At 40.6% G+C, this 72,089-nt stretch overlaps 1 protein-coding gene across 1 annotated transcript; it reads left to right on the top strand.

Moving 5' to 3' along the window:
- Positions 1-12,676: 12,676 nt before the first annotated feature.
- Positions 12,677-62,499, top strand: LOC126456062 (esterase FE4-like). Its single transcript, XM_050091817.1, has 8 exons — positions 12,677-12,859; positions 32,432-32,569; positions 38,631-38,762; positions 38,920-39,070; positions 41,647-41,832; positions 49,021-49,220; positions 59,572-59,704; positions 62,474-62,499. The coding sequence occupies exons 1-8, from the start codon at positions 12,677-12,679 to the stop codon at positions 62,497-62,499; spliced, it is 1,149 nt and encodes a 382-aa protein (XP_049947774.1).
- The last annotated feature ends 9,590 nt before the right edge of the window (positions 62,500-72,089 follow it).

Below are 72,089 nucleotides of genomic sequence, written 5' to 3'. Positions count from 1 at the left end.
TCATACACGTCGGTTTTGTAGTTATTGTGTATTGTTTTGTTTCTGTGTGTGAATTTCCTGTGCAACAAATGCCGAGAGTAAAAAAATGTAACCCTAAACGAAAGTTTCGCGGCAACCAGTTCTAAACACAACCGAATAATGCGCATCCATTGCTTTGAAAGTTGCCCGCGGAAACTGTGTCTACAGACAGTGATTCTAGACGTTACCTTTCGCTTCCTGAATGTAATAATAACAAGCCTAGTAGTATTGTGAGCAGCGCTAACGACGGAAATGTTATTGGTGTTAGTGTGAACCTAAATATGCTGTCAAGACTTTTGAAGAGTGCTATGAAATGTAAGAACTGCAACTGTGAAGGTAGTATTGACGTTTCTGAGGACATTCCAGCAAGAAACGGTCTTTCAAGTCAGTTAGTGATTGCCAGTAGCTCGTGTAAGATGCACAGTGATACTGTGACATCGCCAGTAACTGATAATCGACGTTATACAGTGTAAATATTGAGCTTGCTGATGCAATGATGCAATGCGATGTACTGGAAGGATAAGGGGAGCTGCCCAGACTTTTTGTGCAGTGATGGATTTGCCTCCACCTCCACTGAGGTTTGACTGATACAATAAATTAATACATAATGCTTTGTGTGGTATAAGTGAACGTTCAATGAAAAGAGCAGCAGCAGAAGCAGTAGCATTGTCTTCGAATACAGACATTGTAGCAGCATTTGATGGATCTTGGCAGAAGAGAGGTCATACTTCTCTGAATGGTGTTGTAACTGCCACATTTATTGAAACAGGTAAGATACTGGATTATGAATGTCTAACAAAGCACTGCCAGGGTTGTTCAAGTAAATTTATTGGCACCTATGTTTGTGTAAAGAACTTTGATGGCCAAAGTGGAAACATGGAAATGAAAGCAGTTGTAAACATTTTTAGAAGATCAGAGGTTAGCCGTGGTGTGAGGTATGTAGGCTACCTTGGGAAATGAGACAGTAAAGCACTATGAAGTATCATGCAGGGTAACTTGCTGTGACAGTGCGAGAGAGAGAGAGAGAGAGACAAAGATATTGTTTATTACTCTGTGGCGGTCAGCTCTCACATTATTATTCTTAGGATATAGAGCTTTTGTTCTTGTTAAGAGTAATTTTACAAGAAGAGAGCCATTCTCGTGATGTATAAATCGACGCCATTGCGAGTTTTTGATTCACATTGTAAAATATATGTGTATATGGAAGGAAATCAGTTAATAGAACATAAAATATTGTTAATTTCTAGAAGGTACGTTTTATTCTACAAACAGCGTATACTTCTATTGTGATTTAATAATAAGTACCAGTTTGAGAGCCGACCGCGGTGGTCTAGCGGTTCTAGGCGCTCAGTCCGGAACCGCGCGACTGCTACGGTCGCAGGTTCGAATCCTGCCTCGGGCATGGATGTGTGTGATGTCCTTAGGTTAACTAGGTTTAAGTAATTCTAAGTTCTAGGGGACTGATGACCACAGATGTTTAGTCCCATAATGCTTAGAGCCATTTGAACCATTTTTGAACCAGTTTGAGAACAGTTCCGACGGGAGCGTTCAGTTCTAATGAAATAGTTCGATGCTTTCTTCGGAAAAGAAGTCACTTCATGGATCATTCAAATCCACAATTGTACCTGGACATTTCTCAGAACTGAAAGCAATCTGACTGCTATGCAACAGAGCCCCGTAGAATATTTCTCCGTACTTTGGTTACCACTTTCAGCTCAACACGGCATCTGCAGCAGCTGGAACAGATTTATACAACAGCGGAAGCGTATAATCGCTATCAGTTTCACACATCGCCCTGTGTACGCTGTATGTATTTACCCACAACAGTGAACATACAGTTACTCACGCACATAGAAAGACAATACAAGGTGGCGTGGGAAACATTTCAGTATAAAGGTCCTGTTGAGCTAAACAGTAATTAGCCTAGTAGTAGTAGTAAACAAATTTTTTTTTCAAAGGAGCCTTTATATATGTCTACCGTTAGATAGGACACGATCCTGGTACATGAACACTCACAGTGAACCTGCAATATAACTGTGTTAGTAATTTAGTAATTAATGTTTCATTGTGTGTATATATGTCTAGTTTTATAGAATAAGTACATTTTGGTCCTTTGTATGTTTCATGCTAACGGAACGTGCGGGAGTATCTTGTGAAGAGAACGAGTACGCCGTCCCAGCAGCCGAGCAGAAACTTAAAAAAGGCCAGAAAATTTGAATTACTTGCTTTCTTGAGCATTTATGCATTGTAGTGACCTTTCACGTATTGATTTTTCTAAGTATAAATAGTGTTGCTACATTACTTTTACTAGAATTCCAGTATTTCAGTAGATATAGTAAGACAATATTTTATTTGTTATCTATGTGCTGTGTTTGTGTCACATTGTAATGTGTACATTAACAGCATTAGGAGATTATCTCTTTAGCGCGTGTAAAATTTAATAGTCGCTTTTGTAGGACTTATTTAGTGTAGAAACTGTCATTTGCTTATTTACATGGTGATAACTAGATCTATGTTCAAAGCCAATAAGCAAGCACGCATCACAATGCCAAAAAATGAATTAAATAGTGTGAATGCATCGTCAACCAGTGCCACAGAATTTAATACCGGCGTGGTTAGCGGTATGTCGATTACGGCTGAGGAACCAGCAGTAATTAATGCTCTCACGCCGTCGACACAAACGGTTGCTAGTTCCGATATTCATATGTCGAGTGAAGTCCAGAGAAATATGCAGCAACCAACAAACAACATGAATTTCATCTATGACACAGACGCGTGCGAAAACGAAATGACTGTACCGAAAAATGTGTAAGTACAATCGTCATTAAGCCCAGTGAAATCGTCAATTGTTGAGAATACCGGTTTGTTATCCCACCTGATGTCAAGTTTGACTGTCATAACACAAGGGATTAAAGCATTGGAAACAACGCAATCCACGTTTGCAAATGACATGAATCGTGGATTCCAGGCATTGGAAACCACGCAATCTAATCTTTCAACGGCACAATCCACGTTCACAAATGACATGAATCGTAGATTCTCAGTATGGGAGAGTGCGCAATTTAATTTGGTTCAGGAGAAATCTAATACACTAAAAGAAATAAATGAGAAGTTTACTGAAAAACTCCAAAGTTTGGAAACAAAGCAGAGTCACTTGATTGCCAGTCAGGCACAACTCATAGTTACACAAGAACGACAGTATCAGGAATTAACAACCAAATACAAAAACATCTTATGTCGTCAAGATACACAAAATCATCAAGTGCAAGAAGTTATTCATGCACAGAACACTATTGCGCAGGACGTGAATACAATTAAGCACGATAACGAGCAAGCTGACATTGAGTTAAATCGGAGGATAGATACTCTGTCTCGAAGGCGAGAAACACATAGGGAAACTTTTCAACGAACATAAGATCGCATTGAAGATTGGGCGAAAGAGCAAACCGAGACAGTGCGAAATTATGTTGACCAAACCTTGAAAGAAACGGTTGCTATAACTTGCAAGTTAACAACGGAACTGCACAAGAACAACTTAAAGCAGAAGTTAAAGAGATGAAGAAGAATATAGGAGATGAATTTCCCACTTGGAAAGCAAAGATAGAAAATATATTAAAAACATGCCAGCAGGATCTAGTTAATACTAGAGGGGCACATACTACTTGCAGTGTATCAAAAGGAGACATTATTCCTGATGAAACAAGTAAAAACGAAGCCATGCAACAATATTCATGTATTGGTGCATATTCACGTAATCCACCAGAACCAAATTATTCAGATTATCATTCACCACGAAGTAGCCACCAGAAAAATGCTTAAATATCGTCAATTCCAGATATTTATTCCCGAAAGGAAGTCGATCAATCCCGTGGTATTTATCAAGCAATTTACAGGGATACTGCCACGAATGTGGACTGAGCAACAAAAAATTATGTACGTTGCAGGATTCATACATGGAGATGGATCGATGTGGACGTCAGAAGCATGCCATTGGTGCCAAGATTATGACCAATTTGAACGCGTTTTCTTGCACAAATACTGGAATAAGGGAGTACAAGAAAGACTACGTAAGGAGGTTTCTGACCCACAACCTTTTTCTTTCAAAAATTGATCTTTAAGAAAGTATTTCGAGAAGTATGTAAATAAAAGCAAATACTGGAATGAACCAATCCCGACGCAGGATATCATTCAAATATTAAAGGGCAAACTTCCACTTGAAGTTAAGGAAAAACTTCTACATGTGCCTGAACAACACGTGAAAGATTTTCTAGCCACATTAGATTCAATAGACATTCTGTTCGAAGAATCACGTGTGCGCTATAACCAACCAAGTTAAAAAACCTAAGAAATACAAAAGTAACAACAAACAGTATGGAAACAAACCTTGTGCACACAATTCATCAAACCCACAGGTGAATTATTTCCAGAAAAACGTGAAATTTGGTAACGAAAATCCCGACCAGTGTAATCATGACCAACAATGTGAACAAACATATAAACGGAAATGGAGGAAGAATAATAAGAAGAGAAAAGGATACTATCAAGAAGGGAATTATCAGCTAAAACGCCGATATCAGCAACTAACCAAAGAATATCGCAACCACCCACAAACTTCAGGTTGGGTACCAAATGCTAATGCAAATGAATGGAGAAATCAACCACCAATAATAACTGACGTAACGGAGCAGACATGTACTAATAATGGACAATCTTCAAACTAAGCTCGACTGTCAGAAGTCCCGAGTGTGCGATCGAGGAAGTTTTGAGGGGCGAAAATTCAAGCGTCAATTTTTTTCGGTACAATGATGGCAGATTATTAATAGAAGAACTTCAGCAGGATATGATGCCTTGGCAAGAGGAACAAATCACTGAACCTGTTGCGAAAATTCAGGCGGCAATCGAAGGCATTTCTGTGCAGGTTACTTTAGATAAAGGAGCAGCAGGAAATGTCGTTTCTGAGAAGTTATTTCAAAGAATACTTCAGAAAGCAAATCCACCGATTTTTCCTGTTCAGTGTTGTAGAATTGTAGGCCCTACTGGTCATAAGTCTTCTCAGGTTAAAGTGCAGACTCAACTCCAGTTAGATATAGGAAGTGTAGTTATAAATTGCACGTTCCTTGTAGTAGAGAAATTGGTTGAGAACTGTATCCTGGGTATATATGAATTTAGCGAGAGAAACTGGCATATCGATTTTTCTCTAGGCCGTGCCAGTTTTACAATAATGGATCAGAAACGTCAAGTGAGTCTTCTCAGGTAACATAGTACCCATGTAAATTATTGTCAGGGACGAAAGCTGCAAATAAAGTGGATACATAGCAAACCTGCACGGTATTACCAAATTAATTACTTGCAACCAGTCTTAAAACCTGAAGATATGGTGTACGAAAAGGTGCAAGAACCTGAATATATGCAACAACATCAAAGAAAGCAATTATATGAACTTCTAAAGGAATATCATGAAGTCTTTCAAGAAAAGCCTGGTGTATTCAAGGGATACACATGGCATTTAGATGTGATTCCACACCAAGTTTTCTGCCGTATTTTTTACCCAGTACCGTGGCACCAACGAATGACAGGTGATGCGGAAATCCAACAAATGCTTGAATGGGATCTGATCGAACCTTAGACGAGTCTGTAATATCTCTTTATATTCGATGAATTATTCTGGCACAACTCTACCCTTGAATGACGTTTACTAATTTTCTATCTTCATAATCGCAGAATCCATGCGCAAAGTAGTTTCATACAATAGCTATGCCATGAGCACATAATTGTTCTTTGTAGTACACTGTCTGGTGGCGGTTAGAAAAAAGGTTCCGAGATTGTCTTCGTGCCGATTAGCCTGAGCTTTGTTTGGAGGATTGTAATCTGAATATTGAGATTTATGACAAAAGATAACTGATACGAAATTGTACGATTAAAAGAAATATATATATTGCTACTTCATACAAAAGGTGTGTATTTGACATTTGAGAATTAATGATATTCATCGATATATTGCGTAGTCGTTAATCAGAAGGGAGCTTCCGAAAGACTGGATACGAACCTGCATTTAATAATCCAAGAGCTCCATTACTTCTTCGGAAGGTTAAACTTCATCGAAGCCAAATATCCGCTTGATCTGAGGTTTCCCGACTGATTATACAACGCTCCCAAAATTACGAAGCATTTTATTTGTACAGATTAGCAGACTACCGCAAAGCACGAGCCTGCAGAGAAGAAGAATCATCGCCTGATTTCATTCTAACAAGTACAATTTCGGAATGATTTTGAGTGACTGAGTTATGATTGTGTCTCCTATTATGAATGGTTGATTGCTCGAACGAATTGAGAACTACATAACTACATAATTACATAGATAGGAGGAAAAATTACAAGTCTATACCGTAGTTCGCTTCATGTTGTCCCGAAAAAAGGAGGAAAAGTTCGTCTCGTGCTAGACGCACGGCAGATAAATAAGATTATCGTGCCCCTGCGAACTCATCCGGAAAATATCGGTGAGTTAATTCAAAAGTTCGATGGAATAAAATACTTAACAAATAATAGTTTTGGCAGGTGGTACTAGACGAACCATCAAAAACGTACACAGCGTTTGTACATGCAGGTAGAAGCTATCAATTTAAGGTTTTACCTTTCGGGCTAAACGTGAGCTCAGGAGTTTTTACAAATGCTCTAGAATACGCACTGGGACCTGCACTTCGAAGCAGTTTAACTTTGTTTGTGGACGACATGCTCATAGCTACGACCACATGGAAGGAGCACGCTGATTTATTGAGAAGAGTGTTAGAACGTTTCAAGGAAGCAGGCATAACCGCAAATCTGCAAAAGTCCCATTTTTCTCGAGATAAAATCAAGTTTCTGGGTCATCTTACAAATGAAAAAGGCATCTTACCGGACTCCGAGAAACTAAAGGCAATCAAAAACTTTGCAGTTCCAACAACAAAAGACAATTGAAGGGCTTCCTCGGAGTTGTCTCTTTTTTCAGGCGTTTCGTTCGCGACCACTCTATTAATGCAGAACCGTTGTACAGCTTGTTGCGCAAAAATACTCCGTGGGTGTGGACGCAACAATGCCAGAATGCATTTGAAGAAATAAAACATGCCTTAGTCAATTCTCAAATATTATACCATCCAGATATGAGCCAAGAATTTGGTTTAATGGCAGATGCTTCCGAAATTGAAATAGGTTCATGCCTGTTCCAAGTAAAGATGATAGATAAAAAATCAACTTTCTCTCCAATAGCTTTGCTAGCCGTCTCTTAACTGCTTGTGATAGAACATACACGACTACCAAAAAGGAAGAATTGGCTGGAGTCTGGTCATTTAAGAAATTTTACTATTACTTATACGGAGCGAAGACAACAGTATACTGTGACCACAAAGCGTTAAGCTTTTTGCAAGCATGTAAATTATTACATCCAAGACTAGCACGATGGACGCTCTCGCTCCAAGAGTTTCAATTTGAAATTAAATACATAAACGGACAGGATAATTTCATCGCCGATGCACTGTCTAGAATGCCAGATGGAGATTTGTCAACTATCAACATCACGGACAATCTGTCCCAATTTAAATTTCTTATAATGACTGATAGAATATATAGAAAACATTTTCTTGACATGTGTAAGAACATGGGAAAACTACAGAATGAAGATCCTCGTTGGCATTCAATAAAGGAAACTTAAGCAAAGCCTGGAAACGATGATCTGGAAAGACTGTACAAAATTGAGGATGACGTCTTACTTTTCAAAGGGCATCTTGACTCAGATAATTGGAAGGTTGTAACTGCCACATTTATTGAAACTCTTAAGATACTAGATTATGAATGTCTAACAAAGTACTGCCAGGGTTGTTCAAGTAAATTTATTCGCACCCATGTTTGTGTAAAGAACTTTGATGGCCCAAGTGGAAACATGGAAACGAAAGCAGTTGTAAACATTTTTAGAAGATCAGAGGTTAGTCGTGGTGTGAGGTATGTAGGCTACCTTGGGAATGGAGACTGTAAAGCACACACTACTGTTGTTAATGACAGACCACATGGTGATACTCTGATAGAAAAGCCTGAATGTGTTGTGCATGTACAAACAAGAATGGGAGATCAGCTGAGAAAATTATGTAAAGACTTCAGTGGAAAAAATCTGTCAAACAGAAAACACATAGGTCGTCCAGGTCGTCTTACTAAAAGTGGAATTGATTCTTTGACTCAATATTATGGACTAGCGATAAGGAGAAATGTAGGAGATTTGGAGAACATGAGACGTGCTGTTTGGGCAACATGGTTTCACAGAGTCTCAACAGATGAATCCCCACAGCATTGTTTTAGTCCAAAAGGGGAAGATTCATGGTACAAGTACTGGCAGAGCAATGCTACAGGCATACAATATACCCACAAACATTCCTTACCACTTGCTCTAATGGATGCAATTACGCCTATAACTAGGGATCTGGGAAATAAAAATCTACTGAATATTGGTGTAATGGATGCAGTAATAACATTCTATGATGGTGCAATTTCAAGGATCTATGTTGTGAAGAAATTGAACATCCAGACGGGAAGGAATATGGCTTCAGCTCTAACTCCTATTGATAAGTGGCGGGTAACCGTAGCAGAGACAGCTGCAGAAGCTGCTGCAAAGGAGACAAGGATAAAGAGAAGAATGAAAAGAAAAAAGAATGGAGGACAAGGAAACAGGAGAACATCTGGAGTATGCAGCTGGAATGTTCTAAACGAACATTGTGGTAAGTCAATCAATCTGTAAATCTTCATTTGGGATTCACCGAAAACTTGAATTTTCATCATTCAGGCACACTTTTCTACTAAATGACTGAAGTTAAACTCACAAAAATTGGTATAGATATTTAGAATGACCTCCTCTACCTCCCTTGCCTACTTTTTTCTGAAAAATTTATGACATGTTGATTGTGTTGGTGATATTTGAGCTACGTTTTTAAATACTTTAGTTATAGTAAAATAAAGTAATAGTCTTTTTCACAGATCAGCATCAGGGAAGGAAATTGGAGGTCTTAAAACACTTATGTGAATGTTGTCTGTACTCCGACTCTTTTTAAAAGCTGTGCAGTCAGTGGTTCAAAAGAAAATGGTACCGCAGTGAAATAGTGTTACGTTTTTTACAGTATTTTAAACATTATTGTCAGTACCAAAATATAATAAATATGTCAATGATTTTTTGGGAAATGCTTTGATAAATGACCCTAATTGTGTATAAGAATTTTGGACTATCTCTCATTTAAAGAACAGTTGCACTATGAGGGTGAAGGTATTGCTAAAAATACAGGCCGTTCAAGAGTGTGTCCCTTTAACAGTAAAAGTACTAATGAAATTCAACAAACATTTTAATAACATTTGTGTGCTCTAAAAATTAACTGACAGCTGCTCGGACTATAAGATATTTTGGGACCATATGTTTCATTTCTGTTCTGCATAAGGAACTGAATGCTTTCTAAGGACACCAGTAGTAATGAGATCTGCTAATGTATCTATCTGAAGATCTATTCAGTGTCAATATTTTACAATAATTAAATTGGTAAATGCTCCACATGTCCAAGTTACCAGTGCTCCCACATCAGTAATGCATTTCATGTAATGAATATCAACTTTCTTATTTTATGTACAGGTAGCAAGTATTATTGAGGGCCAGGTGGTTGGTAGGTTGGTTGGATGATTAAAGAGATCAGACTACGATGTCATCAGCCCCTGACAGGCAGTTTAGAACCTACAGATACCACCTGTACTGTTAATGACAAATCACTCTTCCACTGCTTTCTAAAATATGCTACTCTTTCGTGTCCAATGTGTAAATCAAAACTGAGGAGCAGTTAAGGTATTTCCAGTGGTTATCATTTTTAATGAAAAACGAGCTACTTCATAAAACTTGCAGTAACCGTTTCTTCATTTACGCACTTATAGTTTACCTTATAACTATTCCAGACGACTGGAAAACCGTGACCTGAATGGATTATTTCCGATTTCGGTTGATATGATCTACTCATAGGGTTCGAGTATGACGCTATTGTAATAGCAGATATGGACCCAAGTTGTCGACAAGGCCCTCTGTAAGGTGGTTGGTGGCTCCAGTACGGTGTGGGCCATGTTTACATGGAATGTACCAGGACCTCTGGTCCAACTGAACCGATCATTCACTATTTTCAGTCTGGTGCAACTGAACCGATCATTGACTATTTTCAGCCATTGCTGGACTTCATCTTCTCAAATAACAACATAATTTTTATGGATGGCAATGCGCCATGTCAGAGGGCCAAAATTGTCCGCATTTTTTGGAAAAAGGTTTGAGACAATTCGAGCGAATTATTTGGTCACTCAGATCGCCTGATATCAATCCTATCGAAATTGGACGTAGTCGAGAGCTCATTTCGTGCACAAAATCCTGCACCGGCAAGACTGTAGCAATTACGGACGACTATTGAGGCATCATGGCTCAATATTCCTGTAGGAGAGGTCCAGAGAGTTGTTGAGTCCTTGCCACGTAGAGCCGTCAAGCAAAACAAGGACCGAAACGGTTTTAGAAGATATCCCATGACTTTTGCACCTCAGTGTAATATTTCTGTTGATGAAAAATAGTCAGAAACCTGTTACATTACTACACAGTCATGATCACATTAATTTTTTTTTCAATAGGAGTAACATTATCACCGAGTTGCTAGTGTAATAGTAGCCGGTAGTGTTACACTTGGCGAAGGAGACAGGATGTACTTCAAGTTTTTGTTCAATAAAATTCAGACTAGCATAAATACTAAGGGTGGAACAAAAGTACTATCAGCACTGAATATCCAGCCGCACAAGTTGGAAGAAAAGTCTATAGGAAAAGCAACAGCCGATATTACAGAAGTTATGAAGTAAGCTGCACCTCTTATTCCTTATTATAATGGATACAAGAACGGTAATAGATCGCACAGCAAGGGCGAACACAGGGATGTAATGGAGCCTGATAGCGGTCCCCAAAACAAATATACAGAAAGTGCCCCACTACAGCACCAGACATATTTCGAATACCAAGTGTATGTAAACGATCAGACTGAGATGATAAAACCACTATAAATAAAACAGTAGTCTGTGGATAGAACAAATAAGGAAGCTTGCGTGGAAGATAGTATTCATGTGAATGAATTGGCTGCCTTGTTCAATTTTCCGCAAATAGGGAAAGAATCAAGTACATTAGTATTTCGTTATGTATATCGGTTTTCATGTTCTCAGTCCTAGTACTGGAATCGATTGTTTTTTTGCCTACTTTGTCAAACTGTTCCCGATGTTAACGCCCCGCAGTTTACATGTAGAGTTTGACCAGGACAGTGAATAACATTTGACTATGACCGATCTGTTAAAAATTTTATCTACAAAAATCAAGGCACAAGTTTGTAGCTTGCAGGCACAAAATAACAGCATTAATAATCAAGTACAAGTAAGTGGTATTAGTGACCTTAACAATCAAATGAAAACACAAGTTGATGTCATTACGATGCGGGGCGTTAAGATCGGTCAACAGATTGACAAAATAGACAATAAGTAATCGTTTTGAATAATAGGATTGAGGACATGAAAACCGATGTAGATAACATAAATACTAATGTTGCCAATGTGAGGGAACAGTTAAATGAAATCAATGGCAGAGAGATTCAGAAATCGTAAAGATCGAAGAATGTATGGAACCTCTAGTGATAACGAAAGTGGATGAAAAAGTTTTCTATTTGAAAACCGAAATTATTGATGTACGCAGGAATGAAATAGCGCATTTGAGAAAAACAGTGTCGGATTCTGAAAAAGAAATGGGTAAAAAAGTATCAAATTGCGAACAGAAGTGTTATGAAAAGACTTCAACAAATTTAAGGCAAAATGCGCTGCCTCGGGAAAAAATATTGAGGCAAACCGAAATGCGTTATCAACACAGTTGCTTATAATAAACTGTTCTATGGCGAAAAACACTATCATCCTTCCAAAAAACATAGTGGTTGGCATCCATTAGACTTACTCAAAATGGCGAAAGAATTTTTCCTGAAGATTTGACAAATCATGAAAAGCTATATGTGGTAATCAGTGCCTTAGCGGGTGATGCTAAGAGATAGGGTCTAAAGCCGAACACAGATCAGATGTCTTTTAGTGATTTCAAACTAAAGTTTACCGAAGAAAAATCGTCAGATCAGAAACAAGACTGCTTTTGATGTGAATTCATTATGGTCAGAATGTATGACAATAGGGGCAGAAACTCCATAAAATATTTCTGCGGATCCTGGTACCGACAACTCATTGAATATCTGGAAAGAGTTGATGAATATCATTAGCGAGGTAATCGTGATCATCACAAGAATAGTAACAGCAGTCGTGGAAACCAAAATGGCAGTGGACAACACAGCGATAAATATCGCGGTAACACGGCTCAATGAGGAAACGGCAGAGGTCGAGGTACTTCAGCCGCTGGCGCCAGAGAATTTATATCGCGACATTAGCACGACGGCAACGACGTGGAAATTAAGGACGGCGTATGTTGCGGGCCAAACTGAAGCAGACAGGTTTTTACGGCCCGAACGCAGGAAACGACACAGAAATAAACGTTATGAATTCCATACACAAGAAAAGACACTGCGAAGCGTTGCAGGCCACAACAAGAGTAGCGACAGGTGTAACCATGGATGAGTCTATCACGCAGGCAACGAAACGAACCCCGACCTTGAGAACAGGGCGCTTGTCAGCTACAGAAAAATCAGACCGATCAGTTGTCCATGCAGAAGCTTTAGCAACGGCAGCACATCAGAGTGATCACGTCACATTTGACAGCAATGAGCTTGATTCGATAGCTAATTATACCCCAGTGAGAGAAAATAAGAGCACGTTCTTGGGCCGACAACAATTTAAATAATCAAAAAATTTGCGAAAATGAGCTGTTAGGAATTGGAAATTGGCACGAACAGACCGACGATCGGTACAAAGATCTAAAGCAATGCGAGAGGGAGATTTTTAAGAGAAGGTTAGATGGTAATGTAATTAACGCTCACGACCTTGGCAAGTGGCATATACAAAGGAGATGGTAAATAGTGAATAAAATGGTGCTGCTCGAAATACGTGAGCTACCAATAACATCGAGATTAAGAGTAGGGGCATAAGTACAGTTGCAACGAGGAGAAGAATGGAAGCTGTTGAAATCATAGAGTTCAAGAAGAAAGATTCCTGACTAACGGAACGCTTACACAACAAACTGTTGTCAATAGCCTAGAAGAGATGAACTCGGAGAATTGCTTACGAATTACCGAAGTCGACGACGATTACACAGAATAGGAAGCAAAAGCTGACATCATTGGAACAGACGAAGTTGGCAGCTCAGACGACGAGTGATAGCAAGAGAAGAAAACAGCGACCCTGAATATTTATCTGACCGAAGATCAGAGGAGGTATTTGAAAGCTATCTGGGCAAAGCTTTTCTGTTAGAACCATATAGCGTTCCAGTGTGGTCAGATTCTGAAGATAGCTTGGATGAAGAATATATCGAAGCGACAGTAATAAACGAATACGTAACGAAAAATTGTCTTGTACCTGAAGATGAAGTAATTTCAAAACAAAACGCACGAGTGAACAGAGAACTGAGAAAGAAATACCACCGGATGATGAAAGGCTTTAACATCAAAAGCCAAATAAACCACGTACATATATATACAAAATCCCCAGTGATGAAATTAGAAATCTTCAAGACTTGTTATGGTCAGATCAGGAAAATTGAATTACAATAAATGTAATAGCACATACTGGCAGCATAAATAGGTGGTGTGGGGAAAGTTTGTTTTCAAATTTAAATATATTTTCAATAATTAGTTTGAAGTGCAGATAACTCACAGGAACACATATTATGATGCACCTAAAATCAAAGAAACCACTGGGTGTCTGCAAAATAGTGGATTAGAAATCATATGTCTACAGAACAGAATAAAACGGAGTACTGTTTGGAACTAAGTAACTCCATCCAAACAGGTCTAACAAGGTCCAGCGTCACCGACAGTCCGCCACGTCGTACTCAGTCGATAGGCGTCACTGGATGCGGATATGGAGGAGCACGTCATCACCAGACTGCTCTTCACACCGTTGTCAGTTTTAGCGACCGGAGCCACTACTTCTGTCAAGTAGCTCCTCAGTTAGCCTCAAAATGGCTGGCACTGTTCCGAAACCTGACCAAAATATTGAGAAAAATATTGTAAAATGTTTTATTCTCACGAACATTTGTTCTTGTAACTCCATGTTACACTGTTCTGAAGACTTGTTATTTTATTAATACGCATCTGTAAGTTACAGATTCTTAATTATCTAATTGTGTATGTAATGAAGTAGATGTTCCACGAAATGGAATGGTACCGAAAGAACTGCATTAAATAATGAGATACAGCCTTATAAGTAAAAAACTAAATAGTGAAAGGGACATAAGAGACTGCCAGCATTAGAAATGGGCATCACATTCTTCTGCTAAGTGAACATAGCAACAATCGTCTTTCAAATAGATTGCCAAAAAAATTGCCTCAGATGTGGAACATTACTGGGTAATTATTCATGGCATTTATTGGCTGGCTTTGAATCACAAAAATGCCGCTCCAAGAAGATAATGTTCAGAGCCTTTTATACTTCAAGAGCCATGAATACGTTTGCCGCCTTCATCTTAGCTGTAGATGCTCGCCGCAGCCACTAACTTTATCGTAAAGTCAAGTTGAAGTTGAGTACTGTAACCTAGAAGGGAAAATTTAATTGCTTTATCTGCACTTAATAACTGCTTTTAGTTCTACTTTGTGTGGAGAACCATAATTAATCCTTAGTCATTGTACTAATACAGGATCGTTTCCCTAGTGCTGCAACATTTCAAAGTATCCTAATTTATTGAACTGCAAAAATAAATTCATGCTATAACAGTGTTTAGTTACTATTGTGGAGTAGTAGATTTCTTAAGGTTTCAGTTAGTCTTCGTTCTGAGATGCTCCACGATATTTTCAGAGCAGGATACTTAACGTTTAAACAAAATGTAGGTACAGAGAAAATAACTACGTTATCAATCCCTGTGAGTCAGTTTAGTACCTAAATGTTTATAGATACCACGTTTATTATTAATGACAAACAACTGTTCCATTGCTTGGTAAATGTGCTATTGATTCGCGTTCAAAATTTAAATCAAATTTTAATACCAAGGTAAGGTATTAGGAAACGAGACACTGAAAGTAGGAGATTAGGTTTGCTACCTGGACAGTAACAATACTGAAGAAGAGATTATATGAAATTGAGACTGGTAACGGTAAGAAAAACGTTTATGAAGAACAGAAACTTGTTAGCACCGAAAATAGATTTAACTGTTTAGAAGTCTTTTGTGAAAGTCTGAGCATGGAATTTGGACGATAAACAGTTTAGATAAAAAGAGAACAGAAGCTTTTGAAATTTTGTGCTAGAGAAGAATGCTGAAGAATAGATGGTTGGATCACATAATGAGGAGGTATTGAACACAACTGGGAGCAAATAAATTTGTGACACAACCTAATTAGAGGAAGGGTTCAGTTGGTAGAATACAATCTGAGACATCACTGGATCACCAATTTAGTGTTGGAGGTAACTAGGTGGGGGAAGGGAAGGGGGTAGAAATCGTGGAGCGAGACCAGGAGATGAATACATTAGCAGATTCAGAAGGATGTAAGCTGCAATAGTTATTCGGAGGTGAATAACAACAACAACAATAACAATGGTAAAACAGAGATTTCGAAACCAGATTTTAAACTGCAAAACGTTCCAGGAACTATTTTGGCCTGTGGCCATAATTTTTTGTCAATGAACTGCAGATCAGAACTGATGAATTTGTTGAAAGATGGGTTACAGGGGAAACGGAACTTTGATAATTTGAAAGAACCAGAGGTTATTGAAGCTTTCGAAGGGAGCATTAGGCCACAATTGACTTGGAGTGATGTAAGTAACACTGTAGAAGACGAATGAGTGGTATTGAGAGACGGAATAGTGGAGGCAGTAGAGTGTAAATTAGGTGTTGTTGCATCAGCCACATACCATAGTTCGCAACTTGTTGAAGAGTGTTAGCGTGAGGCACCTACCACAATTTTCAGCTGGGTGCTAAAATACAGTTGGTGCAGCATTCTGTAATGCCGCAGTCTGCTGTAGTGGCAATGTGCCATGGCTCAACGCTGCACTGCTGTAGTTACATACGTGACAAGAAACGGGCTCCTCTCACAACACAGGTGGACAGAACATTTCGCATAAATGCTTGTCGCTCAGCCATCAGCACATCTTGTACTTGAACTTAAACTGTTTTCTGGACTCCATGCCAGCTGAAAGTCTATTGTTGGGCCGAGCAGCTTCGCCCTCACTAGGCAGCACTATCAGATAATTGCTGATCTATCAGCTACCAGCTATACCTTATGGTTCTGGAACTCGAGTCTCTGCACCTGGCTGGGGGTGGAGCAAGTCATCGCCAGACACTTCAAACGCCTCATATCATGCCTCCTCAGCTGACTTCAACACTGGCCTCTAGATGATTCTGTGGTTATCCATCAGTGCAGCTGAATGCCCACTCCAAAGACATGCCTCTCTAGCTGTCGGCAGTGGTGAACTGTAGATAATATTGTGGTTACAGTGAGTGCAGCTGACTCAACAACCCATCATCACGCTATCTCAAAGAACAGCAGCTACGGACTCCAATGATGTAGACGATACCACTTGGTGCAGCTGACCCCAAACTCCCATGTTGCACCACGCCAGCTAATGGCAGTGCTGGCCTCCAAATGATGGTGGTTATCACTCATTGCAACTGATTCACCCTTCCCTTTCATGCCATCCCAACTGACAGTGGTGTTGCCCTCCTGACGATGTGGTGTTTACCAGTCAGTGAAGCTTTCTTCCCACTCTCCTGTCATACCATCCCAGATGGCGACAGCGTTGGCCTCCAAATGATATTGCGGTTATCATTTGGTCCAGCTAATTATCCACTCGCTTTTCATGCCATTTAAGCTTACATCAGCAATGGCATACACTGGTTGTTGAGGTTACCACTCAAGTAACCAGTCTGTCCGGCCCCTTGTAGCTATATCTGAGCTGATGCTGTGCAGGCCTCAAGATTATGTTATGGTTGCTCTTCAGTCCATCTGACTGCTAAACTCACAGCATGCCTTCTTAGCTGACAGCAGAACTAGCACCAAGATAATGTGGTCACAATTTGGTGCAACTGATTCCCCATTCCTACATCATTTCACTCCAGTTGAAGGCTGTGTCACCTCCACATGATGACGTGGTTCTCACTCGGTCACACCATCTCAACTGATGGTAGCTCTTTTCTGCACATGATGCTGTGGACGGCACTTAATCCAGCTGCCTCTTCACACTCATGTCACGCCAAACCAGTTAACAGCACTGCTCCCCTGCTGAGGTATCTGCAGATGCTACTCCATGCAATTTCCACCCCACTTCTCCAACACTCTAAATCAGCTTAGGGGAGCTGTTATGTCTAGATGTTTTTGAGTTTACCAGTCGGTGCAGCTGACTCCAACGTCACGCCAACCCATCTGACGGCAGAGCTGGAATCCAGATGATTTTGTTCATACCACTCAGTGCAGCTGACCTCCTACCCCTGTCCACCATGTCACCTGTTGGCAGTGCTGGCCTCCAGTTTCCCGTTGATGAAAGTGGCTAACTGTATCCCATCATGCTACTGCAGCTCACAGCAGTGTTGTTCTCAACAAGGAGTTGTGGTTAGTGCTCGAAGCAGCTAACTCCCCTCTGTTATGTCACGCCACCTCAGCTAATGGCAACGCTTACCTTCACATAATGTTATGGTTTCTGTTCGGTGCAGATGAAACCCCACTCCTTTTTCAGGAAATCCAAGCTGATCGCAACATTGGCTTCAGTCGATCTTGTGGTTAGCACGACTGACTGCACATTCCCGTATTCATCAGCCCACTAGATATCAGCACTGGTCTCCAGATGGTACTATGGATACCATTCGTTGAGCTCACTGTGGACTCCCATCTCGTCCTAATCTTGCTGACAGCAGTGCTGTCCTCTAGATGATGCTGTAGTTACCACTCGCTGCCAAAGACTACCCACACCTCTGTCACCTCATGTCAGCTGATAGCAGCATTGATTTGCAAATGATGTTGTTGTCACTACTCATTGCATCTGACTCCCATTACCATGTCATATCTAGTGATTGATTAACAATTTTAGAATAATAATTACGATAGAAATTTGCTGAAGCCGCACATGAGGCACAATAATAGTGAGTTGGCTTGGGAGCGTGGGTGTCAGCTAATATATGCACTGCGAGGCACTTTCCAAACATCATTGGCTTGGATTATTAGATAATAGTTCCAGACTTTAAGTTATTTACCTCCTCTTTTTCTTTGAAGACAATGTTATGGCGTCCAGTCCGTTCTGCTCAAATCTCTTTCTTCTCCAAAGGATTACAGGCATATACCCATGTAGGTAAACCAGCTTACTTTCCAATACACATGCCATGTCAGCTGAAGGCAGTTCCAGCCTCCAGATGATATTGTGACTAACACCTAGTGCTATTGACTTCCCACGCCCTTGTCACACTACTTTCCACTCCTCAGTCACGCTATCTCAGCTGATGGCCACGCTGGCCTTCAGGTGATGCTGTAGTTACCACATAATGAATCTGGTTCCCTACTCCCCCGTCACGCCATCTCATCTGACGCCAGCGTTGTCTTCCAGATGATCTTGTGGTTACCCATTGGTGCAGTCATTACTGTGTCATACCTCCCAACTACTGGCAGTGTTGGCCTACAGATGGTGTTGTGGTTACTATGCGATGAAGCTGGCTGCCCACCTCCATGTCGCGCCACTCCAGATAATCTCGTTTTTGTGACTCAAACGCCTAGAACTGCGCCTTCTGTAGAAACTGCGAGGGCTGCAGCAGCACTGCTATGTCCTGCATGGAGGGACAAAACTCGACTGTGCTTCAGAATTCAGTTTCACTCCACACTATGTTAGTCACGATAATGGATTCACTAATTTGTTCTTATAAGCATATCCACATTCCTCTTTTCATTTAGTATTAGCCCTACTATTTCATTACCTTTTTAAATTGTACTTAACAACCCTTTTCTCACCTGACGAGATGTCCTGATCTTAGTATGAGCAAACAGCAGGTACAATATAGAGCAAAAGTGGCCCCTCAAATCTTAAATGACAATATTTTAGTAATTATACTTAAAGACTTCTACTACACGAATTTACAACTGTGCCTACTAAAAGTGACTATTAACATAAGGTATTATTGTACAGTTCTCGAGAATAAAACAACCATAAAAGAATTCTCTTACCTGGAATAACAAAACAACCACCGAATGAACAGAGTTATCACACAAAAAACTGTCGCAGCAATTACTGCTCCATCACCTAAAAGTGAACTTCAGACCAATGAATAGCTTAAGGCTATTGTAGGTGTTGCAGGCATGTAAAACTGACATTTGCTTATTCCATGAGTCCTCTGTGTTAATTAATTAGTTGGACACAAGTGAGCATATGCATCTTGAATAATGATTGATTAGACTCAAAAAATGTCTGTTACTATTTGAGTATGGCCCTAGCAGCCTAACAATGCTTTGTGGAAGGCTACTGGTCGTGAGCTACAACGACATAAAGGAACAGTTGCTACAAGCAGACGAAAAATGCACTCATTCATAGGTAAAAATACAGAAAAATGTTGACAGCGACTACTAATAAGCTGCTGGTAGCATTATCCACATACAAAACTGCACTAATAGGGTATATTTGTTGGAAGACTACGCTGGAGTTGTTAGAAAAGTACACACTGAAATAAGCGTAAGGACGAGTATATCTAATGAAGAAAAAAAATCGTCCAAATGGCTCTGAGCACTATGGGACTCAACTTCTGAGGTCATCAGTCCCCTAGAACTTAGAACTACTTAAACCTAACTAACCTAAGGACATCACAAACATCCATGCCCGAGGCAGGATTCGAACCTGCGACCGTAGTAGTCTCGCGGCTCCAGACAGTAGCGTCTAGAACCGCACGGCCACTCCGGCCGGCCCAATGAAGATTAAACACACTTAGCATAAGCAAATATTTTCCATAGACCTGTTGACCTGTTTCGTATGGGTCTCAGAATACCGTTACGTGGAGCAGGACATAAAAATAATCTGGAAATAATGTAATTTTCTACGTAAAAGATTGTCATCTGTACCTGAGATAAAGGCATAAACGTTTCCTAGATTACTGTGTATTTTGCTGTAGCTGTATTGAAACTCGTATACTATTTTAACTGTGTTACTTGGTTCAATATTTACATCCTGCAAATTGACTTCATATTAGTGCACATTGTGAGAAATAAGATGCGTATGTTTGAAACATCTCTGTTAGTTCCCCTCGTATTTGACGTTCATTCGATGTATCCGCTTTGGCGCTAATCGACTAAAACACATCATTTTACGTTAAGTGAAAACAGCGGATGTTCAGGCCCTAACAAAGAACGTACCATGAACCAACTGCCTATATAAGATGGCCGATGTCTAATATGGTGCACCACACAACTGATTCACAGACTTACCTGATGGACCTGCGTCTTCCATGTGCGTCGGCACATCCTCGACCTTTACCTGACCTTACCAGCAGTGCAACTACGAGTATTTCGTGTTTCAACATATGAACTCAGATGATGAACTATTCTAAGACAACACCATTCTGGGTGAGATTGTTACTCCTACAAGCAGACTGTGGTAAACTCTTAATATACTGTCGAGGCCCAGTGTCCTTCACTTTTCTAGGTGCACAGTAATGACATCAGTTTCACGAAGATACAAGTTCTTCTATCCACACCACCGATACGAAAGAAAACAATACTCGCGTAAGAATTTACAATTATAAGCTGCCACAACTCTAGCATGCTGTGCGATATATGATTTAAGATACCTTTCACGCGAGCTTTTCAAACCACAGCGCCAGGATAGTTTGGGATTTGTTGTCAATTAACAACACGATTTCTCCAACGCACAAAAATAATACAAACCAATCATCGCGACCGAGTGTTCATCAGTAACGAAAAAATCACGGCGGTGAGGCAGTTAACTATGCAATACAAAATATACTTTGTCAACACCAATAAAATTCATTGTCTTTGAGACTGTACTTGATTAGGCTTTGGTAACTCATCGTCAGCAAAAACAAAGCCTATTATGCCACAGAGGTAGAGCTGATGTTCGCCGCACGTCCGACTTTTCCCAGTACCAGCCGGCTTCTCTCTAAGGGCGCTTTAGCCCCCGCCCCGATTCCCCTACCCCCACTTAAGCTACCCTTACTGGGCTGCAATGATGCCAGACCATCCACCTTAGAAATATTAATGCTTCTATTATTATACTAGCTTCCATCGATGGCTCCAGTAGACACACTCGCAAAATCGTTCATGATATGATTTCTCGTAACCCCTAATTATGACAGTGCGTTGTTTTATCATAGATTTATTCTCTTTTCGCCTTCTGCAATCCCTTGGACTGTTCGACCAGGTCGCAGCAGAGGGATGTCCGCCCCTGAAAACTCTCTTTTTATTTCAGTCACCATTAGTATTGTCACATCAGCCTTCGACCTTTCTGACACCTAAGTTTGAATTCTCACCACGCTCATTTGCCCATCTCCATGGAAATGGCTATGAGTGGGTGCTAGCAGCTTCCATGAATGTTGATCATTCAGCACAATTAAAATTAAAATATTTCGTGATCCTTCACTCGGACCACGAAACGGTTTTCACCAGTCTCACTTTAATAAAAGCTTACATTTACCGCCATATGATTCCAGCTGATTCGTTCTCTTCTTCTTTATTTTCATTTACAAACTTATAAATGCTGAGATGATGGTAAAATTAGAGTATTTCCTTAAAGGCATTCTTCCACTCCTCGCAACATTTCGGACTGCAGTGAAATTTTAAAGCAATTTGAAGACCGTTATTATACATTTCCCTCTCACAAAAAGTTATATGTTTACAAATACATTAACTGACCTTTTCAACGGCTGACGTCAATCTTCGAGGCTGAGATCGCTGTCAAAGAGTAGTTATTGTTTCTCGCAAGACATCATGCTATCTCCCCACTCGCGAAAACATCTAATTTACACTTTTCTTCAAATGCCAAATCGTTAAATTTATTAAACGATCTACTTGTAAGAGTTTCGTAATATTTAATGCAGACATTACTTACAAGTACTTTTAAAACACCGCCATATGCCTCATATATCCACACATTACTTGCCCGGTTATCCTAAGTTCAGCAACGACTTGTGAACGACGAGTAGATAGTATTTGAATGAAACATCGTTGATTAATTGATTCGGTATACAAAGACGTAATAAAATTGTTGCATTGATTCACAAAATTTTACAATGATTAAATGCCAAAACAGTACCAGTCGGTATTTTTTGCTGCATATACAGAAAATTTGATTGTGTACATCACAAGTTACATAAACCAGTTTTTATGGAACTGACGGTAAAAATAGTATGTGGCTCTTCTCATGCTTACCAAAAAGAGAGCAGAAAGAGGTACTATGTCATTGATAAACTGCAGACAGGGTACTTACTCACATGGAAAAAAAAATCGCAAGACCAAAAAGGAGTTATGCAACATAAACGAAACTTGGTGGGTATGCTTCTACATCTGAAAGATGATATCTATTCCAATCTCACGCCAGTTACTTAAGGGTGACGCTGTTAACGCTACTAGTAGGATACGACTCAGATTTGCCTTAAATACACGTTTTGATGGTCGCTGGCGTTAGTTATCCTTGAGATTGGACCTGGTGAGTTGATGTTAGTCAAGAATACCCTTAAGGCAACACAGACGCCATTATCAACGCCTCGCTGAGTTGACACGAGATCGTGTAATAGGGCAAGGAGAAGCTGGATGTTCCTTTTGCGATACTGCAGAATTGCATGGCAGGAATGCAGCCACTGCAGATGATTGCTGGCAGTACTGGGCTCCAGACGGCTACACGGCCGAGAGGGAAAACCTTCGCGTTCGGCGTTTAGCTCTGGCGCATCGCACTGCGTCTGTTGCAGCAGCTGACTAGCAAGTGGCGCCACAGTCACACTACGAACTGTTATAACTCGGTTACTTCAGGGACAGTTCCGGGCCACATGCCCTATAGCATGAATTCCACTGACCCGAAACCACCGCCATTTGCGACGTCAGTGGTGTCAAGCGAGAGCTCGTTGGAAGTCACGGTGGAGGTCTTTGTGTTTTCTGATGAAAGTTGGTTCTGCCTCGGTGCCAGTGGTGGCCGTGTGTTGGTCTGAAGGAGGCTAATTGAAGGGCCAAAACTAACCAGTCTGCCTGTTAGACAAACTGGACCTACATCTGCTGTTGTGGTCTGTGGTGCGATTTTGTATGACACCGGGAGCACTCTTGTGACTATCCTGCGCACCTTGACTGCAAATGTGTAAGTCAGTCTGCTGATTCTATCTGTTCTGCTGCCGTTCATGAACAGCACTCCAAGAAGTGTTTTCCCACACCATGCCGCTCGCCCAAATACCGCTGTTGTAACCCAACATCGTCTATAGAGTGTCGACATGTTGCTTTGGCCTGCTCGACCACCAAATCTGTCTCCAGTCGATCACATATGGGGCATCGTCGGACGAGAATACCAGCGTCATCCACAAACAGCATTAAACGTCCCGGCACCGAACGACCAAGTGCAACAGGTATGGAACGCCATCCCACAAAGTGACATGCAGTACCTATACAACACAACGCATGCATGTATGCAAGTTTGCATTCAACATTCTGGCGGTTACATCGCTTATTAATATACCAGCTTTTCACATTTGCAATGATTATTTCGCACTTACATTAACCTGTGACCTTGCAGTGTTAATCACTTTAATATGCTGCCTAGACAAATATATTCCCGAAATTTGGCAACTCTACATTAATTTATAAATGTCAGAGCACAGCAATAAGTCGTCCTTTTTATTTTATTTTTTTCAAAGAACTGTGACTGACGCCCGAACAACGGGGAACTAACATGCATCGAGATTAAAAAACAGTGCATTGATAATGGCTAGGCACTAGCCGAAATCTGGATTTGCGTAATAAAACCCGAGAAAAAAAAAGACGACTGATTGCTACACTCTATCATTTATAAATTACGTAACAATCGCTGAATACAACCACTTTCCTAATGGAAGGTAACCTGATGATCTACATTAATTATTGTTTGGTACTGCAATTTTTATTCCGTCACTGTATTTTGACTGGGGGAATTGTTAATCCAGTTCCACCAAGTACAATATTCCTCTGTTTCTCCTCACTTACGCTATTGATCCTCCATTAATTACACTTGGTGTAAAATCAGTGCTTCTTTCAGATGACACAGGTATTATAACTAATCCTAATAGACAGAGCATGATGGAGGAAACTGCATATAATATGGATAGATGGTTTATTGGCTGTTTTTCAGCAAATGACCCATCTGAACTTTAAGAAACCAAAGTATATTCCGTTACTGCACATCTGATGGTACAACACTGGTGTAAAATCTAAAGTGGGAGCACGAGATACAAATGAAGACAAAAACGATAGGGTACACATACACACGAGAATTTAAATTTAAAAAGAGAAATATACATTTTACAGCTTATTTAATAAACGAGTTGTGTCACTTTTGTTCTTCGTATTAGTGTAAGACTTGGATAGCGACCAGTCTTTAAGTTAACAATGTTTTCTTAGTTTCATTTATTAATATTAAATCAAATTGTTTTCTGAGCTAACTGATATTTAAGAAAGATAATTTCCATTGGAGAGAAGCATATCAAAAGAGTAATACGTAGTCTCTATCGCCTTGTACATAATAGTTTAAAGAATTAGGTGTTTTAATTACAGAAGCAAAGGACACGCTTTGTCTCATGAAGTTTGTTCTAAATAATAGTAGCATTCATAAGTACAGTGCCAAAAGAAGAAAAATCTAACTTTACTAGGCGTCTTTAAATTTTTCTGCATGTCATAAATGGATGAAATACGCTGTTATCAAAACGTTTCATCACTCCTCCAACGATACCAGCACGAATTAAATGCCTGGCAGATACATGACTAGTCACTCTCTCAATATTTTACATACTCAGTAGCACGATGAGACATTGTGTTTGTGAAACGACCGGAAGTTTACCAGCATAAGCAGACACAGATGGGAACGTGTATGTTGTTAATGCATGTCGGACCTTTATAGTGGCTGCCCTTCAAAAATTATTTTCCTGGTGTTGAGAACAAGCAGGCAGTTTGGTCATTTAACAGTAAATCTTGCAGTGGACGTTTGGGGGTTGAAAACCATGAGCAGCTGTTAGGGAAAGGAACATCTCGAAGTACTTACTGGGGACAGAATACTGGACGCAAGAATCTCTAGCACCAGTGTGCAGACAATGCGTTCATAGAAGAGGCGAAAAACGGCCTACCTGGACCTGCCTGTACGGCGCCTCTTGCCATAACAGGGGCAAGGAGTACTAGAGAAATATAGGTCTCAAAAACAATTCTTTATGCCTGTATTGTAAATGCCCTTTGTGAACAGCAACGGCGGTCATAAAAATTCGCGAGTTTCCATGTTCAAAAATGGCTCCAAGCACTCTGGAACTTAACATCTGAGGTCATCAGTCCCCTAGAACTTGGAACTACTTAAACCTAACTAACCTGAGGACATCACACACATCCACGCCAGAGGCAGGATTCGAACCGGCGACCGTATCAGCAGTGCTCGGCCACAGCGGCCAGCGTTTCCATGTTTAACATGGACTGGAAGCTATCGAGAAAGCCATCAGGTGGTGCCGTCCGTCTGCCTACAGAGTTTTTTGGGAAACATCAAGCCTTCAAAATAATTTTAGAAGGAACGCAACATTTATGCCAGCCCTGAAATGATTATGTTGGGGCAGAAAAGCACTTCTCTTAGTTTAGGTAGGGCTCTGGTCAGATATGCAGTAACGTTCAGGCCATCCTGATAATGATATCCATGATAAATGTGTTGTTCACTTTAGACCTGTACAGAAACTCAAAACACGCGGCCTAAAGTGGACTTGTAAGAAACAAGTCGGGATCACAACATCTCCACCTTTCTGCGTGGGAATTTGCGTGTCAGGAACTGGCAGCTTCTCCTGAAAAGAGAAAAAGATTGTTAACTTTGATCAGAATTGCCCACTGAGTAGAGCAGACGAGTTATATGGGTGCCACGGAGCTCGTGGAGTCTTGTGACTGGTAGAAGCCGCTGTGAGGGTGATTGCAGAAGTGCTTTTGTGGTGTTTACTAGGGCTTGATGGAAAATTATGGGAGGAGAAACTTGGCCTTCCGATTCAAACTCGGACTGGAATGGGTCTTCTGGTCCCGATTCCAATCTGGAGAGGATTGTGGTCTTGACTTATGTTCTGAGTGTGACTTGGCACTAGCACAGGTCTTGACAGGGGAGCTCGTGGTCCGGACTTAGCTGTACCGACAGTTTAGACCTCAGTCTTCTCACCCAACTCGCTGGGCCAAGTGTAATGTCATTCGTGACATGTCTGCCTCCTAGACGTTTGATCTCCTTATGCACACTGCCGTTCAAGTGTCTCAAATTTGTCCATGGGATGACCGGCGAAAGGGAGTGTAACACGCTAGAATCTGCCGAGGTTGAAGGGCTTCATTAGAGAGTAATTGCGATCTGTCTAACATATCGCCAGCCGCGACTTTCCATATTTCATGCATGCGATGGGGAATTACAGGCGTCGCACTTCACTGCTCTGCAGGTGCTTGAACCATGATGTCACCTGAGACAGCGGCGCACATCGAGAAAAGTGGGATTGCATGGCTGCTCCGGGTTGTTAGAGCAAACAAATTGTTCTCAGCTGCACCAACGTAGTATAACTTCTGTGTTGAATAAATCCGACAAAGTCAGTTCTATAATTTCAGATTGTGTTATCCGTATTTTGAGCCAGAGTGAATAGTTCAGTCAGACAAACGTTAGCCTTTGCCAAACACCCGCCATTCGGGGGAGTGTTAACTGTTTTTTTACATATTTGTGCTGCCATCAGTTCATGTTGTGTTTTGTCAATAAGCTTAACGTGTGTTTTTTTGTCCCATTTTTAATGAATAAACTTGTGCCATAACTTATATAAAAGATCACTGCCGTGTTGATATATTAACCACCCATCAACAATTGACTAAAGCAACAATAGGGCCACCATTTCCTTAACATTATTTCAGCATTCACACTCAATTACATTCTAATAAATGTGATAACCTCTATTGCAGGCTATCAACAACAAACACAGTCAAACGTCGAAATCAATTAAGTAGACGCATGTGGCAGGTAATCAAGTGGAAGGTATACTAGTTAAACTGATTGCTGTCAGCGCAGTACCCTATAGTCGCCTGTCGCCTTCCAAAACATATCGCAAACCTAGCGTAGTCTTTCAGGTGTTACATTCTTATTTATGTTAGTAAACCAAATACTGTGTTTTTGCTATGTGAACTTATCTAGAGACTGTCAGCATGCAGCACTATTTGAACTCCAATTACGTTACTATTCCGTAAACTGACTCATTGAATGTTATTACGTTATATCAAGCAAAGTGATTCACTGATCATTTAACTGGCTAAGTAAGTAACTGTTTGGCTGAGGTGGTCAGATAAGTTCTAAAAATGCCAAATTGAAATTTCAGTGGCTGCTTATTCACCAAACTAAAACAAATTACCCAAATTAGTTAAAGTAATAACTGGAATGAAACTGTGAAACAAATACTAAGTTTTAAGTTCACATGTTCACATTTGTTAAAAATAAGCGGAAACTCTAACTCCGGAAAACGTAGAGGCAAATCGGTCGTATTTTGTAAAATAAACGATAAAGTGATTGTTTAAAGAGCATCGGAACGTCCAGATGGTGATGGTATCCAGCTGCTCCATAATATAAGTGTACTGTGATACATTGTTCAGTAAGTTCGATGTTTCGGTCACCACTTTTCAAGCATATATCCCTTTAAGCAAGTGAGACACTCAATAGTTTGTTTGCTTCCTTGTTGCAATGTACTTAGTGAAAATTTGGACGAAAGGCATATTACAGTCAGAAAACACAGAGAAAACGAAGTTTCACATCTAAATTTTTCTTTCTACGTTGCTATGGCTCTGAGCACTATGGGACTTAACATCTAAGGTCATCAGTCCCCTAGAACTTACAACTACTTAAACCTAACTAACCTAAGGACAAGACACACACCCATGTCCGAGGCAGGATTCGAACCGGCAACCGTAGCGGTCGCGCGATTCCAGACTGTAGCGCCTAGAACCGCTCGGCCACCCCGGCCAGCTTTCTACGATGCTATTTTTATAGTTAAACCACTTCAGTTCACTTGTATAATACAATCATTTTTACCGCAGATAAAATACTCTTTTATAATGGTGGATTACACTACAAGTTTTCGATAAATATCTAAAGAGGAAAATGGTGTGATGTGATAACGTACTGCAATACCTTGTCAGCTGAGTGCTTGAAAATTATGAGAGAGCCATCAGGAATGAGAAGAGACGATAATTCTACTAAAGTTATCGCAGATAAGCGGTATGACAGCTTTTCATCAGTCTGTTATCAGAAATAAAACGTCTTGGTACCGTTATTGCTGGAGAAGGAGGTGTCCACAAAGATATTTTCTGCGACAAGAGTCCATATCAGTGAAAGCAGAGGCCCATTAACTTTGTTCTGTCAATAGCAGTTTGTGTCTGAGGAGATCTGTTTGTGGTCAACATGGGTTCCTTCATTGCACTTCACATGGCAGCGGTGTTACATCTCTCTTTGGTACCGGTAGTCATTCTTGTAAGTTCTTTACTTTGTCTAACGTGACATTTTGTTTACTGTCACATTTGTCGACATAGTCCGTTTAGTCGAATTATATTACCCGATGATAAAGAAGGGATTGGTATGGTGCCTAGAAGAACCATGAAACGGAAAGAATCTAGGTTTAGGATCTCTATTTTATTAACTTTGGAAAACAGATTTCGCTCATTGCTTGAGCTCAGAGGACGACTGCTTGCAAAAACTACCAATTACACATTACTACACTTTGCAAAAGTATTGATTTACCGTAGTATTTGAAATGAATATTGTGGTTTTTTCCACTTAATTGCGGTGCAGATAGAAAACAAAGAAATAAAAACCTTAGTTCATCCTTCATATGATTAAAATGGTGAGATTTCATCCCAGTTACAAAGAAGTTTATTTCATAACGTATCTCGGAATACAGAATTCAGTGGGTAAATCCAGTATGCTAAACAAAATTATTTTCATCGCTTTCGAATTTTTGACTTTTGAAAAAAGCTCTTTATTTTTTTCAAACCCGTGGGTGGAGTTGTTAGTTATCACGGAATATAATAACAACATTCATTCAGCCAAATATTTTTAAAACTGACAGAGGAGTAGCATTTTCCAGCCAGAGTGGCCGAGCGGTTCTACGCGCTACAGTCTGGAACCGCGTGACCGCTACGGTCGCAGGTTCGAATCCTGCCTCGGGCATGGGTGTGTGTGATGTCCTTAGGTTGGTTAGGTTTAAGCAGTTCTAGGTTCAAGGGGACTTATGACCTCAGCAGTTGAGTCCCGTAGTGCTCAGAGCCATTCTTTTTTATTTTTTTGTGTAGAATTTTTTCTTTCAGCCCAATTTGATTTTTTCATAGTAACTGAAGTATAGTCACCTTTTTAACAATGTAGATACGAAAAGCGTAGATTAGTTACACAAATTCTCTATTTATAATACGTGACAAAAATTTAGCATAAAATAGAAGTATACTACTGGCCATTAAAATTGCTACACCACGAAGATGACGTGCTACAGACGCGAAATTTAACCGACAGGAAAAAGATGCTGTGATGTGCAAATGATTAGCTTTTCAGAGCATTCACACAAGGTTGGCGCCGCTGGCGACACCTACAACGCCCTGACATGGGGAAAGTTTCCATCCGATTTCTCATACACAAACAGCAGTTGAGCGGCGTTGCCAGGTGAAACGCTGTTGTGATGCCTCGTGTAAGGAGGAGAAATTTCGTACCATCACGTTTCCGACTTTGATAAAAGTCGGATTGTTACCTATAGCGATTGCGGTTTGTCGTATCGCGACATTGCTGCTCGCGTTGGTCGAGATCCAATGACTGTTAGCAGAATATGAAATCGGTGGGTTTAAGAGGGTAATACGGAACGCCGTGCTGGATCCCAACGACCTCGTATCACTAGCAGTCGAGATGACAGGCATCTTATCCGCATGGCTGTAACGGATCGTGCAGCTACGTGTCGATCCCTGAGTCAACAGATGGGGACGTTTGCAAGACAACAACCATCTACACGAACAGTTCGACGACGTTTGCAGCAGCATGGGCTATCAGCTCGGAGACCATGGCTGCGGTTACCCTTGACGCTGCATCACAGACAGGAGCCTGCAATGGTGTACTCAGGGACGAACCTAGATGCACGAATGGCAAAACGTCATTTTTTCGGATGAATCCAGGTTCTGCTTACAGCATCATGATGGTAGCATACGTGTTTGGGGTTACACGTCTCGGTCACCTCTTGTTCGCATTGACAACACTTTGAACAGTGGAAGTTACATTTCAGATGTGTTACGACCCGTGGCTCTACCCTTCATTCGTTCCCTGCGAAATCCTACATTTCAGCAGGATAATGTACGACTGCATATTTCAGGTCCTGTACGGGCCTTTCTCCAGATCTCTCACCAATTGAAAACTTCTGGTCAATGGTGGCCTTGCAACTGGCTCGTCACAATACGCCAGTCACTAGTGTTGATGAACTATGATATCGTGTTGAACCTGCATGGGCAGCTGTACCTGTACACGCCATCCAAGTTCTGTTTGACTCAATGCCCAGGCGTATCAAGGCTGTTATTACGGCCAGAGGTGGTTGTTCGTGGTACTGATTTCTCAGGATCTATGCACCAAAATTGCGTGAAAATGTAATCACATGTCAGTTCTAGTATAATATATTTGTCCAATGAATACCCGTTTATCATCTGCATTTCTTCTTGGTGTAGCAATTTTAATGGCCTGTAGTGTACTAAGTCATCATGAAATTTGTGCGTAGTACGAAGGAAAAATAAATAAAAGACGACTTGCTACGTTTGAAAATTGTATTCTTTATATTCATTTTACATATTACATCACACATTCCCTTCTCCACTGCGTCCATAATTGCCCGTCGTCGGCTGCGTGTATAGCTGGCCACATGGAATGAAAGTGAGACTTTCGAGCCCGTCAGACGTCTCGCTGTCATCAACCGCCGGGCATCCGCGTCACATTAGAATTGGTAGACTGCAGGGGCATTGACCAGTAAAGTGAGTGTATGTATCGTAGTATGAATAATGTGAAGTAATTAAACTGTGTTCAAATGGTGAGCATCTGCTTGAGATAAAACCTCACTCCTCGCCGCCACCAATTATGGAACAGACCTTTACCAATTACTGCTTTCCAGTTCACAACTGAGCAGTTTACGTATATATACACACGTATTCATATAAAATTAATGTCTCAATTAAATTTCTGTACTATACACATCTACCCACTGATAGAAAACTAACTATACTTCAACTGTTTTGAAAAAAATCAAAATGGCCTTAATAAAAACTGCTACTCTTCCATCAATTTTTAACATGTTTGGCTCCAACTTTCTTCGTGAATACATTACGTGATAACTATTAACTCCACGTATGGGTTTGAAAAAATAGTGATGTTTTCAGGGCTCGAAAATTAAAATGAAGTGAAAAAATTTCATTTAGCATATTGGGTGTACCCACTAGATTCAGCATACCATGAAACGTTACGAAGCAAATTATCAGCGCCTGCGATTTTTTAACGATCGGGTTCAAATTTCACCGGAACCCCCCCTTAAAGAACTCGTATGTGAAAAATATATTAGAAATAATGCCGTTTAAATACCGAACAAAGTGTTGCTTGTTTCGTATAATTGTAGAACTCTGCGTCGATGGATAAAAATGGGAAAATAGCGTCGTCGATGTCGACGTCATTAGCGACCCAGAACAAAGTTAGTTGGGTAAGGGCCGGGGAAGGTATCGGCCCTGACTTTAAAGAAGGCACCGTCATGGCGTCTACCTAAAACGATTCATACCCCACATAAAGTAAACAAAAATCTGGAAAGATCACAATTTTTCGTTATTTCAGTTGCTATATTTTGAATCTGCTGTTTTGAGCTCCGTTCCGCGGTGCAAACGTTTTCTAATTTATACATGTTACTTATCATGTTGATGCCGACATGTTGTTATATGACCTACGAGTAGCAAAAAGAGTTTTGAATTTGTTACGTAGTTGTTTAAGTAAACATTTAATTCTTTAGCTCACCTTCTAATTATTTTCAATACATTCCTTACAGGCACAAGAATATGTAACAGTAGACATACAAGAGGGTACTCTGAGAGGGCAGATGTCACAAACGTACACGAACAGATCCATGTTTAAGTTTGAAGGTATTCCGTATGCGGAACCGCCAGTTGACGATCTCCGTTTCCAGGTAAGTAGTTGAGGATAGGTATTCAATGCATATTCTCGATTGGTGTACGAGATATCTTACAGAGTACGTACAGCACACTGTTAAAACCTTAACCGGAAAACTTATTCAAAATTTAGACTTACGTTGGTAAATTTAAGAACGCATATTGTTATGATTACACTTCAGTATGCTGTGGAATGTAATGAGTATAGGAGCGTCTGTCTAACAGCAGCACTAGCAAACTGTTAACCGAAATAGGTTATCATTAAATTCCTTACGATGACATTTAATACAGGTGTATCTTGTAAAAGTGCATTCGTAAATTATCAAATGATTGAGGTACGATAAATTTTATCCAACTGCAAAATGTCCAATAATCTGGTAGTTTTCTTTTATTTCTGGTTTAATAGATACAGCTGACGTTTTGGATTCAGGAGATACTATTCCTGTATGTAAATTTCATATGGTATCGGTTGAGAGGAGCTCGAAATAACCAGAAAGGTGGTTACGAAACGTAATTCTGTCAGCAGATACATATTGCTTACGCGAATCTAAGCAGTATGTTATGGTAAATGATTATTGATCCATTATTAAAAGCGAGACGTCCGATACGGTAAATAGCAGGTGAAGCACGTACGTGTTTCCTCGAAAGCAGATTATGACACTGATAGCATTCAAATCATGTTACCCAATTTCTTGTAGCTATAGCCCAACCAAGTTGAAGGTATCAGGTAGTTATAATTAAACTGTCGGTGGTCCGAATTCTGCACTGCCTCCTGCATACATTGCAGGCTGCTAAAGCATCGTAAGATGTACATTAACCGATGAACTCATGGAGTATATTGAAAAAAATAGTAATTCCACTTTCTGCCACCAGGTGAAAATATGGCGCTGTAAGCAGTCTTTAAGTGAAATGTTCCCCCTTTTGACATCAGTATGGTGTTTGTCACTCGGCGACATATGTTGATTCATTTTTGAACTGTTTGCTGGTGTAAAGAGTTCAGGAGGTTGAAGTTCTCTGTACGAAAAGAAATGTCTATTGAGGAGGAAGCCCATGCGCTGCCGGTAAAGTTGTTCTGTCGGAAGGGCGGCAGTAGCAGCAGTGACTTGCAGTAATATCACCGACAATAATAGATACGAAGAGGAGACTTGTCAATAAATTTCCAATGGAGAATGATAAAGAAATCTGAAGAAATAGGTGAGCCAAGTGCTGCAACAGGGAGAAGGATGCGGCCCATTCCCATGGCGGTTGTTGATGGAGTTGCTGTAGCTATAGTGGACCGCGCGGAACATACCTCAGATATTTTGAAGTCAGTGTTTGAACTTCTGCCATGGGAATCATTTCTCTCCTGGTCAACAGTAGAAAAGACTTTGCGACGGATTTTATACTGGTATTCGGCCATGATTCAGAATGTGCACCAAATGATGCCTCAAAATGGGCTACAACCCCATGGGTTTTCGTTTTTTGATCAGCACGGAAATGGATGAAATGTGGACGGGGAATATTGTTTGTACGAACGAGGCACATTGTACTCTGCAAGGTGCAGCGAATGCAAAAAACTGTCGCATATGGAGTTCTGCCACATTTTGTGCAGCAACATCCACTACACTCATCTTATGTGACTGTGTGGTTTGGTTTGACACGCTCCTTCATGCTCGGTCCGTTTTTCTTGCATGACATCTCGCACATCTGTTAGGTGTACAGTCACATCTGCACGTTATAAGGATCTCTACGTGATTCCAGCTTTGCAAGATCACGTATGTGTCCACACCACTCTTCCTGATCTGAAGAATAGCATACGATGACGTACCACCCAGCCGGCCGAAGTGGCCGTGCGGTTAAAGGCGCTGCAGTCTGGAACCGCAAGACCGCTACGGTCGCAGGTTCGAATCCTGCCTCGGGCATAATTGTTTGTGATGTCCTTAGGTTAGTTAGGTTTAACTAGTTCTAAGTTCTAGGGGAATAATAACCTCAGCAGTTGAGTCCCATAGTGCTCAGAGCCATTTGAACCATTTCGTACCACCCTGATTGCTCCAGATATACTGCGAGCAACTGTCTACCGTGCTATGTTATGGATGTAGCATGTTGCTGAGTCGGGAGGCCATATCGAACACATGTTTAACTTGTGACCACATCCTAATAAAAGTATCAGAACCACCACTATCATGTGCGTGATCGTTTCTCCTTTCTTCCTGCTCCCACACCATATTCTTGCTGCTTCAGCGCCATATTTTCAACCGGTGGCAGAAAGTGGTATTATTTTTTTCTCAGAGTACTCCGCAAGCGCAGAGATTAACGAATAGCAGTGTCCTACGATGCCTATGCCTACATCTCAAAATGCAGCACTCGGAACACCGTCAGTTTAATTACAACCATTCAGTATTTCCTTTGCTAGTGCTCCGTTGTGGAAGAAAATATGCAGCCAGAGCAATTCTTTTCTACTGTTCCATCCATTTGTGCAAATATCACGGAATTCATCAAGAATTTTCGAGGACAAACTATGTGATCAAAAGTATCTGGAGACCCCAAAAAACATACGTTTATCATATTAGGTGCATTGTGCTGCCACCTACTGCCAGGTACGCCATATCAGCGGCCTCAGTCGTCATTCGACGTCGTGAGAGAGCAGAATGGGGCTCTCGGCGGAATTCACGGACTTCGAACGTGGTCAGGTGATTTGGTGTCACTTGTGTCATACGTCTGCACGCGAAATTTCCACATTTCCGATGTGATAGTGAAGTGGAAAAGTGAAGGGACACGTACAGCACAAAAGCGTGCAGACCGACCTTGTCTGTTGGTTGACAGAGACCGCCGACAGCTAAAGAAGGTCGGAGTAAGTAATAGGCAGACATCTTTCCACACCATCACACAGGAATTCCAAACTGCATCAGGATCCACTGCAAGTTCTATGACAGTTAGGCGGGAGGTGAGGAAACTTGGATTTCATGGTCGAGCGGCTGATCAGAAGACACACATCACGCCCGTAAATGCCAAACGATGCATCGCTAGGTGTAAGGAGCGTAAACATTGAACGATTGAACTGTGGAAAAACTTGTGTTGAGTGACGAATGACGGTACACAATGTGGCGTGCCGATGGTAAGGTGTGGGTACGGAGGATGCCCGGCGAACGTCATCTGCCAGTGTTTGTAGTGCCAAGAGTAAAATTCGGAGGTGGTGGTGGTGTGGTGTGGTCGTGTTTTACATGGAGGGGGCTTGCACCCCTTCTTGTTTGGAGTGGCAGTATCACAGCACAAGTCTACATTGATGTTTTAAGTACCTTCTTGTTTCCCGCGGTTGAACAGCAATTCGGGGATGGCGATTGCGTCTTTCAATACGATCGAGCATCTGTTCAAAATGCACAGCCTGTGGAGGAGTGGTTACACGACAATAACATCCCTGTAATGGACTGGTCTGCACAGAGCTCTGATCTGAATACTATAGAACACTTTTGGGATGTTTTGGAACGCCGACTTCGTGCCAGGCCTCACCGACCGACATCGATACCTCTCCTCAGTGCAGGGCTCAGTGAAGAATGGGCTGCCATTCTACAAGAAACCTTCCAGCACCTGATTAAACGTATGCATGCAGGATTGGAAACTGTCATCAAGGCTAAGGGTGGGCTAACACCACACTGAATTCCAGCATTACCGATGGAGGGCGCCCCAAACCTGTAAGTCATTTTCAGCCAGGTGTCCGGATACTTTTGATTGCATATTGTATATGAAAATTCTGATGAAGTTAGTACGTTACTTCTCACCATATCCTAGATGAATTACTGGCGGGGGATGCGTGTATGTGAACTGTTGCTCTATGTAGGTGTTTTTTTTTTTGTTAAAAGTAAGTTTCATTATTTAGTAGGTTACGTGCAGTTTGAGCTGAAAAAAATAAATTATCGAAGTTGTATGGAGGGAATATAAAAAGTAAAATTACTATGAAGAGCATAAGCATTAATCAATCCAATCAAAATTTGAAATAAATTTCTTTTAGCGGACAACATCTATATTTCATCTATTTTTAATACAAAAATAGCCTGCCGCGGTGGTCTAGCGGTTCTAGGCGCGCAGTCTGGAACCGCGCGACTGCTACGGTCGCAGGTTCGAATCCTGCCTCGGGCATGGATGTGTGTGATGTCCTTAGGTTAGTTAGGTTTAAGTAGTTCTAAGTTCTAGGGGACTGATGACCACAGATGTTAAGTCCCATAGCGCTCAGAGCCATTTGAACCATTTTGAATACAAAAATACAGTCGATCGCGAAATACTGGTGAAACTAATTTGGATAAAAATAGACCCAAGAACACACATTACAAAGCTGTCGTAGTAGTCTCGACTACACTGCCTTCAACTGGTATCGCCCAGTGTGACCCTCAGAGCCTTGTTTCTCATGATATCTCGTTGACTTTAATTGTCTCGATCATATACTGAACTACCCTTTAATTTTGTTCGTGTTCTAGCAACAAACAACGGCTATATGTTTTAATATCATACACCGATGCACTCTGGAGGACAACTGTAGTGACGCTTGTCTAGTTTATCGACATATTATAGTCGTAGAGCAGCAATTCCATACAGTGCCAAATCAAATCTGTGGAATTTCGTCACCTCTTTGATAGTCATTTGCTTTTCTGTTGAAGATAACAGTGTAGTTTCACACAGATACGAAGGTCGTCCACGAAATAAGTTCCGTTTCTACTTCTATCCGCGGCAGCGCCACTATCGCAGTTCCGAGCATGCGCAGCAGATACTCTGACTTCAGGAGAAGACATGTACGGCATTTTCAGATCGCTGCTGCCGACGTGTGCTTTGTAATTCAGCCGTAATTTATGTCAGCCGTAATTTAAAATGCCACCGCGTGTGAAATCAGATCTGTGATTCGTTTTCCAAATGCAAAGAAAGTTAAACAAAAGGAAATTCATCGGCATATCTGCGAGGTTTACGGACAAAATGCTACGAGTAATTCAATGGTTAGAAGATGGGTCAGACTGTTCAATGAAGGACGTGATCAAGTGCACGATGAAGAATGAAGTGGTCACTGATGAACTGGTTCGCACAACTGAAGGGAAGAATAAGCACAACCGTAAGTTTACACTTAGTGCCCTTGCTATGGAAGTTCCGCGAATCTCACGATCACTAACTCATCAAATCATTACTGAAAAACTGAAATTTCGAAAACTTTGCTCACGTTGGGTACCCAAGATTCTTACCGAACAACAGAATAAACAGCGGTCGGGCAGTGCACCTCAGTTTTTGATACGCTAGAATGAAGAAGGCGATGGTTTTCTTTCTCGGATAGTCACGGGGGATGAAAGTTGGGTATCGTACGGCACCCCTGAAACAAAACGTCAATGAATAGAATGGAGGCACACTTCACCCCCAACGAAGGTTAAGCCTAAGCAAATCTTGACACCTCGAAAAGTCATGTGCACCGTTTTTTTGGGACAGAAAAGGCATTTTGCTGATTGATTTTTTACCTCGAGGCCAAACAATCAATGCAGCTGGTTACTGCGAGACCATTAAGATATTGCGCCGCGCAATACAGAACAAGCGCCGAGGATTACTGTCAAAACGTGTTGTTTATTTTCGCGATAGTGCCCGACCTCACACGGCGAATGTGACCAAACAACTCTTACGGGAATTTCAATGGGACGCGTTTGATCATCCTCCGTGCAGCCCTGACCTCGCTCCTAGCGACTTTTATCTCTTCTTACACCTAAAATCTGTCCTTGGTGGTCAACACTTCAACGATGATGACGAGCTCAAAGTAGATGTTACCACATGGTTGAATACACAGGCGGCAACCTTCTATGAAGAAGGCATAAAAAAACTTGTGCCACGCTATGACAAGTGCCTAAAAAGCTATGAACAAAAGTAGTTTAACAATTGTAGATTTTTGTACAATAAATAGTTTTTTTTGTATCTGCACACGTTTGTTTTATTTAACCAAACGGAACTTACGTTGGGGACATGCCTCGTATAATGCAGTACGTTCTCAGATAACATTTGAGGTGTTTTAGCGTATGTTTGCCTACAGTTTTACTTTATTTGTATTCTGTATAAATTACGATAACATTTGTGTCTCTCCAGCCGCCAGTGAGAAAAGCAGCGTGGTCCGGCGTTAGAGATGCTCTGCACACGGGAGACCACTGTCCCCAGTACAGCAAGGGAAAAACGTCCGGGGAGGAGGACTGCCTCTACCTGAACGTTTACGGACCAGGGGTACGTGTTCACTATGGCAGGTAGTAGATACATTACTAATCGAATGAGACACCAATTTCTGTATGTTAGAATGGGAAAAGAGTTATGGCAAACAAGTGCTCATGACTGTTTCTTACAAAATAGTGTGTTACATGGTGCTGTTCCTTATGTTCGACAGACGCCATCGCAGAATGGAACACAGAAAGCTGTTATTGTCTGGATCCATGGTGGATGTTTCACAGGAGGAGCTGGAACGGCCGGGATACCGGAGTACTTCGTGGACAATGATGTCATATTCGTCAGCATAAATTATCGCCTGGGAATTCTCGGTAAAAATTCTTAGTGTCATCTCATCCTGGATAATACACAGCATAGAGGAAAACGAGGTTTCTTCTTCACTGTAAACTGACATCTGAAAGTTTCTGTTTCTTGAAAAGTTCTCCTTTTCATTGGTACTATGAAGCAAAATTGAACGAAACATTTGTCTTGTCCGCTTGTTCTTCTCTTCTTTACGCATAAACTCATACAACCGTATTGTTGGATCTTCTGCTGGAATTATTCACAGCAAATACTATTAAACGATCATGAAAAATTAGTTTACTTACTTGAATAGCGTTTGTCGTGGCATTAGTATTATCCACCTGTTACATACAGAAAAAATTATATCACAAGTTAAAGAGACAGTTAAGTATAAGAAGTAGTACCACGTAGATTCAAAGAAAAATTTAATAGTTTTGATACACTGAACAAACTGTCTAGTCCCACAAATGTGACGATCTATCAAAAGCCTGAATAACCACATTTTACGGCGCGGACGTACAGGAAGAAAGTCAGTGACGTTACGGAGGTACCGACAGGGATGTGGAGCCATGGTGACTCCAGTGCCGTCATCAGCTGCCGCAAGTTTCTCGGTTGACGATCCATGGTGCGAGCAGCCATGGGTTTAAATCCATAGAGTTCTCTGGCCACGGCGGTACGCTAAACTCATACTGGTGTTCTTCGTGTCACACATGCACTCATTGCTTTGTCCTGCTGGTAGATCCCATCGCGTCGAAGAAAGACAAACAGCATGCAGGGGTGAACATGGTCCCCATTGAGAGACGCATACTTGTGTTGATCTACTGTGCCTTCTAGAATGACGAGATAGCCCAGGTAATGACACTAAAATATTCCCCAGACCATTAACGCTCGCTCCTCCGGTCTCGAGCCTTACGACAATCATTGCATGGCCATACAACCCAGCGGACATCTGTCTTATGCAGCATAAGACGAGATTCATCCGAGAACGCCACCTGTCGCCACTCACTGGACATTCGGTTGCGATACTGCCGTGAAAATACCAGACTCCCTCTCCGATGAACAGCAGTCAGCATGGGAGCATCAGCCGGGCATCTGCTGCGGAGGCCCGTACACAGCAACGTCCGTTATTCAGGAGACAGTGCTGGCAACCCCTTGGTTCATCTGGTCTGTCAGTTGCTCAACAGTTGCACATCCGTTCACCCGAACACTTCTACGCAGCCGTCGTTGATCTGTCATCTACAGCCCTTAGTGCGCTACAATTGCTACGGAGCCGGTTTTGGATAGCGCCATTTTGCTATGCACAGTATACTTTAACAACGTCGGCACGCTAACTGTTTACAAACTTAGCCGTTTCGGAAATGCTTCCGGCCTTGGTCCGAAAGCCAATGATCTTGCCCTTTCGTACGTAAGATAAATGGCTCCGTATTATGACAACGATTAGAAGTTTACAGGACATGCACACACACACACACACACACACACACACACACACACACACACACACACACACGCCGGACTTGTCAGATTCGTCATAAGCGATCTTTCGAACTACTTTTGGAAAACCACACAGTTCATCTCTTCGTGGTAATAAGCTGTGTTTTTTTTAAACATAACATTAGCAAGCAGTCTGGTACATATCCCTCCGAGGTACCTGCATGTAAAACAATAATTTGCCCTCCTTTTCCGACAGGCATTGCCTTGGTCCCCTCTGGCGTTCCATCACTCCAACCTCTATGTAATGAACGGCTGGCATTAACCCATGTTTCATGTATCCACACTATATTTTCGAATCTCACACCCATTATCCTGCGCAGAAATCTACATACATTCGAAATCCGCGTCGAGAACACGTTACAACGCGGAACAGTGAACAGTGCATGTTACGAGGCACAGGTTAAACGCCCTGTAGCGACATGAAATTGCAGAGTCAACGAGAATAAGTACACTCAGTTTACATACACAGATCCCCACTGCCAAATTTCAAAGCTCATTTGTAATTAACATATCCTTACAACATTCCGGAAAGTAATACTTCAACAGAATAAACGATAGTTAAATAATGACATGAGAAAAATTTATTGACAGCAGAATGTAACTTAATATAATATTAGCATACCGGAGAAAACCAATAGTTTCGTTTTATTACCAAAGTTTCATTGAACATACGGAACATAATACTGATAAACCGTGAATAATTGTAGATGGGGAACTGGAGCAAATTATCAGATGCACTCTACATGTCAGAGAGTCATCTCAACACTTCTTCAGATAATAATTTTATCAATGTAAATACCATAACCTCAAAGCTGTTGTGCAGTATCATGCAATATTTCTTTACATGTTGTTTGATAGGGAATAAATGAATCCACTGAAGATGGTAAAACTCGTCTGCAACATGTCTGGGTGTTCAAGGAGAAAAAATTGTATATGTTCAAAGTAGAACCACACTTCTGTAATTATATATTTGAAAGTATACACGGACAAACAGAGAGCGTCAGACGCAAGATGAATTTCTGAGCATGCTTTATCAAATTTGTAACAAACTTAATAAATTTGGTTGTTACTTGGGTTGTCATAAATGTAACGTTCGCTTTTTTTACCGTAGGGTTCTTAAGCACTAGCGATGAAGTCGTCCCCGGAAACATGGGTCTGAAGGATCAGTTGGAGACCCTCCACTGGGTGCAGAGGAATATAGCAGCGTTTGGTGGTGATCCAGAGAAAGTAACCATTCTGGGTCAAAGTGCTGGAGGGGCATCCATTCATTACCACCTCCTGTCTCCACAAAGCAAAGGTAATGAAGCGGTGTTTTTAGCTATTACTGTAAGTTAATCATTTAACCGGCTGTTATTTTAACAGTAGTTTAGTGTAAGTATTAAAAATCTGTACCTGTGAGATAACAGGTCCTTAGTCGATAACTACGTGTTCTAATTTCTAAAATTCCACCTTACGAAATAATCGTTAAGGTGTGATAAAAATCTGTCACATAGGGTAATAGATGTTATCAACACAAGTAAGTGATAATATTTTCATAGAGATCAAATTAGCGTTTCGGGTCAAATGACATGCATTCAGCGGTAACTTTACTATTAGTGCGAAATGAAGAAGAACAAGTGTTCGTTTCTCATCCGTATCAAATCGTGACCTGAGTTATTAAAGCTCACAAAGTATTCAAATTTAAACTGTTATTTCTAATTTTCGTTGATGAGTAATATTCAAATGCTCTTGACATTTGCTACGCTTGTTTTTTAAACGGAAATCTAAAGGGGAAATTATTTCAGTTATATATGTGATGCAGCAATTTAATATTAAAACCTCATAGAGACAGTTGTTAATGGAAAGACGCTTCACCGTCAAAAATCTAATATCACAGACTTCTACAGGGTGTTACAAAAAGATACGGCCAAACTTTCAGGAACCATTCCTCACACACAAAGAAAGATAATATGTTATGTGGACATGTGTCCGGAAACGCTTACTTTCCATGTTAGAACTCATTTTATTACTTCCTTCAAATCACATTAATCATGCAATGGAAACACACAGTAACAGAAGGTACCAGCGTGACTTCAAACATTTTGTTACAGGAAATGTTCAAAATGTCCTCCGTTAGCGAGGATACATGCATGGAATCCCTGATGCGCTGATGCAGCCCTGAATAATGGCGTATTGTATCACAGCCGTCCACAATACGTGCACGAAGAGTCTCTACATTTGGTACCGTGGTTGCGTAGACAAGAGCTTTCAAATGCCCCCATAAATGAAAGTCAAGAGGGTTGAGGTTAGGTGAGCGTGGAGGTCATGGAATTGGTCCGCCTCTACCAATCCATTGGTCACCGAATCTGTTGTTGAGAAGCGTACGAACACTTCGACTGAAATGTGCAGGAGCTCCATCGTGCGTGAACCACATGTTGTGTCGTAATTGTAAAGGCACATGTTCTAGCAGCACAGGTAGAGTATCCCGTATGAAATCATGATAACGTGCTCCATTGAGCGTAGGTGGAAGAACGTGGGACCCAATCAAGACATCACCAGCAATGCCTGCCCAAACGTTCACAGAAAATCTGTGTTGATGGCGTGACTGCACAATTGCGTGCGGATTCTCGTCAGCCCACACATGTTGATTGTGAAAATTTACAATTTGATCACGTTGGAATGAAGCCTCATCCGTAAAGAGAACATTTGCACTGAAATGAGGATTGACACATTGTTGGATGAACCATTCGCAGAAGTGTACCCGTGGAGGCCAATCAGCTGCTGATGGTGCCTGCACACGCTGTACATGGTACGGAAACAACTGGTTCTCCCGTAGCACTCTCCATACAGTGACGTGGTCAACGTTACCTTGTACAGCAGCAACTTCTCTGACGCTGACATTAGGGTTATCGTCAACTGCACGAAGAATTGCCTCGTCCATTGCAGATGTCCTCGTCGTTGTAGGTCTTTCCCAGTCGCGAGTCATAGGCTGGAATGTTCCGTGCTCCCTAAGACGCCGATCAATTGCTTCGAACGTCTTCCTGTCGGGACACTTTCGTTCTGGAAATCTGTCTCGATACAAACGAACCGCGCCACGGCTTTTGTCCCGTGCTAAACCATACATCAAATGGGCATCTGCCAACTCCGCATTTGTAAACGTTGCACTGACTGCAAAGCCACGTTCGTGATGAACACTAACCTGTTGATGCTACGTACTGATGTGCTTGATGCTAGTACTGTAGAGCAATGAGTCGCATGTCAACACAAGCCTGTGGAGGAGTGGTTACACGACAATAACATCCCTTCCTTCAATTGGGCCAACTGGCGGTGAATCGAGGAAGTACAGTACATACTGACGAAACTAAAATGAGCTCTAACATGGAAATTAAGCGTTTCCGGACACATGTCCACATAACATCTTTTCTTTATTTGTGTGTGAGGAATGTTCCTGAAAGTTTGGCCGTACGTTTTTGTAACACCCTGTATAACTGCCGTAACAAATTCCTAACGGTGGACCTACCACAGAGCCCCAATAAACTCTTGGCAAATCTTAATGCGGTCAGCAAGCATTAATATTATGGTGAAGGCACTATAGTCGATGACACAGGATTGAAACTGTGCGACAACAACATGAAAATAACACGCCAGATCCTGTTCTCAATTGTTGCTTCAGAAATGTAAATTAAGTAATAGTACTCTAATGTAGTTTTCGCACCATTGAACTATTAAGATGTAAAGGTGTCATTGTTAGTGATGTCGAACATCAGCTGCGAGTGCTAAAACGCAACGAGGCCTCCGGACAACATGCATTCCACACCAGTATCTGTACGAAATTCACGCTGAGGTACTTCCACTCCTAAATATGATTTACGAATAATCCCTTTAAGAAAGAACTGTTCCCACAGATTGCAGAAAAGATCGGGTCATACTTATCTGCAAACAAGGAATTAGGTGTGATTAACAGACTGCCGAAGCTCTGTGGGACCCCTCGGTCTTTAAATGATTCTATAATATGTTTTCTGCTGAATGTGATTACGCATCCGGAGTGAGATATCCTTATGGATGGCAAGTAACATGGGCTTCAGAAACACACAGTCTCTCTCTCTCTCTCTCTCTCTCTCTCCCTGTCTGTCTTGTCGTTTAGTCGATTTCGAGTCTCCCCGATCCCATAAACTAAAGAACCCCGATTTCTTCTGTCCTGCACTGTCTACCGGACCTCCAGTTTTCCAAACTGAAATTCGTTACTTCTCCGATGCCATCGATCCATCTCATGCTTTACTGCCCTCTACTCCTTTCGCCTTCAATCTTCCCCAGAATTAAGGCATTTTCTAGAGACTCATAACTTCTCATTATGTGAGCAAAGTAGGCCACTGTTTCAGTATCAGACCGTCCCAGGAATAATCTGATATTCTTTTCTGTAATACTGACCAGTTCTTTCTCTTTGCGGTCCATAGATCTCTAACGAGTTTCGTCCAACACAATTCAATAGAGTCTATGCTAAGCCGTTCAGCCTGTCTTATGGTCTGTCCTCATTTAAGTGAATCATAGCTGGGAATATCAGAGACCTTACTATACAGATCCTCGTTGTTTAAGTTACGTCTCTACTCTCTGAAACGTTGTGAAGACTGGGCATATCCCTTCAACAGCGTAAGAAGCGTCTTTTGATCTCGTGGCTGCAGCTAGCATTAGTAGAAACCTGGAAGCCGAGGTAACTGAACACGAAAACTATCTCCATTTTTTCTTCTCCTATATGACATGAAGTGATAGATGCAGTTGCCGTAATATTCGTTTCTTGACATTCTGAATTAGACCAATTTTGCACTTTCTTCTTCACCTTCTCTAAGCGGACATTTAAAGTTCTTTATTTTCTGCCGTCATGGTGGTATCATCTGCATATCTAAGGATATTTAAATCTATCCCAGCTCTTTTAATTTTGGTTTCTTCTTCATCTAAGCCGGCATCCTCGTAATTTACTGTACATACAGACTGAATAAATAAGGTGAGAATATGCAGTCCTGTCATACTTCTTTCTCGATCTTGACCCACTTGGTTGTGCAATGTTGGGTTCTCATCGTGGTTTATTGTTCAGTTTATGAATTCACTCTGATGTAAATTAGGTGATCATGTATTCTCATATTTTTGTCTACCTTCCATAATTTATAGTGCTCGACTCAGTTGAAGGCTTTAGCAGAATTAATAAAACAGTTTCTCCTTCCGGTAGCTCTCTAAGTATATGCTTGGGAACTCTATATTGTAAGATTTCAAGCAAAGCTTTGCTAGCGTATGACGCAAGTGGGACTATTCACAGACTGGAACACTCTTTAGGCATTCCCTTCTTTGGAATCCGAATGTATAATGAACTATTCCGGTCTTCTCACCATGTTTTATGACATACTGAATGCATAGTTTACACATAACTTAATTCGTGTTTTTCGTATGTACTGACCTAAAAGCCAAGTACAGAAGTACATTAGTTGTTACGTTAAAGTAAAATGTACTAATCTGCATTCATTTCACGAAAAACTATTTCGTCTAACAAAACAGGATACGTCATATAGTACCATACCTTAGGACTTGGCTCACACGTGAATCGTTTAGAAGTCCATCTCAACCATTTTTGTCGTTTCAGCGGCCGGTATGTCAAGAGCGTTGTCTTGTGAAAGGAACAGTTTTTGCTACCTGATCTTGGTCACTTATGCTTCGCCTCACAACCAAAACAATCAGGCACAGATTTGTTCTTCTGTAAATAGCGCTACATGTCGGCGCATTATAGGCCTTCGAAACGTCCCTAAGACCGACTCCGTCAATAAAACTATTGGTGAATTTTTTTTAATTTTTACTTTCATCTTAGAAAGCACACTGCTTTGCCAGCAGGTTTATTTCCGTCACGTAATTGGGGTTCATATTCCATCTGTTGCCAGATACCAACACCAGAACTTACGTCGATTTTCAACTTTTACACGTATAGCTTTAAAATGTGGTTCTATGGGGCGCTTGTGTCTTGAGTCAACAAACACGTGCCCGTCACGCAGTCAGTTTCGTCACACGCAGAACGTCAATCCGGATACTACGTACTCGTTCACTGAGATGCCCGTCAGCTCAATAGTTTTGAGGTGCTTGATGTGATGTTGGCCCGGGGAAAAATGAGATCAAAACTATTACAGTACTCACGTTAACATAATTTCCTGCTGTTTCTGACCAGAGCTATTCGGCTGCTGTCACATAAAAGTAATTAGGTGTATTAATGCCTCCAGCCTTTAAATCTGTATAAGCACAGTGCCCTCCCCCCTCCCCGCAGACGCCTATTACAAAAACATGCTCGTACTGAGTATATTGCTGGATTTCAGAGAGGACTGAGAACAATTTCATGGGCACAACGTTGTCCGACATCGAAGCATGCATACAAGTATTTCCATTTTGTTCATATCTTTCGTACTGCAGAGCAGTCGAAGTGGTGTCTGGCAGGAAAACCTCAGATATTCTCCTGCACGTTCTGTTTCTTTCTCCAGTAACTGTCAATGAAAATATTTTTTCTCAGTCACTATAGTCATAGCTTAAGCACTATGATAAACAAACAACTATTCAAAATACAGACACTTACTGTGTAATTGAAGATACTTTACTAAATTCAGGCAGTCTGTACACTCATGGCACACTCATGATAAAGATGACATTTAATTAATGGCTCCAAAATGTTTGGAATTCATATCATGTTAGATTTACAGATGACATGGGGCATACAAAACGCAGGTAGTACAAAAGACTGCAAAACAGTTTGCTTCATGGAAGACACTAGCATAAAACATAAAATCTACGAGACACTCGAAGAGGGACTCGTACTATATAACGAACTTAACAAATAATGAGAATCTGTTTTCAGTACAAACACCACGAATACTCTTCAGTTCCTTATAAAATGCAACAATAATGTAAATATAAATAAAATATCTTTGACTGATTCTCAGTAGATGACCTACGACTAACAAATATTCAATTCAGTACAAGACATGACATATCATTACCGTTAACAATAGAGCAGAAAGATGTAGAACTGAATGTTCAAAATGTGAAAATGAACATGTTGCTCAAGACTTAGACGGGAAATGACATATTATCGATCTTCTAGCAAGCTCAAACTGACCAACATTTCTTCTACCTTAAATGGCTGATTTTGATGAGGAAAACATCTCAATGTTGGCTTACATTGCCTATGTGCATTCATTAATATCATACGAAATAATTTCGTAGGGTAATTCCATATCCAGGCAAAAAGTAAATATTGCAGAGGAATATGCTCAAAGGATAATATTTTATGAAATTTGGTGTGGAAATCAGTCATAATTTACAAAACATAGTACCATTCATAAATGTAATGACAGGAACAAACACAGTCACCACTACATACAACTTTTCGTTGCTCTTCCGATGAAAGGACTGAAGTAAGCAGTTATAAAAATATTTCAGCAGCTCTTTGTGAATTAAGGGTGGTGTAGGATAATGGAAGTATTAAAAATAAATTAAAATAATTTTAGTAAGACTACTACAGTTCCATAGACGAATTTATGACTTAATAAAATCTGTAAGTGTTTGGGTAGCACTTTTTTATTATAAATTAAGTTTGAAGTAAATGTATGTAAGCGATAATATCTAGCCATGTTTTCATTGAGAAATCGTATCTTATTTGTAAACCTAATGATAGGTTGTCACAAATCTGATGCACAGGCGATAGAAATAACTAATTAACTATCGATAGACGTTATCAATAATTCATCTGATTAATAAGAAGTCATCCGTATGGGCTGCCATTCTTTCTGTATTACCTGAACTGAACTGCAAGAGATATCACCCTATTGTAAACAGTACACTCATCCACAACACTTTATAGTGGTTTAAAAGTGTAAAAATGGGAACAAAGACGAATTAAAATAACGGATAGACTTAAACGACTCCGTTCTAGATACTGAAAATAAATTTTGATTCAAAATGATAGAGAAGCAAATTGTTTCTACTCAACATACAACATATAACTAAGAGGAATCACACTACTTGCAGAAATTAAAAACACAAACGGAACAGAAAGAATATCTCATAATTTTTCTTATAAAAGACTCCAACGGGAAATATTACTATTAGATTACTTATCAGAATTAAAAACTATAAAATAAGATGGCCGAGTGATCTGGACAGACTAAGAAAGAAATACCAAAATTACCAAGAATCTTAAGCATCGCAGACAACTAAGAAAAAGACATTGTTGATTAAGCTGTTAAGTCATGGTAGTAATTATGCCGTGAAGATACAGCTCCAGATCTAATCTAAAAATAATTCGTAATGCGTGTGCTATTTTAACCTCTGACTTTGGCTGGTGAAATATAAGCAAATTTTTAAACTTTTTATGTTTATAATGACGAATAATACATTATCACTAAAACACAGCGACGGAATTTTCAATAATGTTTTGTGAATTTACCACTGATTGTAATTCTAAGCTTTCTTTCATCGTCAGGACTCTACAAGAACGCCATAGCAATGAGTGGATCAGCATTAAACCCTTGGGCGTTCTCTAGAAATGCAACAGACAGAGCAATCCGGTTTGCCAAGCACTGGGGATACACAGGAGGAAGTACCACCGATCTTGTGAATTTTCTGAAAACTGCGAATGCAAGTACACTAGTTTTGGACAGAAATGTTGCCTTATCGGAAGAGGTAAGTATCGCTGTGTAACCTTATTATTTAGTCAAATTAACTGTAGTTGCAGAACGGTAACAAATTAGCAACATGCCACACCCTCCTATTAATTTTTCGCGATTCATCGCAATTGCCAGACAGCAACCCACATCCGTAGCCGAGCACCACTAACACACATCTGTGCAGTGGTGCTCGGATAGCAGGTAGCCGGTTCGAAACCTGGTGGTGTTAGAACTTATCACCACCAATAGTTTGCCGGCATCGTGAGGAAAATTAGTGTCAAACAGTTCGTCATCACGAAATTTTGTGGCAATATATGAGGGCTGTTCCGAAAATAATTTTCGTCTTCGTTTCCTATTGAAACTCTATACCAAAAACAAATGCACCCTGCATTATTTTTCGGCATAGTCGCCAAGGGCACTGAGACAGTTGTCGTAGAGTGCAGTATGTTTGAAGAAACCATTCTACTAAAACTCGGTGCCCTGCAAAGCAAGGAACTGTCACACAGCCAGCTCCATCTCAGCACTGCTTTGGAAGTGACGTCCCGGGAGTGCAGCCTTCAACTCAGGGAACATGTTGAAGTCCGACGGCGCAAGATCGGAACTACAAGCTCGGTGATACGCTGCCAGACAAGACTGAATCCGTCACTATTCTTTTCAGCTATGTGCATGATTGCAAATACGAAATCTAGTTAGAGGAAGCAATATAATATACTGAAACCGCTGTCACGTCATTAATTTATAAGGTTCGTAACGTAATAAGTATGACCAGTTTATAATTTTCTTAATACGTATGTGAATAAAATGTCTTTCATATGGAATCATTTCCCAAGATAATCATGCTTCATTTTCGGCTAACCTGTGTGCGAAAATTCCTTACCTAAATACTGTCTGTTGCCCGTTTCAGGATAGCGTGACTCTGTATAGCTGTGTCTGGGCACCGAGTGTTGAACCAGAACATGAAGGTGCATTTCTGACTGAGGAGCCATGGGTGATTATGACGGAAGAGCGGTACAACCACGTGCCTTTTCTCTCCGGTGCCACAGACATGGAGCGTCTTAGACACACACAGAGTACGTAGCTGGCCTGAGGTTTTTTGGAACTAGATTTTAATTACTCTGTTTCGATCTTAAGTAACTTCCTCATACTCCGCAAGTACAAAACAACATATTCATACCAACTAAAACAGACTAAATTATTACCATCGGTTTTCAATGTCGCTTTGTGGAGGTATATAGTCGTCCTGTTACACTATTCCCCAGATGCAGTGCCACTTTGGTTTTACTACAGCGCTACGGACGTCTGTATGCTTCCTGAGCCGTGTATGCTTACTGAGCCGTCAGCCTCTGCTGCTACGGACGGGTTTCTTCCATATGTTAGTGAATAAAAACGTTTCGAGCATTCATCATAAAAAAATATGTGCCTCATAGCGTGCTATCATTTGCAGAAGCCATCGTTTCTAAATCTTAAATTATTTATGAGATATGACGATTTTGTTAATTGAAAATAATAAATAACTCGTTATTCTGATAGAAAATAACTGTAATAACCATTATAACAATGATAATAAGCATAATAATAATAATAATAAGGAAATACTTAAAATATAACATTTTTTTACACGATGCATATGAAATGAATGCAGTTTCATCACGTAATATGCACGACAGAGAAGGAAACATAAAACAAAATTCAACAGGATTACAACCTGTCATGGAAAATCCTCTAAGTATCCTGATTGGTTTCAGGCGCATTTCAATACATTGTTAACTCTTGGCGAAGAGAAATGATTATGCACTAGTGATTGCAGTTTGAATCTTGTTGTTTCTCATAAAGTTCTTCCAACATCGAAAGCCATATCCATTCCGTGGCTATAACCCATCGAGCCCTTCGGGATCACCACATGTTTCTTGTCACCCTCCTTTTAAGAAGCTAATGAGGACTTTCGACCGATAATGCGAGAATCTCTTTTTGAAGCCCCAAATGTCATTTTGACAGCATCCAAATCTGGTAAAAAGACGTCTGACAACGTCAAAAAATATTAGAAAGATATTTCCTTTCACAGCGAGGAGAAATGTACGTATAATTGTTAAATTCTTGCGCTGGTCGTTGTGAAAGAACCGTTTAGAGCACCCCACCTAACTTTTTCGACTAGCGATCCCAAAGGGCTAGACACCACAGGTACAGACATGGGAGGTATACAGCTTTCGATGCTGGAAGAACTTTGTGGGAAGACTTTCAGGTCTACTTCTGTTGAATGATTATGATCTCAATCTACACTTGAGAATCAATATAATCAAACTGTAGTCATTATTACATAATCAATTCTCGTCGCCAACTCTTACCAATGTACTGAAATATGCATCATAAAAATTAGAATATTTAGACGATGGCCTGTAACAATTGGATTGTTTTCTTCGCTGTGTATATTATGAGAAGAAGTTTCGTTCACTTTATGTACAAGGTGTAAAAAACATGTCTTAAGCATATCTTCACAGATTATCATCATTGTAATTTTTTAAATCATAATAATAAGTTAATTATCATTTTAAATTAACAAAATACACATATAAGGAACGGTAAACTAAAGAACAAAAATATTATGAATGTGAAACGTAAAATAACTATTGAAAACAAAAAAAATATAAGTAAAAGAAATGATTAGAATAGTAACGAATGTTTAGATATTTTAATTAGGTATGCTGAAAATACCCGGACAGCACATTGTGTTCAGCTCATTTCCCAAAACAAGTATTGCAGAAACAAACTTTATTACACAGGGATGTAAGTGGGTTGGGAGCTTCTTTAATATATGTTGCGACAAAAGTTTCATTTTTCAGAATTAGTTAATGGTGGTGGGGTATATTGCAAATTTCAATTAGTAGAGAACTTGAATACGCAGGTTTTAAGCATTTTAATTATATATCAACTTTTATAGGAAAAAAGTTTCTCATACATCAACATTTTGAAGCTACTCCCTCTGAACCAACACCGACTCAAAGGAAGGCCTCGGCGCTTGTTCGTGACGTCACGTCAGCTAGCCACGGCGAACGCCAGGTCTGTTGCAGGCATACTCATAATGGTTGTGTCTCCCTCCCTGATACAGGAAAATGTGAAACTATTGGCGGTAGTTGATCAACACACATTGTTCTGAGAGATTTCTGCAATCAATTAATTGTGCAATTTATTGCACTTCTTAACAAAAAGTGTACTCGTGAACTTAAACTTCCACCTGTTTTAAGGATTGACATACAAAAACAACTTCATGGTCCAGCAGCAACAGAATTCGTGCTTCTTTACCTTATTTGCAAATCTGAGGAAGTTACGTTTGTACTGGGTTGCTTTTATAAGAAACTGTGAACATATTGGTGCTCTTCTTTAGGTATCTTGGTTGACTATGGGGTCAGGAGCACTGAATGTTAATGAAATATCTTGCGATTGTACACGTTGGGGGAGGGGGTGGGGGACAGAAGAAGAGGCAAGAGAGAGATACTTGTTTTATCAAAAAAAATTTTTTATCTTATAAAGTTTCTCCTTTCCGTTGCAAGAGGGGAATATTTATCTTTTCTAATGTGCATGTTTAAAAAAGTTTAAGCTCAGTAGTGTTTTCGATGTATGAAGCAATTTTGTTTCCTGTTTAGAATTCCTTTCGTTGAAAACGACTGTAATCTAGTGACTGGCAACAGTTGGACATTTACACATGTAAATTAGTTCACATTTCCAGTGACGATGTCAAACGAAAATAAATAAATAAAATAAATGAACGAGTTCATTGTAAGGGGGTTGGGGTAAGTTTCGATAGCAAAATTGATCAAGTAAATATAGTTACTTGAATGTAAAATTTCCGAAGCTTGCAATACGGCAAAGCGTCTTCTCATATTGATCTACGTTTGTTTCGTCAGGATTCAGTAATACAGAACTATGATCTTCATTTGTAGCTTTACGATAGTAAGAAAATCTTTCATCTGAATAAAACTGCAGAATCCAAAACAACACCAAACATTTTGTCCAAAAGTAAGAGATTTATAGTGGTTAGCACGCCCAGGCGTTTCTGCCTACAACAGACCTGGCGGTCGCCGTGCCTAGCTGACGTGACGTCACCAACAAGCGCCGAGGCCTTCCTTTGAGTCGGTGTTGTCTGAACCCAGTTACAAACAAAACATACTTACATTATTTTCCCTCCTATCAAGGAACATTCACAATAAACCGACCTGGACTATTTTTCGGTGAATGCTCAGAAATTTGTGGAGCAAACCACAGAAAAAAACACACACCCCCAACGTTTCACCAAAATCGGTTAGAGACACTTGGGAACGTTCACTTGCCAGTGACTTAGAACTTCGACTAGTAGCTGGATGTCATCTGAGCAACAAAACCACCAGTAACATTTCAACCCTCCTAAACCGTGCACGTCGACTGTAGGTGATGTGATTGTGAAGTAGAGCCGCAAAGGGACAAACGATTTCAAAACAAAACCAAGCAGAATTCATATACTGATGGACAGCTAGCTTCGAGCATTATGAGGGTTTACGGTACGAAATTGTATAAAATTACCGGAACGAATCTCTCGTGAATTCTAAAGTAGTAGTAACAGTGCAACTAGAACATCCTTGAAACCATCCGACCTCGTGCTCCGTTTGTTATAACCTCGATGTCGACGGGACGTTAAACCATAATCTTCCTTCCTTGCTTCGAGGTTATTGGCCTATTCTATGTGCCTTGAACGTCACTGTTTATTTTATGTTTAATCTACGACGATGAAATTCTTCGACTTGAGATATGCCAATTTGTGATTTTTATCGCTTTTTTGAGTGCTACATCTTGGTGCACCACGCATTAAAAGCATGAACGTCAAATCACAGGACGACAGTAGTCTCCAATACAACCAAAAAGTGTGGCTGTTTACAGTTTGACATCTATAACGTGTAGACATCACAACGTGTTTACCATGGACGTAAAACAGATGATAGATGCTATCGTGATCACATAGACATGATTACATCCAGATTATAAATATCCACGATGTTCTGTGTTCCCTAGATCAATACCAGTTTTAACATTACAAAGGTTCCAATCTCGACACACCATTTGACACAGGCGTACACGATATGTAAGGAACCTCATATTTCTACTGTAATGCATACAAAGTGACCTTATATTACAGAAATCGATATATATACATTTATTTATTGGTATTCTGTGTGACATGCCAATGTTGATGCGCTGTATGCCCAAAAACCTGTCTGCCAATTAAATATTTTCACATGCAGTTCATGGCGTACTGACAGATGTCTCTCAAAAAGTACTTGCAAGCGGTGGAGCACAAAGCATACAAGACTTTTTGCTCAAGAGTATTGCATCACAAGACAAAGTAATGAAAGGAAATGATGGAACTACAATAACGTGGCTCATTCAGAGAAAACAACGCATAGTAATACCACCAATCAATAATCTGTGATTATATTACAATCGTTTGTCGTTAAAGTACTTTTTCCAATGACGTTTTCAGTTTATTCTTATGTATTCTTCGATTTTTAACAACAGAAGGTGGCGCATTATCGACTGAAGAACAAATACAGAACTTTAATGACAACTTTGAGGAGATTGTGGGCTGCGATCTACGACTTCCGACAAGGGAAGAACAGCTGGAAGCCGCTCATTCCATCAAAGAATTTTACTACAATGGTAGCGACATTACACTGAAGGACAACTACACCACTGTTTTGGTAAGTCTGAGAAACTAAACAAACGGAGGTAAGGCAAAAATTCACTTAGCATTAGAAGGTAAGCCAGTAGCAAAAATATTCAAGAGTGGAAGATTTTTCAAGGGAAACCAGTTTATGCTATAACTTAATATTAGGGCCACTATAATGCATCACTGAATCACGTGATAGCGATGATAATACAGAGTTGTCCCAGGCCATCTTAAAGTTCTCTTTTACAAAGTATTCTATGCGGTCAAAGCGTCTCGGTGCAGAGCATCGGCTGAGTGAAGGCAATAAAAACGACCATCATCTAAACTTTGTACGGGTCTTGCTCGAATGTTGAACTACTGTGTACCAGCCACCCAGGAAGCCTCACTGGTTGTCTTTTCGTGGTCTGTACTTAGTGGGAATGGTTCTGTTTCGTGCAAATTAACTCATGAAACTATAATATCATCTAACAGATACTAACAACACAAGACTTCTAATCATAATTATACATCACTTCCCCAATTATACGTTCTCCATGTTCTACCACATATTTATGAGCAGTTACATCAAAGATACTGTATTTGTTGGAGAGAGGGAACTCCTGACACCATAGTGAATGGAACAGTACGACAAATGTAACTGAGATGTCGTCAGAACTTTTACAGATCGTCAATATGCCATTAGTGCAAAAGGAAACTCGCAAATAGATCTTAGTCGCCTCATGCATGAGACACTCTACATGCAAGGTCGAGCAACCTTTGGGTTTTCGGACTATTACGTCTCGTATGCGTTTTGGTGACAGGGGAATATATCATGGGACATACTGACCACAGTGTAGCTCCGTTGGCCGATGCCGTTAATGACAACGTGTTGATGGCGGGAGAATCGGATGGATGGGCAACAACGTAGAACTACCGGCAGATGTGATTGTTGGGGACGTGTGTTCACGCCAGTTGAATGTAACAGTGGATAGATGGGCTACAATTTAATTACCGAGCGAGGTGGCGCAGTGGTTAGCACACTGGACTCGCATTCGGGAGGATGATGGTTCAATCCCGCGTCCGGCCATCCTGATTTAGGTTTTCCGTGATTTCCCTAGATCACTCCAGGCAAGTGTCGGGATGGTTCTTTTGAAAGGGCACGGCCGACTTCCTTCCCCATCCTTCCTTAATCCGAGCTTGTGCTCCGTCTCTAATGACCTCGTTGTCGACGGGACGTTGAACACCAATATCCTCCTCCTCCTCCTCCACAATTTAATTCCATCAGGGGGCGCCATCTTTGACAACGTCATGGTGACAGTAGAATATGTCAGTGGACAAAAAGGCCACAATGTAGCTCCACTTGTGGATTCCATTAATGACAACGTGTTGATTATTTGTGAATGTAACGGTGGATAGATGGGCCCAATGTAGCTCCGTAGGAAGATGTCACTGGCGGTAACTTTATAATGATGGGGGAACATAACAGCGGATCGAGGGGTCATAATGCAGAAACCACTGGTCAATTCATACAGGAAAACAACATCCTCTAAGCGTCATTACCATGGTCGGACCAGGAGACGTCCTCTGTCAAATGGGCGAGGGGGGCAGTATCAGGGAGTACCTTATGCGCATGACCAGTAAGGAAACCGTAGTCCTTGCGGCATGTGTCGGACGACTCATTGTTAATGTGCTAAATGGTTCGCAGTTCTAACCGGCGTAGTCGCCTAATGACACGGCTAGGAACTGTTGCAACTCTTTCTGATGCGAGTCTAGTACGCCCAGAAGCACCTCCTCGCAATGGGGTATACTGTAGAAGCCACTGCTTGGAGAATGTACTGCTGCTCACAGCGCATCATACCGTTCGTGGGCCTAGGGAAACCGATACTTGGAAAAATTCTCTTGAACGAATGATGAGCCCCGATAAAGGTTGTTACATGTCTAGCATAAGCGTTTACTGAGAGAAGAGCTGAGCGATATCGTAAAATAACTTTCACTGAAGGGGTGAAACAGACGTCTCGGATACGGTTGCAGTAGCCATGCAGAAACTTGACTGCAGCTACAACGTCTAAAGTGATAAAAGGGACACAATAACTGATAAAGGAGTGAGACAGAGTTGTAGCCAGTCCCTGATATTATTCATTCTGTACAATGAGCAGACTGAGAAGATAACGAAGGAGGAATTTGGAAAGTGAAATATCCAAGAGAAGAAATTAAAACTAAAAGATTTCCCAGTACCATTGTTATTCCATCACGGACAACAAAGGACTTTGGAAGGGTAGTTGAACGGAATGGATAGTGCCTTGCAAGAAGGGTACAGGCCAAACATCAACAAAAGTCAGACAGTGGTAATGGAATGTAGTCGACTTAAATTATGCGATGTTGACGGAATTGACTTAGGAAATGACACACTAAATGTTATCGATGAATGTTATTATTTGAGCAAACAAATAAGTTATATGGCCAGAATGAGATTTTCACTCTGCAGTGGAGTGCGCACTGATATGAAAGTTCCTGGCAGATTAAAACTGTGTGCTGGACCGAGACTCGAACTCGGGACCTTTTTTTTTTTAAATCTCATTTTGTTCACTTTCGTTCGTTGCATCTGCTCGGGGCGGACGTCGTAAGACATCCGTTTAAGGTCGCTGTTGATCGATTAACTCAGTTTTTTTTTTTTATTACAGAGAGCTGCTAACCCTCTGACCGAACACGCTGAGCTACCGTGCCGGCGTAGTACCTCGTCTCCTACTTTTCCAAACCCCACAGAAGCTCTCCTGCGAACCTTGCAGAACTAGCACTGCTGGAAGAAAGGAGTTTCGTCTCGGTTCGTCTACTCGCCCGTACACGTCTTCGCAGCCATCGTTCATCCACGTCATCTTTGGCGCCTGGTGGACCACAACTGCCTCGGCGTCACTTTGGATAGGGCCGTTTTCCCATGCACGACATGCTTTGACCATGGCGGCACCCAAACAATTAACAAACTTAACCATTTCGGAAATGCTTTCTCTCTTCGGGCTACCAACAGTACATGAGCCTCTTCAACATGCAACATGTGGCTGGTTCGCGCACCCATGTTTACTGCTGTTTGTCTGTGACGATGGCTGGAATTAGCACGTCACTACCGCAACCTAGGTCTACTGAGTGACGAAAGGTGGACTTTTCAGATGACTTTCATTTGATGTTCCATCGGACGGACAGCAACCAATCTGCAACAATCGTTGGAAGTATCCAGGCAAGAGGAGGGAGCGTTATGGCCTGATCTCGTCATTCTGCAAGGCATACCGGATTAATACAAATAAGCACCTATCCTTGGGGACCATGTCTACTACATACATGCAGTTTGTTTTCACTTGGCACTAACGGTATCCACCTGCAGAAGTACACAACATGTCACAAAGCACGCAGTGTACGAGCGTGTTTCGAAGAGCACCCGGAAGTCTTTACCGTACTCCCGTGGCCACCAAAATTTTCGAATTTAAATCCAGTCGAGAATATATGGAACCACCTCGACCTAGGATTCCCACCATGGATCTTCAGTCAAGAAACATGGCACAGCCGGCCACGGCTCTGGAGTTAGCATGGATACAAATAGCTGTCAGTACCTTCCAGATCCTCACTGACTCTCTTCCTTCACGCTTTGGAGTGGCCCACGCTGCAAAAGATGGTATGTAGGTCACATTGATGTGACTGAACAGTGTAGGTGAGCTGTAAGCTGTGGAATGGATTCCCCAATACAGCAGTGCGAAGATTGGTCACTCAGCAGCAACGTTCTTCATTCTTTCTTGCCTCCCGTACACAGCGTCGGCGGCGGTGACCCAGGTGCCGATCGTGGGTAGTGGACAACTAGCGGCGTATGCTGAGGGAGTGTAATGTTGTGCAACAGATCTGCATCTGGCAGCAATGGTACCTTTTCTGACCCTCGAGTGTCCCAGTTCCATGGCACACAAAGGCAACGACGTGTGTCTGTTTCCCGAGAACCGTGGAGGCTGGCAAAGAGCAGGCTTGCCCCAAGCGGGAATCCGAACCCTAGGAGACTGACTGGAGTGTCAGGGAATGGCACTTGCCGGGCAGCCTCACCTCGCTGCATCCAGTTCGGATTCCGGAATAATCAACGCCAGCTGACAGCTCCTTAAACAGCAATATAACCTATGCTGCTGGACGAAGCTGGAGTAGATTACCCGAATATTCAACAGGTAACTAGCGTGGAGACCGGTCAAAAGGATGATGCTGAAGGGATATTACTACTGGGTGAACTGGGGCCATTTGTACTCTCTTCGGTTCATTTCGCTGCGACAGGAGCGAGGCTCCTGTAACGTAGTCGGCTGTCGAAACATTACATTCTGCGACGCAACGTAGCCACCAAGTCAGCCACTGTCGGCAGGGTGCTCAGTTAACACTTTCACAGCTTCCTTACTTCCTAGTAAGGGCCTGCGTGTAGCACACGCTGCAGCATCGTAATCGGAGATACTCATTATATTAAGTCCATTTATCACATATAGAGTTAATTTTTCGAAGATTCAAGTATTAATGTGACCCGATTATTAGGAATCATATTAGAATAATGTTATAATAACAAAAGGTTTGTTATTCTATCACACATGAATGTGTGACCTTAGCCTTAAGTAACGCAGATTACTATGTTTACATAATTCGCTCTTCCTCATAATTTTCATGTGTCTCACTCAATTATATTTTACAGTTCGATACACACGAATGCTTCGTGGAAGGCGTGGACGCAGTTGTACAGAGAATGGCTCGCTATTCCTCTTACCCGGTGTTCTATTACCAGTTCACATTCGTCGGCCCTCTCAGCGTATTCCCTGGAGGACCAGGTGAGGGAATCATCACAATTATTAAATTGTCCTTACATGCCAATCACTGCATCGCACATTTACCTGTAATTTAAGGTAGTTCTTCTATGTGTAACGCAAGTACTTGTGTCTTGAACGGGCTCCGTTCTTTTTTACGTTTTATCGCTGATAAGGAAACGCTTGTTTGATAGGAAAGGACCATAGCATTTCGCCATATGACAAGTTTTAAAACTTATCAATAACAGCGAAATTTATTTATTGTAAAATACTTAACACTATGTAATATACATGGATCTCGAGCACAACAGTCCAGCTCAAAGAGAATGAGTTGTCTGATATCATTTGCCTCAAATTAAAAACACAAGAATAACGTTAAATCAGGTCAAAATGTAATATCATCTGACAACAACTCGAGTCATCCATACCTCTCGAACATTTGATACTGAATAAAACTTGTTCAATCCGGAGGAAAAAATGAGTGTTCCCAAAATTTTCAAACCTTCTTACTGAATTTCTAGAGAATTGGTTTAAACATTGTTACACACTCTGCCTTTTTTCTTCAAAGTGATTACGCAACCAACATATAGCTAATGTTCTGTATTACATTCCTTTAAATCAGCAATTTTTGTCTTACATACTGCAATAGGTTTGTTTATAAGGCATCAGAACATACACAGTTTTACTGAAGTTACGATTTGAAACAGAAACAGATCCCGAAGCTTAAGATAGAAAAACAGGGAGACTGGAAAATATACAGAACTCTGAAGCATTTCGCCTCAGAGCTGAAGAAGCCCGTTTACAACTCTTATTGTGTCCGATCTGGAACCGATGATGGGTATTGTGAGATTTATTGAGACATATGCATAAATGAAAGTATTAGCTCACCATGTAAAACTCAGAACTATAACTCACTAAAACTACAGCACACACATAACGTAGCTGCTCAGTAAGACAGTACATTACAAAGCATTGCATGAACGAATACTCAGTTTTCTCTTCGCCCTTCTATGCGACTGTGGAAACTCCAGGAACTACTGTACAAAGAACTTACTCCACTTCGTACAAGAGAGTAGTCTCGTGTAACAGTTGATTTTACTACAATAACGTTAACGATTTAAGCAACACTTGGTTGGAAATATTTGTTCTTAGACGCTGATGATCCGACTGTTGATCCGTTCCTTCCTTCAACTTAAGACCGTTCACAACATTTTCAGTGTAAAAGACTTGCTTCTTCTCTTGTACATATAGGAAACATCGAGAACATTCTCAGCCAGGACTATCGATAGGGCAGATCTAATTTGGCGAGAATCGGAATCATCATTATCGTCTGGTACTGCCACGAAGCACAAACTTACGTCCAAGCAATTCAATTTCAAGTGATACATGATAGGAATTTGGGCCTTTGTATTGTCATTATAGGATATATAATGCAGTGTGTGAAGTCTTAAGGCTGTGTTAACGTTTGTCACCAGAGCTACCGTTGTATTCCTGCCTGAACTCACGAAGAGAAATTATTCTTATGTATCGTGTGTCAGTGCTACGCCAGAAAGAAAGGGCCTCAAATTAGCTCTTAACTCTACGCTTAGCAAGGTGCAGTGTTTTCTTGCACTGGGAATAAAGTAACTGAAACAAATTAACTTTTGAAATCGAACGGAAAACTGAACCGATCGTTCATAACAAAAGTAATCAGTACACTATAAAATGTGCTGTTTCGAACGAATCATTGGAGTACACAATAGAAATATAACAAATTTACAAATCATTGCGCGCTGAACATTAAATGCTAATGGTATATCGGGGATCACAAATCTGTTACGTACTTTCAGGTGCAACTCACGGGGATGACGTATACTACTTGTTCGCGTCATCGTCACTTGACCCTAAGTCTGATGGAGGAATCGTCAGAGCACAGATGACAGCTATGTGGGCCAATTTCGCCAAGTATGAGTAAGTAATATATTTATTAAAAATGATAATTTTCGTGAGTAAGAATCAGTAAGTAGCGTCGAATTGCTTATGTAGCCAATTTAAATGACATCCAGGAGAACTCCAGCCGTCCATGTGCTGATATCAAGTTTAAATTATTACAGACAGTATACCACAAGCTGAGAACTGATGCAGAGTACAACTGATATTGAATGAATACTGGTCCCGTTTTCAGGAGAAGAGTGGTTAAAATCCTCGCCGGCCACCCAGGTTTAGGGCTTCCATGACTTCCCTAAATCCCTCTAGGAAAATGTCGGGTTGGCTCGTTTAAAAGGACACGGCCGAATTCCTTCTCCATTCCTGAAACATTCCGAGCTTCTGCTCCGCATAACATTACCTCGATGTCGACAGGATGTTAAATCTTAATCTTTCTTCCTTTTTCTTCCCTTATGATTATAGATCTTCCAACATTGCTGTTCAGTGTGCTATTATTTCTATGCAATCGAAGTGGCTGGCACCGTCATTATGGTGATGATTCATATTAAGTTCAGAACGAACGAATGATTATGAATTTACTATGTAATAATTTGTTTAAACATGTGCACCTAAACTTTCTGTGTTTTGTGAGCCGATAGCTTCTACCGAAGACTTCGCTTACGACGTTGATGAAGTATACTCTGTGCTGAGTGTAACGTATGCTCTGAAATGCATATTGCTGCGCATAGCTCTCGTATTTTATCCACGTTGATGTGTGTCAGTAACATTTCTGAGAAGTCCTTTAGAAACTAGTTAAGATTTCCACCTCTTCTGGTGAAAGGGGTCGACTACCACCAGTTAAGCTAGAGTTGTTTTCTGTTATTACAGGTTCTGGAGAACCCCCACTTTTCTAAACATCTTCCGAAAGTGTCACAAAATAAATTTGTATTGAGTCATATTTCGAATGAATGTAAACACCTTTATTTTGTAAATAAATTAACAGTGACGCAGTACCGTTAACTGAAATTTGAAACATACGAAATTACGGTTACTGACTTATTCTTGAATCAATTCTAGTTCTTCAGCTGGCTCAGTCTCAGACATTCTGGTTGTTTCCAACTTTTGGATTCAATTTGAAAACATTTTCAGTTGGCTTTGCGTTAAATGAAGACAAGGAAGTGAATGGTTGTCCTAAAGAAACTGTTTTAGCTGTGTAGGACATATATTGAGACAAGAAATAAGACTTTAGAGGTTCATACGAATAAATTAATAAGTCTTCTAACTCCAGGCAGCAATGACCACCATCTGGTTTTAGTACTACCCAGAATTAGCTTATATTCAGTAGCAATAGAATCACGCAGTGATTTCAGTTCTTCCACACGCACAGAATAGATATAGAACAATGTCTGCACTTCTCTGTACACTGTTGTACATCACCTGGGCTACACGAAAGCAATGCCTTTAAGGTTCATTTTGAGCATGCTTCTCAATATGGAATAAACGTTGTTTATCCCAGCCTTCAGGAACCCACCAAAGTCAGGGTTACAATTATCTATACAAAACGTGATGATCTTGTCAACTACGTTTTACTTTCTTAAGAGGCCCAAAACATAAATAGCCAATAATTCTGCTGTTTCTGCACCAGTTTTCTGGAAAGAGCTAATTTTGCACTGAACAGCTTCGTTAGGAGTGAAATATCCAACTCTAATCGGGACTCATTTTAAACTTGTGTTGTTTGATGCATCAACCATCTCAGACACGTACTGAACGTCTTCAAGTTATGATTGCACTTCATGAATTGCATATGACGATAAAACGTTCATTAAAATCGACTCGCACGTTGTCCTGGAACACGTGAATTTCAAAAGTTATATAATTATAGGAATGGAGCAGATCATTGAATGGCATAAACGGATGTGTTTCGCAGTATAAACGCAAACGGCTCTACTTCAGCAGCGGTGCGTTGATCTGGCTCAGTTTTTACTCGATTCGTAATTTTAGAGGAAGTTCTAATGGACGTTCTCGCGGAACGCGAGCAAAACGAACAAAAAACGACAGAATGCGCTAGCGCAAGCTCGCCGTGCCCCCATTATTAAAAATTGTTCACTGATTTTCATTGTTAAATATCGGTAGAAATCGGAAGACAGAGCCGCTTGCAGCTACTGCCTATCTATGAGATCTAACAGTTTGTAGCTAGTCCATACTGATTACTACAGGTAAGCACGACATTTAAACATCATCTTTCACATCTTGTTACTTCCTTGCGTCATTTCTAGCATAAAAATATGACCAGTGCTTCAAAACAGACTTAGACATAATACAGATCAAAAAGATAGCAAATACCTAAATGACCAGTGCTTCAAAACAGATATAATATTGATCAAAAATATATCAGATACCAAAACTCTGGAGTCTATAAGTTACAATGTGATGATTGCGAGAAACAATATATCGGACAAACTGGCCGCAATTTTTTTGTTCGTTTTTAAGATCATACATCAGGCACTAGTCGTAATATATCCTTATTTGGCCAACATTTCAATGACTGTAATCATTCAGAAGGATCAATTCAAAATAATTTAAAAATTCTTCATATTGCACCAAAAGGACCTTTACTAAATTCGTTGGAAGGATTAGAAATTTATGCACATTATAAAAACAAACCTCTAGTCTTACTCAACGAGCAGCTCGACTTCAGAGAAAAGTTTTTCTTTTATATTTTTGAAGACTTATTATAAGTAATACTTCTCTTTTGTTCTCAAATACGTTATGTCCTAGCTCTTTTTATAAATCATTTTGACTCTTGATTTTATCATTAGCGCTTTTATGAACAAGGACATAATCTTGTTTTTACACTTTTTACATATTTCATATTTTATATCTTGATATAACCATTGCTGTTGCCTCATTACGTTCATGAAAAAATTTGGATTTACTATATGTCAATTCTAGCAAATAATACCGCATTTTTCCTACATTTTTCATGGTTTCTTGGTTATAGAGTTTCTATCCTCTAAATGCTATACGTAATGTAACGTTTATGTCACATATTAGTGTCAACTATCTCTCATTACGGGATTAGTTCCCTTAGTTTACAAGAATATTGCCAGCATTCTACTTAATAGCATCATGATTCTACTTTTTAACTTTTTCGTAATCAATAGTAGATAAAATAGAACCTGCATGTAGTAACTTTATATTACTCTGTAATATCTGTGTCTTTCACTTTGCACTAGTGTGAAGACTGCCTCCTCACGCACTCATTGTAATGACTTTTAAAACCACCATCACATGAAGTTATTTCCAACATGTTATATCGACAGAGGACGTTGGTCTTCAGCTATAGCGATTTTTGACTACTCTGTAGACTTTCGCATCGGAATAAGACGTCGTTTCCACTGCAACTATCGATGTACCTCCGCTAGCAACGTCTCACTATCAATATCAGTCTTTGGTGCATCTTTTACAGAACTGACTTTAGAGGGCAGCGTACTTTCAGCCGATCTTAAATCTATAACCTTTACAGCTTATATCTCATGACGGACACTGAGACTTATGTGATGTTACGATATTATATAATTGTTATTAACCGTCTAACTATCTCCAACATGTTATATCGACAGAGGCCGTTGGTCCTCGCCAATTGTAATCTTTGACAACACTGTAGACTGCCACAACGGAATAGGACGCCGTTTCCACGGCAACCCTCGCTGTATCTTTGCGAGTAGTGTCTGCCTGTCGATTTAGCAACCTTTGGTGCATCTTCGCAGAATAGACGTTAGAGGGTAGGATACTTTTAGGTGATCTTAAACCAAGTTACCTTTATTGTTTATATTTTATGACGAATAATCACTTATAATGATGTAACGATTTAATTTATATACAACGCACTTTTTAATCTACTTCTAGTCTGATGTGCTAGCAATGATGTCACACTCAGGACGGTTGGCGTGACCAAGCCTCTTTAATAACCGTTCCCTCCTTGTCCGATTAGCAGTTATTCCAGCGTCGAGGGTCGGCGCAACTTGCTCCAATGAGTCCATCCACCGTTCTGGGCGTATTTATTTATTAGTTCTACATTTTGTTATATATACTTACCATTACAACGATCCCTCTATCTGGTAATATGTTGTTTCAGAGTCTGAAGTTGGTTCTTAAATAGAATCGAAACCGGTCACTCCAATAAAAATAAAAAAGTTGCGATCAAGACTGTTTTTAATCTTTGAATTTTAATTTTAAAGATCGCTGCTAACGTTTCCAAAAATTTTATACAATTCTGTGTTCACAGAATGAACTTATCATTTTGCAGGGCGCAGTACTCAGTTGCAATACTTAATGGTGGGTTAAAACTTTCTCTAGACTCCTCGTTGGGTAAGGTGACTGTTAAACGCAAGTGTTCAAGGTCCAGTTTCACTCCGGCACACACTAGTGTGCTGCGAAGTTTTAGTGCTGTATTCAGTTTCCTGTGGGCAAAAAGCGCAGATAACGCATTATACCATTAATTTGGTTTCCGTCATCTATAGCCTTCATATGAATCACAACATCGAAAGTTAAGTTTCAGAAATAAATGAAATCGGATCGCAATAATATTTCTTCTTCTAAATGAGATTTGAAACTGATAGCTGTTTACTTGTTATTATTCTGAGGTTGCTGTACATATGAATAAATATTTTGAACAGTGATATGGCTTTTATTGTTCCAGTAATCCAACTCCACAACTGGACTCCCTTCTGACGGAGACGTGGAAGGAGTATGACGAATCGTCCAAAAACTATCTGGTGATAACATCTCCTCTTAGCAGCGGAACTAATGTGTTCGGCCCGTACATGGACTTTTGGCATAACCTACTTCCGTCATAAATACAGCTGTCTTTCTGTCTTACATTTTTGACAGGGTTTTCCATTCATATGGCTATTATGTCTGAGACTTTCTGAAAATAAATAGATTATTGAGTGTGTAAAGAGTACATTGTCAATATTTTACTGAACATCGTATGACAGAAAAAAAGCCTCAGCTTATTTTCCTTCGTCTTCCTTTTACTGTAGATTAAAATTTGTCTTCTGCTGACGTGTAAGTAATTGCACGCAAATTCTGACCGTTCTCTTTAGAGACCATGAAATATGTAACAGCAATATTTTCCATTTCAGATTCAAACATACTATAAAGTAACAAGAAGAGAAAAAAGTATTCTTAAAACTATGTGTTCATCCTAGCACAGTTTCTTTAACGAGACTCTGACCAAAACTGTAAAACGTTTGCCCCGGCGCCCATAGCATGTCTGAAGATATTTTAGTTATTACGTTGCATGTTTGCACCGGAATTTCTATATTGTAATCGAGTCTATAACAGTTTTGAAGTAAGTGGAGAAACTGCATCTTTTCTTGTCTTCAGGTAAAAGTTATAAGTGAAACTATACTCCCCTATTACCACCGTGTAAAATTTGAGAACTAGTTTCCTTTACGTGCGCTGCGAAGAAAAACCTCTTGTTTTGGAGTAACTTGGTGGATATTATAACACATTTCTTAAGAGGATTTTAATGAATTGGTAATTATTGTAATTCTTCTTAAAACAGCTTTTTCACTAACTTCTGTTTGTACTGATTTTCTGTTTTCTGACCTATTATGATAAGGCTACAATAAAATGCTTAAACTGATATGCTGTAGTAACACTGAAAGTGTTAAATCTTTATCTAATATTCACCTGAAAGCTATTATTATATGACAAAAAAGTACGTGTGAAGAAGACAGTGATTAAGTTTCAGCAACAATTTTATGAAATCCAGAACGTGCGCAACAGAATTGGTCTCTTTTTATGAAAGCCCGTCATTTTCTCCAATTATGACACAAAGGTTCTAAATTGGCATGAAGGTGCCGACACTTGCGAAAATGAAAAAGAGGCAATAGCACAGAAGTTCGTAGAGGGTACAGTGTGGGTTGATGGTGTCACAGTGGCACCACATTTCATCGCAAAGCTGCTCAACGCCACCATGGGACAGTCGTCACACCTCCCCCTAACCACAGCTCACCCCTTCTCTTGACTACTCTGCTAAGGGGTGATTTCGTAGCGACTCTGAGCAGCTGTGTGTCCGAAAGGTTTTCGTCGGCAACCAATTAAGACATCAAGATGATTTCAAGGCTGGGCGTTACTATTCTGATCTCCGTCGCGTAGGTGTCAAGAGAGGTAGTGAGAAGTAATTACACCTTACATGAATTTCTAAGCTGCAATCTTGAGTCAGTGGTTCGAACTTTGCTACTGCTAACATTTCCAGCAAATGGCGGCCGAAGATTTCCGGCATAACAAGTCACCATTGTTCTACCAATGGTATTGTCAAAGGGGGTGGAGTAGTAGCAGACAGGGATTCAGGACACTGTCTTGTCCTTGGGGTGGGAACTTGTCCTCAAAAAGCGGAAGAAAGAGTAATGGTCAACATCATGAGGATGCGGAAAGTATTGGAAAGTACTGCATTAAAGACACATACTGTGTATCCACAGGACGTTTGGTTTGTAAATGAAAAAGTGTCATGATGATCTCTCCACTGACAACAAATTGAAAATTTTTAGTAACGTCTTAGAGGACCAAACTGCTGAGGCCATCGGTCCCTAAGCTTACGCACTACTTAAGTTAACTGAAACTAACTTACACTAAGAGAAACGCGCACTCATGCCCGAAGGACGACTCGAACCTCCGATGGGGACCACTAACAACAGATTCTGGATTTGTTCCGTATTAGGATATCTGGGAGAGGAATGGCAACAGGAAGTGAGCAGCAGAAAAAAAGACTGATTAACCAATGAAACGGCAACTTACTACGAGTTGGGACATGGAATGTCAGAAGTTTGAACGTTTTAGTGAAGTTAGAAAATCTGAAAAGGGAAATGCTAAGGACCAATCTAGATACAGTGCAGAACAGTGAATTGAAATGGAAAGAAAACAAGAATTTCTGGTCAGACGAGTATAGGGAATTAACAGCAGCAGAAAATGGTATAACAGGAAAATGATTAATTATGAAAGGAAGGTAAAACAAAGAGCGAATTACTGTGAACAGTTCAGTGATAGGGTTGTTCTCATCAGAAACAGAAGCAAACCAATACTAACTGCAACAGTTCAGATATACATGCCAACATCGCAAGCAGAAGACGAAGAGATAGAGAAAGTATATGAGGATACTGAACGGGTAATTCAGCAAGTAAAGAGAGATGAAAATCTAATGGTCTTGGGGAATTGGAATGTGGTTTTAGGGGAAGGAGTAGAATAAGAGATCGGAAGAATATGGGTTTGACACTAGGAATGACAATGGAGAAAGACTAATTGAGTTCTGCAGTAAGTTTCAGTTTTTCATAGAGAATACTATGTTGAAGAGTGACAAGATGAGAAGGTATACTTCGAAACGCAAACGAGATTCAAGAAGATTCCATTTAGATTACGTGAAGGTGAGGCAGAGAGTCCGAAATCAGATATTGGATCGTAAAGCGTACCCAGGAGCATATGTAGACTCACATCACAATTTAGAATGATGAAATGTAGACTGAAGCTTAAGAGAATCACCCGGAAAAGTCAGTGTGGAAGGAAGTGGGGTACTGAAGTACTGAGAAATGATGAGACGTGTTTGATATTCGCTGAATGTGGATACTGAGATAAGGAATACCATAGTAGGCAGTTCACTGGAAGAGTAGTGGACAACAGCAAAAAGAGCAATCAGAGATGCTGGACAGAGAAGCATAGGTGAAAGGGAGGTAACTGCGAAGAAACCATCAGTTGATCGACGAAAGGAAGGAGTAGAAAAATGTTGAAGGAGATCTAGGAATACAAAAATTCAGTAAAAGTCACTCAGGAAGGGCGAAATGGCTGTATGGAAAATATGAAAAAATTAAGAAAGAAATGATTGTCTGAATGACTGACTCAGCATTTAGAAAAGCCAAAAAAACCATCGGTGAAATTAAAAGAAAGACGGTAACGTTAAGGATTCAATAGGAATTCTATTGTTAAATGTGAAGGAGAGAGTGGATAGAGAGAATGACTTGTTTTGGATTTTTCTATAAGGGGAGCGGGGGGGGGGGGGGGGACTTGTCTGATGACGTGATAGAAGAAGAAACACGAGTGAAAAGGGAAGGGATAGGAGATCCATTATCACATTCAGAATTTAAAACAGCTTTGGACGATTTATGACCAAATAATGCACAATGGACTGATAATATTATATCAGATTTTCTAATACCATTGTGAAAAACGGCAGCAAAACGACTACTCACATCAGTAAATAAAATGTGTCAGACTGGTGATATACCATCATACATTTGGGAAAACATCATCCAAACAATTCCGAAGACAGCACGAGCCGACAAGTGGAAGAATCACGGCGTAATCAGCTTAACAGCTCACGCATTCAATTTGGTGGCAAGAATAATGTACAGAAGAATGGAAAAAAAACTGAGGACCTGTTAGATGACGATCAGCTTCGATTTCGTTAAGGCGAAGGCTCCAGAGAGGCATGTCTCAGGTTGCGGTTGGTGATGGAAGCAAGAGTGAAGAAGACCCAAGGCATGTTCGTAGGATATATAGACCTGGAAAAGTGTTCGACAATGTAAAATGGTGCAACACACTCGAAATTTAGAAAAATATGGGTTAAAGGAGGGCAGGTAATACACAATATGTGGAAGTACCAAGACTGAACAATACTGGAAGACCAAGAACGAAGTGCTAGGATTAAGATGAGTGCAAGACAGGGATGTAGTCTATCGCTCCTACTGTTCGATGTACACGTCTAATAAACAATGACAGATATAAAAGAAAGGTTTAAAACTGGGGTTAAAATTCAAGGTGAAAGGATATCAATGATAAGATTCGCTGGTGACACTGCTATCCCCAGTGAAAGTGAAGAAATGTTACAGGACCTGTTGAATGGAATGGAGAGTCTAATAGTACAGAATATGGATTGAGAGTAAATCGAAGAAAGACAAAAGTAATGAGAAGTAGCAGAGGTAACAACAGCGAGAAATTTAACATCAGCATTGGGGTTGACTAAGTAGATGAAGTTACAGACTTCTGTTACCTAGGCAGCAAAACAACCCTTGATGCAAAGACGACATAATAAGGAGACTAGCACTGGCATAAAGGGAATTCCTGGCCATGAGAAATCTTCTTTAGCCCAATCCAAGAACAGTGATGATTCGCGCAGCTCTAGACATGGACAGACACGTGCTCCGTGCTTCAAGAAAGCGTGCATAATGCAAATTGTGTCTCTCGCTTGCTTATGCAGAATCTGTTGCTTACCACCACCATCTGCCGTGATAGCTCGCAACAAATGTAGGAAAAACTCACCAGCATCCTTAATACTCGAATTGGCTTTGACATTCACAGCAGATCACTGAGAACATTAATGAACGACTATTGGTTGTCGGAGAACGCGTGATGTAGATGCGCAGAACAAGTCTAAATTCAAGAGCCATCGTCCGTGGCTGTAACTGCAGCGTGGACATTTATTTGAGGAATAAACTTCTGATAACGTACGTTAGGGGTACAGCATTGTATGTTAGTCAATCATGAACTGTGGGATAACCGAAACAGAAGAAAATCGAAGTATCTGAGTTGTGATGCGACAGAAGCATATTGAAAATTAGTTGGACTGATAAGGAATGAAGAGGCGCAGAATCGGCGGGGAAAGGGACGTATGTGAAACACTGACAAGAAATTTGAAATTTAGCTAGCATATTGAATTATTGTTTAGACTTGGGAGGAGGTCTCTATCTGCCTCCGATCTCGAGAAAATGGATTCTATGTAGGGCGCTCACTTCCGATCTCACGCCCGCGAGAATGAAATGCATCCCATCCCACCAACTCAATCTATCACACTCTTAACTACTCCCCCATCCGAAGGGCCTCATCATCATCATCATCATCATCATGTGCACCCCTGGTAGCTGAGTGGTCAGTGGGACGGAATGTCATACCTAACGGCCCGGGTTCGATTCCCGGCTGGGTGTTGTGTTGTCTTTATCATCATTTCATCCCCATCGACACGGAAGTCGCCGAAGTGGCGTCAACTCAGAAGACTTGCTCCAGGCGGACGGTCTACCTCACAGGAGTCCCCAGCCTAACGGCATTTCCATAATCATCATCATCATCATCATCTCCTAATATCAGTCTGGAACCGCGCGACCGCTACGGTCGAAGGTTCGAATCCTGCCTCGGGCATGGATGTGTGGGATTTCCTTAGGTTAGTTAGGTTTAAATAGTTCTAACTAATAGGGGACTGATGACCTCAGCAGTTAAGTCCCATAGTGCTCAGAGCCATTTGAACCATTTCCTAATATCACATTGCCTCGTTTCCTCTTCCCTGTCATCCCCTCACCCATTTTTCCACTCAAATCCATAGATCCGTATATCAGCTACCCCTCTTTCCTTGTCACCCACAGCCACCTCTGTCTCGTCATCACCTCTAACTAGTCCTCAGTCCTCATCACCACCTCTCACCTCTCCCCCTCCATACCAACCTTCCAATTAATCA

The sequence above is a fragment of the Schistocerca serialis genome, chromosome 2 (assembly GCF_023864345.2).
Source record: "Schistocerca serialis cubense isolate TAMUIC-IGC-003099 chromosome 2, iqSchSeri2.2, whole genome shotgun sequence".
NCBI classification, from domain to species: domain Eukaryota; kingdom Metazoa; phylum Arthropoda; class Insecta; order Orthoptera; family Acrididae; genus Schistocerca; species Schistocerca serialis.
Note: the sequence above shows the minus strand (reverse complement) of the source record. Positions and strands in the feature narration are given on the sequence as shown.

What these genes read in the sequence shown, in the direction of transcription:
- LOC126456062 (XM_050091817.1), top strand. Translation starts at nt 12,677, where the DNA reads ATGGATGAGTCTATCACGCAGGCAACGAAACGAACCCCGACCTTGAGA. An exon ending in CCTGTCTCCACAAAGCAAAG is followed by an intron (nt 41,833 to 49,020) that starts GTAATGAAGCGG and finishes TTTCATCGTCAG; the next exon opens with GACTCTACAAGAACGCCATA. An exon ending in CGTATTCCCTGGAGGACCAG is followed by an intron (nt 59,705 to 62,473) that starts GTGAGGGAATCA and finishes CTGTTATTACAG; the next exon opens with GTTCTGGAGAACCCCCACTT.